Consider the following 72,089-nt stretch of genomic DNA (forward strand, 5'->3'; position numbering starts at 1 on the left):
GAGGAGCACTGGGATGGGCTGTGATTATGTATATACAACCCATTTTAAAAGAGATTTAACCATGAACGTGTATGATATGTGAATAAGATTCCAAGAAAACCACTAAAACAATCTGAAAGAAAGAAAGAAATCAAACGACCAATGGTTACCAAGAGTCAAGGAGAAAGAGGTGTTGTTTAGGGGGATTCAGTTTGTCAGTGGTGGTAGAATAATTTGGGGAAAGGTATTAATAATAGTTGTACAACATGCAGAGTATAATCAATGTCACTGAATTATACAAGAATAATTCTACTTGTGGAACTAGAGGCTTGCTGTGTATATCTTTGCCATGTTAGGGAAAAAAGGATTACATGAATAACAATGAGTACAAGGAAGAATATGTTCTCAAATTGGATGTGGTGACAATTGTACAACTCTTCCTGATGTGATGGAATTAATGAATTGCATGACAGGCGAATAAAGTGCTAATAAAACTTTTTTGTAAATCTAATTTTGGGCTTCCAGGGCCCAGACATTTTTAAAAAAAGATTTAGAGAACAGTAAATGAACTCACCATGTATACTCACCATGTCATTTAAGAAATAAAGCATTGCAAATTGAATTGGAGCTTGCTGTGTACCAATCCCCAATCCCATGGACTTCTTGGTCTCCAGAGGACACCATATCCTGACTGGTGTCCCCTAGTCCCTTGTTTCTCTTGTTTAATGTTTTTATACATATGTGCATGCAGGGAAACAGATCACGGTTTGTGTGTAATTTAAAACTTTAGGAAACGGTATCATACTATACACAATAGCCTGCCTCTGACATTATTCAGCCCACACTACAGCTGGTGTGTGTGTAGTAATCTGTTGTAGCTCTAGGTCCTTCGTTTTCTCATGTGTAGAATGCGTGTTTTATTACATAGACATGGAAATGCAACCTCTCCATTTTCTTGGGAAAGGACGTTTAGTGGTTTATAATCATTTGCTGCTAAAAAACAAAAGGATTCCATACCAAAGGATCGGAACCAGGAATGAGCAGGAAAGGGAAGCCAAAGGCCCGAGGGGGGCCGAGTGTTGGCTCCGATGAAGGAGAAGGTAATAGTCTACAAGAGGGGCTGGGTTGGGCGGAGGCGAGAAGGCGGGGTCAAGGATCAGGACAGCTTTGGGAGGTTTGATCATTTGTTTAAAACATCGACTACAAAAATGACGACCTGAAATGTAAGCTCTCACCTAATTCACAAGAAAAAACTCTTCAAAAATAAAACAAACAAAACATGCTTGTCAGAGAGGCACCTAACTTTTAAAAAAAAATGCCGCCAACAGTCTTAGCATTTATCTCCCTGTGCACATGTCCCAGAGTTTTTCTAGATAATGTCTACAGGTCAGATGGCCACACCTTCAGCGTCACTTGTTGCTGTTGTGTTCGGTACTGTCACGTTAGTTCCCACGCTTATTGACTCCATGCATGCACAGTGGACGAAAACACCGGCCCTCCCGCGCCATCCTCCCCATCGCTGTTGGTGTAAGCCCATTCTTGCCGCCACGGGGCCAGTCCATCTGGTGGAGGGCCTTCCTCTCCTTCCCTGGCCCTCTGCTTTACCAAGCAGGACGTCCTTCGCCAGGGCCTGGTCTCTCCTGACAACCTGTCCAAAATGTAGGCCACGAGCTCTCACCATCTCTGCTTTCCCCAATCATCGCGCTGCTGGCACCTGTACATGGGGTGACTGAAGAGAAGACTTTAGTTCTCAAAGGGACACCTTTGCTTTTTCACACATTAAAGGGTTTGTTGTTGCTGTTGTTATTGTTTTTGCATTTTTGCCTAATGCATTAAGCGGATTGGTTTCTTGACTGCGTCTCCCACGGGCATTGATTGTGGCTATCAATAACACCGTTAATATTTTCTCCACTTACTATGATGTTGCTTACTGGCCCAGGTATGACAATTGTTGGGGTTTATTTTTGTTTTTTATGGTAAGGTGCAATCCACAGAGCTTGCTTTGCTCTCCATCAGCGAGTGCGTCCAGCCCTCTTCTCTTTCACTTTGGAAGGTTGTAACATCTGCATACTGCAGCTTATTAATGAGCCTTCTTCACGTAGCCCGCTTTCTTAGGTCATTTGTTCAGCCTACAGGCTGAGTACACCTTTCCTGGTTTGAACCCACCAAGTATTCCCTTTGTTCGAACAACTGCTTCTTCCTCCTTGTACAGGCTCTCCGTGAGCAAAGTGAAGTGTTCTGAAATTCCCGTTCTTCACAGTGTGGTCCATAATTTGTTATGACACACCAAGCCAAATGTCTTGGCAAAGTAAAGTCATCCAAATACAGGGAAATGTGCTTCTGGAATTCTCTTTCAGGCAAGATCCACCTGACCTCAGCAGCAAGGAGTTCCCTGTTGATGTACGACGACAACTCGTTTGTAATTCACTTCAGCCTAGTTTTACCAGCCTGTCATCTGAACAACATTGTTAGTTAATTTTAACTTTCTGTTGATCATTTCTTTGGAATGGGCACAAATATGGGTTCCTCCAAGTCCATTCAGCAGTTACCTGCTTTAGTTCTCCAGGGCTGACATAACAGCAATACCCCACGTAGATGGTTTTAAGAAACAGAAATTTAGTCAGTGCCATCAAGATAAACAGCTTATGGCATCATCACTATAAAGAAAATAAAGGCAACGAAAAATGGTTTTCACACCAAAGGATAAGACTTTAAAGACTATGCTGAGGCCGGAGCCTGGTGAGGAAGAGGAAAGAGGGGGTGGAGAGGAGAGAGGGGCGAGGGCAAGGACAGGGAAGTATGTGGGGGGTAGGGAAAGAAGAGGGGGGAAAGGGAAAAAATAACCACACGGAGTGGGGGGATTAAAGGGATGTTGCTACAGGGCTGATTTGATGAAATGAGCTGTGCCACTTACAGAATGTTTTCCTTTGTAATATTATAGTCCACAAACCAAACATATATATATATCTTTCTTAAAATATATTTTTAAAGAGAAAGAAGGGTCACACGTGACCTGTGGCCTTAAAACCCTCCAGATTCCTTCCCTGTCAGATGTCAACATTGGTCTCAGTGTCTATAAAAAAGGAAAAGGAAAATTGACATGGACTGGGATTCTTTGGTGACAGACAAGTTTGTTTCAAACAGACAAAGAGAAACAGGAATGGATTCTCTCACGGTCTAGGAGCTGAAAGTCTTGAGTTCAGAGAGGCAGCTCCAGGGGGGTTTCCCTCTGTGTCAGCTCTGGAGGAGGGCCCTTGACTCTCCTTGGAGATCCATCCTGGGTGGGCACCCATCTTGCCCTGTGTGTGTAGGAGGAACCAGTCCAGGGACTCTGCCTTCGAAGGACTTGTGCTGCTCATGGCTTTTTCCATGGAAGCAGACAGATCCTTACTGTCTGCTCGCTTCTCTCATTTTATTCCTTGCAAATAAAAGGGCTTGCAGACCACCCCCCAGAGAAATTACCCCCTTGCACTGCATCAGGGCCATGATTCGCGTAATGGTATCACAACCGACTCTAATCCCGTTAAAAGTGCTTGGCTGAGTGTGGCGAAGAAACTAGAGAGTGCCTGACTATCAGAAAGTATAGTGTCTGGGGTCCGAAAGGCTGTCTTCAAACAAGCAGCCATCAACTAGCGAGGTGTCACTAGGCCACATGGAAGAAGCACACTCCGTGTAATCCAAGGAGTGTAAATAATAGACTCCAAAAAAGAGATTGATATCAGGGCTTAAATCATGAACAGCTGGTTTTCAGAATGCTACGGATGACTAATGGAAATCGAAAAACCATTTGCAGGGTCCACGCATGGATTAGGTGTCCAGTGAATCCCCTCCGACCAGAGGCCAGGTATCTGAAGAGTCTTGCTGTCATTCAGAGTGCAATGCAAAGGGGATGGTTGCAGATGCAGTGAAGTTATAATTTAACACTGATCATTTGATCTCCCTTTGACCCACTTTTTTTTGCATTTATTTTTTTTTATTATTTTTTTAACAATTTATTAGGGGCTCATACAACTCTTATCACAGTCCATACATATACATACATCAATTGTATAAAGCACATCTGTACAGTCTTTGCCCTAATCATTTTTTTCTCTTTTCTTTTTTTACATTTTATTAGGGACTCATACAACTCTTATCACAATCCATACATATACATACATCAATTGTATAAAGCACATCCATACATTCCCTGCCCCAATCATTCTCCCTTTGACCCATTTTACATTTGTTCCAGTTTTTAAGATTTTCTGCTCTCTTTTCAACTGAGGTTTTCTTATTTATTGTTAGGTTTTCTGTTGTTTTTGTATGTCTTCTGTATATGAAATCCAGAATAGGTAGATCTGTAACTGGAATACTGGTCCCTTGGGGGTCGGGCAGGGAAGGCTGGGAGGAAAAGGGGAGCTAATAACACTGAGGACAAGGAAGAAGAAAATGTTCTAAAATTGATTGTGGTGATGATCGTACGACTCTCCTTAATGTGATTCAACTATTAAATTGTGTAATGTGTGGATTATATGCCCCCAAAATGTTTAAAAAAAACAAAATTAACAAATAAAAAACATGAAAAAAGCAAAGTGATTTTCTGATCACATTAGATAACATCACGGGGGGTGGGCAGTTATGTCATTGCAGGACTTCCCAAACACATAGGATCAGGGCCCAAGAAAACTGACACGTATGCGCGGGGCTCTGAAAAGTTGTAGACAACCTCCACTATCTTTTCCTCCCATTTTTCCTATGAATGTTTTAAGGTCCTCTTCTTATTGGGGGGGGGACGGGGGCACAATTCCACTCATAACAGTATGTGAGCACTCCCAGCATTTCGTCCATTTGTTGCACATCCTGACGGGTAGTCTCTCAATTCTTGGAGCTTTGCTTTTCACCAATACCTTCAGTGCCCCTTGGACTTGTTCCTTCAGTCCTTCTGGCACTTGATCCTATGCTCTCTCCTGAAATGATTGAATGTTGGCCAACTCTTTGGGGGAGTGGGGACAGTGACTAAGTATTCTTTCCATCTTCTTGTTTTTAGTTTTTCTTTTTTAATCATTTTATTGGAGGCTCGTACAACTCTGATCACAGTCCATACATCCCTCCATTGTGTCAAGCACATTTGTACATTTGTTGTCCTCATCATTCTCAAAGCATTTGCTTTCTACTTGAGCCCTTGCTATCAGCTCCTCATTTGTCCCCCTCGCTCCCCGCTCCCCTCCCTCATGATCCCTTGATAATTTATAAATTATTATTGAGTCTTGTATCGTTCGATACTTTGCCAATAATGGAAAATTTGGCAATTTGGAAATTTGAAGCTTTTCTTCCTTCAGTTCTTTTGGCTTGAGAAATGCCCAGTACACTCCTCCTTTTTGGTATTCTAACTCGAGGTCTTTCACATTTTATTATAATACTTTATTGTGTCATTTGGAGTTGCCCTTTGGAATCTTCACTTCTTTCTTGTCATCATTTCTTCCATGCACTTTGAGTACTAGAAGTCTAAGAGCAAGCTTCAGTCTTTCCTGCCATCTGTTTTGTCTTGTTCTTTCTTTCCTGTCTTTTTAATGACCTTTTGCTTTCTTCATGTGTAGTATCTTCAGGGTTATCCCACAATAATTCTGGACTTTGATCATTAGTGTTCAGTGAGTCAACTCTATGCTTAAGGCAGCCTCTAAATGCAAGTGGGAAATGTTCAGCTTCACTAGGCAATGCCAAATTGTGTACCAATGTGAGCGTGCCAATCTATATGCCCGGCAAGATCATGTGAGTGTTCTCATTGCCACTGGGTATCATCTGACTCATTTATTCATTCACTCACTCATTCATATTTGGCGGGTGTGAAGTGTTATCTTATGGTAGTTTGGCATGTATCTAAGTACTAATGTGGTTCAATATATATTTTCTGTGTCCATGTATAGGAAATTTATATGTATACTATTGTCAAAGTAATTTTTGCATCTTTGCCATTTTCTTCTGATCCAAATGTTAGTCTTTTTCAATTGATGTATAAGCATTAAACGTATATTGCATATGCTGGTATTATTCGGAACTATGGGAGTAAGATGAAGCTTTCTATTCCTTTAGAGAGTTACAATCAGAAACCCACAGGGACAGTTCTATGCTGTCCTACAGAGTCACTATGAGTCAGAATTGATTCTATCCCAGAGAGAGATTGTTCGGAACTGATATTTTTATGCAATTTAATGCATTGCATGCTTTTCACTCTTTTGTATCTTCAGTGGAATATAACATTTTAACTGTATTTTTTTTCTTTGTGATCCCCCCTCCCCCATCACCCCTTTAACTGTATTTTTTGAAAGACTTTAAAACATCTTAAGTCTTTCCAGCTGTAGTTTTCAGTATTTTGCTTAAGGATTTCTTCTTGACTTTGTGGTCATTCTCTCACTCTCTCTCTTGCACACACACACACACAGAAACACACACACACAGACAGACAGACACACACACACACACACACACCTTGCAGCTTTTTCTAAAGATTTTAAGATTTTTGCTTTTTCTACATTCACGCTTTTCATTCATCTGGAGTTATATTTTTTATAGCATAAAGTCAGAATCAATTTTTAATTTCACCTTTCTTCTTATGTCTAACCAATCATCCTGCCATCATTTAGCAATAGCCTCCTTATTTAACCAATTTTATTTATTGTAATTCTTGTGATCTATAAGGCTTCCATATTTGTTGACTCAGTGATTGTCTCATTGTGCTAGTTGTCTGTCTCTATGCCAGGACTACGTGATCTTAACCACCACAGCTTCATCACAAGCTCCTCCGGACCAGTCCCCTTCATCTCTGCTGTAGCCCGTGTCTTTGTAGTGTGGCCTCTTTGCTTTGCTTTGCCTCCCTCTTCCCCCCCACCCCCACCATTTCTTCTTCTTCCTCCCCATTTTCTTCTAGAATATTTTAAATAACTTTGGACTTTTGTCCTTCTATATATGTTGTAGCAATAACCTTGTTAATGTTCTTCGAAAGCCCTGCTCCAATTTTGATTGAAATTTTATGTATTGATTTACTGATCTATCAATTATGTTGTAGAACTCACATTTCTATAACATCGAGTCTTTCTGAGTTTGAACATAATATTTCATTTATTTATTAATTCAGAACTTCTTGAATGTCTGCCTACAAGCTCTGCCAGCACTATCCTATAGGTGTTAGATTATGAACAGCAAGGTTGCAGGCTCAAACCTACCAACCAATCCACAGGGAGGCAGATGAGGCTATATGCATCTATAAAGATTTCCAGCCTAGGAAACACGACATAGTTGCTATGAGTCAGCACTGATTCAGTGCAGTGGGTTTTGCTTGGATTTTATTGTTTATCCATGAATTGTTACCATTTTCCACATCTTTATCTGCTAGGTTGCTCTGGGCCTAGTTTTACTAATCGGTGAAAGAGCATCTTCAACTATCTTGTCTTCTAAAACAGAAAATTTAGTATCACCTTAGACTCCACGCAACCTTCTCTTTCATTGCTCACCCAGATTTTGTCAAACCTATGCCTTAGAAATGAAATCTCTTTATGGGAATGGAAAAGAGGACAATGGATGCTGGTGACAGCTGATGCCATTGACTTCACTGTACTGAAGCATCAGATTAGCAAGGGTCAGATCACTTATGTTTCTACAATTAAAAATAAATATATATTTTAAAACCTCTTGACTTCAACCACTTTTGTATCCCTATGGCCACAGTCTTCTAAAATATTAAACAGTCCCCTAACTAGTCTCTGGGTCTCCTAGCTGATGTGTTTTAGCTCTTCTCCCTCCTCTGCACTGGTAACACTGGTGATCATCAAGATCAGTCCAGGACATACCGCCACTTTGATTAGTCCCCTCCTGGTTAGTTAGTCTGTGTCTCAGTTTCCCCATCTGTGGAAGGAGTATAATAGGGGCCACCTGCCACAGCATTTTATCAGGGACACTGGATCTGTTTGAATGAAAATCAGATAGGCTTTTAGTTGGTTTTATGACTACTTTTAAATTCTTTACAGACAATTTACCAATTTTTTGTTTTACTTCCGGACCAGCTATTCCTAGTCCCACCCTCCTTGATATAATACTAGAGATTAGTACTTTATCTCATAGATAACGGTTAAACCAAGCAATGCTTGCTGAAAACTTAGCCAAGGTCCTTGAAACATTGATGATTATTAATAATACAAAAATCTTTATTGGTTCCTTATTCCATGTAAGGTTCCTGTCTTGACATGGAAATCCTCCCCCCTTTCCGCCCCCATTCACTCCCTTCCACCCTCCTGGGTCCTAAACTACAGTTGTATTTACTATGCCTGAGCACCGAGTCTTCTCATGTCCCCGATGCCTTTGAAAATGTCCTTTATGCAGCTTAAAATCTCTTCCCTTCTCCCTGATTTATTAAAGACCCACAAGAGCTCCCTCACAGGCATGTTTCCTGTGGAATTTTCTTCGAATCATCCAGACAAAAGCAACGATGTCTGCTTTGTGGTCTCGCTGTTGTTGGGGGCTGTGGAGTCGGTTCCGACCCATAGCGACCATGCGCACAGAACAAATCACTGCCCGGTCGGTCCTGTGCCATCCTCATAATTGTTCCTAAACTAGACGTGGCAGCCACCGTGTTTACATCGCTCTGTGAAATCTGACCCTCACTGAGACATGGAGGGGGCCTCTGTATAGTGCTCATATTTTTAATCAACTTTATATCCCCAATAACCAAAATTGTGTCTCTCGCTTAATATTGGTCCAACACTTGTGCGAGTTCTGTTAGCTTCGTTCTAGGATTTTCCATTATTGGAATGAATGAATGAATGAATAGGAACGGTTTTGACTCCACACTAAACATTGCAATAATGTTCCTCGGTGCTAGTGTGGGTTATTTTTAGCTCACCCGATGCCACTTCCATGCCCCCAAGAGAAATACTCCTGATACCAGAGTGCCTGTTTTCCTCGCCATCTGGTCAGCACTGACCCTATAGGACAGAGGAGAGCTGCCCTACATCTTCCGAGGCCACACATCTTCGTGGGAGCAGAAATCCACATCCTTCTCCTGCAGAGTAGCCGGCGGGTTTGAACTGCCGACCTGGTGGCTAACCTCCCAAAAGCAATTCACCAAGTCATCTGAGCAGGAAAAGTAGAGTAGGTTCTTCCAGCTTCACCAGCGTCCCTGGGAGGGCGCGGTACCCAAATCAACCCTCTAGAGGCAGGCACTGAACCAGTGCCGCTTCCTCCCTGCGCTCAGCATCCCTGCCCAGGCTGCAAGGGCGGTGAGTCGCGTGCGGGGAACCTGCCCATAGACATGGCGACGCCCTGCCCAGCTTCTCTCCGTGAAGCTTGTGGGGCCGGCCTGGCCTTGCCAGTACTTGGGGACTTCCTCCGCCAGCCAGCTTCCTGCGCCGCCGGCATTTAAGCCGGCACCTCTGGCTGCGGGATGTCGCTGCAGAAGCAGATCCTCACGCCGGCTGCTCCGGGAGGGAGCGGAGCCGGAGCATCCCTGAAGCTGCAAACTGCATCCCTGGCGAGGGGAGAGATCAGGGACCCTGTCATCTGACAGTTTAATTGCAGGGTTGACTTTCGTTCCCATGATTGCAACTTGCCCGCCGCATCCCCCGATTATTTTCCCAACGACCTGGTGAAGAAGGGCTGCGTCTCTGGAGCCGCAGGAGAGCGCGCGACCGGTCCCGCTCGCTCTGTCGCCCTAAGGACCTCCAGCCGCGCGCGACCGGGCCATGGTGCAGCCGAGCCCGGCGCTCCAGTGAGGCGGCGGGCCGGCCCTGCAGGCGCCTTCCCGGGGAAGCCGAGGGACGCGGGGACCCCGCACATTCCCGCTGGGGCAGCGCGCACCCGGCGCAGGGGGCCCACCGGGCGGCGGCGGCGGTTGCCACGATGTTCAGCTGGCTGGGGAGCGACGACCGTCGGAGAAAGGACCCCGAGGTCTTCCAGACCGTGAGCGAGGGGCTCAAGAAGCTCTACAAGAGCAAGCTCCTGCCCTTGGAAGAGCACTACCGCTTCCACGAGTTCCACTCGCCCGCCCTGGAGGATGCTGATTTCGACAACAAGCCCATGGTCCTGCTGGTGGGCCAGTACTCCACCGGAAAGACCACTTTCATCAGGTGAGCGGGCCCAGAGAGCCGCCAGCCCCACCCAGACCCGCTGCCCAGCGCTTAGCCCCCCTGTTCACTCCCTCAGCCTGTCTCGGGTGAATTTGTTCTCCTGTCCTCGAACAAATGGAAAGTCTTCCGCTAAAGGTTCTGAAGAAATCCTTGTGCCCGTGTCAAAACTTAACCCCAACTGCCACCCCCTCCCCCCTCTGCATCTCACACCCACCCCAAGTCACTCCACCATCCTTAGCCGAAATGTAAAGTTCAGACCACCCCCGCTGGCCCCCTTTTGGTGGATGGCGATTCTGAAGCCCAGTAGGTTCACATGGAGGAAGAATTGGTCTTGGGGGTACCTGTGCCACTAGGAATGACTGTCACCCTCACTTTGTGGGGAGCCTCCGTTCCAGGTCACAGACATGCCCTTTACAGCCTCGACCACCTCCCCTGACGCCCAAAGCCCTCGGTTACTCAAATAGAGACCTTTCAAGACATAGCTGAGACATTCCTGGGGGGGAGAGGCTAGGGAATGGGCGTGGGCCTGTCCTCCTGCCTGATGGTGTCATTTGTCCGTTTATCATCTTCCTTCTGTGGGGCAGAGCCCCAGCGCCTATCTCTTGCATAAAGCACAGACATGGAATATCTTCTCCCCTACCTCCACCCCGGTCTCCCTTGTTTGAGCTTAATAGTGTAGTAATAACGTTTAAGGGCATTTAGAGGCCAAGGGTTATTGGAAATTGTTTCATCCGACTCTTGACTTTGCAAGTGAGACAACTGAGAAGCCCCGGAGAGGTTAACTGCATTGGAGACAGATCTGGGATGCAGATGCTAGATGCATGTGAGGAGATGGTTGGTAAATGCCTGTGACTTTGAGAGGGAGACATCCCCTCCCTTGAATGACCGAAACCTTGGACTGGAGAGAGCCACAAGAGGTCAATTTGTCCACTTGCATTTAGAGAAATCTGTACCCTGACGAATCCTGGGCGGAGTGGCTGCAGGCCTTCTGAGAGAGAACGATGAGGCTTTCTACTCCTGTAAAGAGTTGCGGTCTGGGAAACCCACAGGGACCATTCTGCTCTGTCCTGTAGGGTCTCTGTGAGTCGCAATCAACTCAATGGCAGTGAGTTTGGCTTGGGTTTGGTATCCTGTCTGCCAAAGTGATCAGAATCCTTCCTGTCTACACAGTAGCTTCTCACCAGGTCTCAGTCTAGGCCATTTTTCTGGGCCTTGTTTACAGCCACTGTCAAGCTATTGGGGGGGTGTGATGCTTTGTATTAACGTGGGGCTCAGTGACACCCCCAGGGGGCCAAAGTCAAGGTGCTCCTCCCCTGAAGAAGACTTCAGAGTAGGGATTCTCTTTCTCTCCCATGACTATGTGAGCTTTCTACAACATATAAAACAATTGTGCTTTGCTTGGCGAGGGGAGCCTAGAAGTGAAAGATCGGGCCAGGTATGAATTTTCTCTAAAGCCAAGCTTATAACGCTAGCCTTTCGGTAGAAGGACACGCGCCAGCTATCATGTCGTGTCTGAACAGAACACCAGATCGAGGTGGTTCTAGTGCCTGGACAGCATTGAGCACAACAGCTCTGAGAGGTGGGGTGATACCAGAAGAAGTTCAAGCAAGGCTGCGAACCTGGAAAGGAACAGGGCTGTTCACTTTGAGCTCCTGTCCGTGGTTAGTTAGCACTGCAGGGGCCTGTGGCGCTTAATCTAATCCAGTGGCTCTTACAGGTTGGCCAGGATCTCCTCTGAAAATGCGAAGAGAGTTATCTTTAGAGAAATACATAGGCCTCCACATTTGCTCAGGCTTTTGGGAGCACAAGAACTATCCTTGTGCCCTAAAAATAAACCAAAACCCCAAAGAAAAAACAACCTCATTGCCATGAGAACGAATCCATGCCCCTTATCCTTTTAAACCCTCATTTCTGTCAAAGGCATTTTAGAGCCCCCTAAACGCTGTACAGAGTTTCCTTTGTAAACCTTGCCTTTTACCCAGGCTGGATAATGTCCCATAGAAAAGCTGACTCCCTGAATGTGCCTTCATTGTAACTCTGAGAACCTTCTGGCGATTTCCTTCCTGGAGCAGGAGCACATCCGAGGCAAGGCAGTAGTTCTGCTTAGCATCTTCGGGGCCTAACCCAGGGTCTCCCCAACAGGGGGTCCCCAACAGACATTTGCAGAGGGACAATCAAAATGAGTGAAGGCATGTCTCTTAAGACAGGGTTAAATGCCTTTCGGCTGAGACGGTTTCTCTTGGCTTCCCCTGAGTCATCTCTGGTTGTTAAACGTGACTAGGAAAGAGACCGAGTGGGGTTGCTTCTGATTACTGTTATCTGGGGGAGCCAGGAAGGCCCGGGGAGGCCGATCCCTCCTCTCTCTTACCAGAGCGCTCCCAGCCCGCTCGGGCCAGTAACGGAATTAGGCATGTGTTTCCAAAGCTGCCTCCCCTTGAGGGAGAACAACCCAGCAGGGCAGGAGGCGAAGTCCTCCGGAAGAAATGGCATGTTTTTCTTCCTTTTCATTAAATCTAATGAACAGGGGTGGGTTGTTTCTAATTGGAAAATACAGAAAAGGAAAAAAAATCCTTCCATAATTCTACGCCTTGGGGGAAACCATGACAACTGTATGTATATATTTCCTGGGAGTTCCCGAGCGACACCCATGTCTAGCTGCTAGATGGCGAACACAAAGCTTGGCCATTCAGATTCACCCAAGCCTTCCTATAAGCCGAGTCTGGGGAGCAGCTTCTGAAAGGTCCCCAACCTTGAAAACCTAGGGAGCAGTTGTCCCTGTACACGGAGGAATCCGCTTGATGTGCTCCTGAAAACAGCAGCTACATTGATCCACACGCCCCACCCCCACCCCCCACCCCCAGTAGTTTTGGCTGGTTTAGAACAGGCCTTGTGTAGGACCTGGTATGATTTTTCTTCTCTAACTTACAGCCCGAGTGTTCCCCATAGAATTAGAAAATCTTTGTAAGCGTGATTTTTAACAGCTGCGTACTATTTCAGCATGCCCCTGAGTGTTCATCGAATCCCTTTCTTTGGGAGGTTTGAGGTTGTTTTTCCTTTGGGGGTGCCCTTGGAACATCTCTATGGATAATGTTTTCCCGCTCCTTGGGCTGCTGTCTTAGAGGGGCCTCAGAAGGAATGAGTAAGATCCAGGTTATGCAGGGTTTGGGTGTGTGGTATTGAGTCTTATTTCCCAATTGCTTTCTGAAGGGCTAAGCTCGGACAGCCCCCTTTCCCTAAAACAACTGGAGCAGGGAGGTGCCCTGCACTGAGATTCCATCGGGCCTTTGTCTCTCCCCTTGCCCATCCTGCTTCTTGCCTTGAGCATTCTCTTAGTCCCTGGCCTGAATCTGTGAGGGCTTTTCCCTCAGAACCAGAGCCCTGTCTCTTCTCGGACCTGCCCCTCGATCTTGGTGCCCATCCACCTTCTATTAGATGCGCTTGCCACGGGGTCTGTTTCGTCTCAGAAAAGAACATTCTTCTAATAACTAATTAATGCGTTATGATCTCTGCCTGAAATAACTTCCCTGGCCTACGGCCCGGCAACTCAGAGTAATAAAATAAACAATAAATGGGCCTGCCTGCGACTCTTTCCAACACAGGCTGCCTCTTTGGAGCACAGTAGCTCTGTGTCCCTCTGGCCCTGGAAGCCTTTCCTCTTGCCTCTATTTCTCTCCCTTCTTTCTGGCATCCAGCTGAAGTTACTCTTCCCTTGGACTCTTTGGCCCCCTGGTCACTCCTTGCTGTCCACTTTCGGTGGCTCTTCTTTTCAGGGGGTGGTAAGGCCCAACACCTGACCGTCTCAGAGACTGAAGCCAGCCCGAGTAGTCCCATGGGGCAGACGTTGGCTTCCTTAAAGACATGCTATTATGTCCATGCTGACTTTGACAGAGCTGAGCGGGTGCACACCACCCGGGAGGGTCTGGGGCAGTGGTTCTCAACCTTCCTCATGCCTCAACCCTTTAATAGAATTCCTCATGTGGTGGTGACCCCCCAGCCATAACATTATTTCCCTTGCTACTTCATCACTGTCATTTTGCTACTGTTATGAATTGGATGACCCCTGTGAAAGGGTCATTCAACCCCAAAAGCAGTCTCGACCCACAGGTTGAGAACTGCTGGTCTAGGGGGACGCCTGGCTGCCAGAGCTGAGCTGCTTGAATCTCCACAGTATGGTTTGGGCTGGTCTAAGGAGCCCCCGGGACCTTTCACAGTGAGACTCAATCACTTTGTGGGGCTGCTGGGTCGGGGAAGGGATGCTCCACCCTTAAGAGCTGTTTAGCTTCCACCTTTCAATCACTCCCACTGCATGGGGGTTTGGCTGGGGGGTGGGTGGGGGGCTTTTGTCCTTACCTGGTGATGACCCAGCACACCATCTCTTATCAATACCCTGATACCTCAGTCCCCAGGCCTCCACACCACCTGCACCCATTGTTTCTGAGCCAGAGGGAAAGGGCACTATCCCAGACAGACTGACTCATCTCCACAAAGTTGACTGTGGTCACCACATTCCCTGCAGTGCCTCAGGCCTTGTCCCCCCTCTGAGGTCACTGGGCATCCTTTTTCTGTCCAGGCCCTGCTCGAAGTATCTCGAAGTGGGGCTAGGTGAATGCCCCTCACCGCTCGCTAAGCCTGCCTGATATTTTCAGCCCAAGGCCAGAGGAACTCCACTCCTCAACTCAGGCCTGGCCAAGGGTCTGCCTAACAGTCTTTCAAGTCTTCCAAGTATCTGGAAATTGATCATTAAAAAAAGATTGCAGAGCCGCTATAAAAGTATATAATGAACAAAAGAAAAAAAAGAAAGAAAATTCTAGGGGCAAAAAACCCAGACTGAATGGGAGAGAGAGCTCTCTTTCCCATTCCCATGGCAGGGTGGGGAAAAGGCCAGAGAAGGCCCATTCAGCTGACTGGGCCAGCAGAATCCAGGTTCTATAACCTACCACCTGTCTTCGTGATCTTGTGCTGCTGTGCCAGAAATAGCAAAGGCAGATGGCTTTCACAAACAGAAATGTCTCCTCTTAGAAGTCAGGGAGCTGGATGTCCCAATTCTAGGGGAAGCCATTCTCTGCCGGCTCTGGGGAAGGTCCTTGTCTCCTTCCAACATCTATGTCCACGTTTGGGTCTAGGAGGTTCTCAGCCCAGGAAGGCCAGGTCCAAAGGCCACTCTCTGCTCCTGCCTATTCTGTCTCCCTGTTACCAAGGTCCCTCCTCTGCTTCCTTCTCCCTCCTTTGAGTCCTTGAAAGATCCAAGGTGATTTCACCTGGATCCCTGAGCAACTGACTGATGGTCTAAGATCACATCATGATGGCAATTACATCTTTGCAGACTGCAAGATTGCCTCCTTACCTAAATGCAAAACTGTTGAGAATCATGGCCCGGCCAAGTTGACACATATTTTGGGTGGACGTAGTTTAAACGATGACACCAATCAGGCCACTTCGTGAAGTTTATGTCAAGTCAGCTCACATCTCTCACCTTGTTGGGTGTCGCTTTGCTTCCCTATACCATGTGAACCGTCATAACTGCCTCATGGGGTCCTCTCAGGAGGGGATGAGGACTAATGTGTAGACCAGTCATGTCTATGGCACTTAGACTTCGGCTTGATCATGCCATTTCCTCTTTCCAGCTCAATTCTTTAGAGGCTGCTCTTGGGGGGGGGGGGGCTGGAGGAAGCCCCTTCTCCAGTGCTTCCCATCATGAGAAGGGCAAAGGCAGGCAGGTGGGAGGAAGAGAGATCTTACCCCTGTATACCTTCAGACCGAACCAAATCCACTGCTGTCGGGTGCATGCCAACTCATGGTGACCCAGGAGGACAAAACATAGCTGCTTCTTAGGGTTTCCAAGCCTACAGATCTTTCTGGAAATAGATCGCCACATGTTTCTCCCACAGAGTGACAGGTGAGCTCTAAGCCCTGAACTTTTGGTCAGCCACTGAGCAGCTTAACTACTGTGACACCAGGGTGGCTCTTTTCTACCTCAGAGAACTGGAAAGGAAACACGACCCTGAACTCTGTGGACCGTGCTGAGCAGTGGGCAGGACATCCCGTTCCCTGACACGGGAGGGGCCAGGCAAGGGGAGGCTTGTGGAAGGCTTGGGCGGGTAGTTACTCGATGGTCTTAGTGATGGAATCCCTTCGTCCCTGAGTCACCTACACCATCCCAGAGGCCACTGTGTGTGCCAGGGATCCTGGTGGTTGCTCTTGGGAACACAAGCTGACTCATAGCTCCACTTGCCAGTGAGAGACGCCCATCTGCTACCTCCCTCTGATGATGAGATGCATTACAGCCCCTTACACCCTGCGAGGCCTGCGGGGAACAGCTTCTGGTCTTGATTCAGTTTTAAATCGGAATTATCTCAGGCCTAGAGATCTTGCCCCATGATACAGAGAGCTAGGGATAGCTGTAATCCAAGGCAGAGAGAGATATGCGCTTTTAGGATATGCTAGAAGATACTCAAATGTAGAATGAGATTATTAGGGAAGAGGGTGAGTACAATTGGTTTGAAGGTGAGATGGGAATGGATCGGGTTACATCTTCATGAAGAGACCTTAGAGCTGGATTTTGGAGGTGAGTCAGAAATATAGGCGCAGAATACCTACACATCGCAATGAAATGGTGATTTTCTCTAATTATTGTGTGTGCCAGCATGGGCAGACATCTGCTGTAGCCATTGCTTTTCCAAAACTCTTGTGCATGATCTCAGAAACACCACCCTACCCTGAGGAGCCCTGGTGACCTAGTGGTTACTTCTTGGTCTATGATCCCACCAGGTCTACAGTTCACATCCACCAGCTGCTCCTAAGGAAAAAGAGAGGACTTTCTACTCCCGCAGAGAGTTACATTCTGGGAAACACACAGGGGCAGATCTACCCTGTCCTGTAGGGTGCCTATGATCAGAATGGACTCCATGGTCGTGACCAGTCATAATCGTTTCCCTCTGAAGGGAGGAGCCTGTTGGCATGGCCGGGGGAACCATGAAGGTTGTCTGTTCGGCACCACCAGTTACTCCTTAGGGGAAAGGTGAGGCCACTTCTGTCGAGATTGACAGCCTCCGAAACCCTGTGCCAGGTTGCTGAGAGTCAAACTCGACACCAAGGCAGTGGTTTGGCTTGGGTTTGACCCTCTGGGGAGGAGCCTCGGTGGCCAAGTGAGTAAGCGTTTGATTGCAAGATTGGCATCTTGAATCCGCCACCATGCTCACAAGTGAAAGATGTGGCCATCAGATTCTGCAGATGCTGCAGCCTGAGAAGCCCTCTGGGGCAGTTCCACTCTGTCTTGTGGGGTTTCTGTGAGTCAACATGGATTCGGTGGCAGAGGCTATCTCTCTGAGACCATTAGAAACCAACTATTCTCTTCACTTAACAAAGGAGGGAGATAAAGACTATGAGGTGACTTCTCCAAGGTCATAACTCCTATTGGGCAGCTTGCTGTCCGTGAAGGCCTCCCCCCCACGCCCCCCACTGAGCCTGGGCACTTAGCCCAGCCGAAGCTTCCAGCAACACTGCATGGGAAGCATGACTCCTTCACGTCCCTTCCCTGGGCTTAACCAGAGGCAGCCCGTGAGCAGCACCCCACTGTTGACGAGGTGAGAGAGGCCCATGAAAGGAAGACTGGGCTCAGATGCCTGGCTCCAGGTCTTCCCCTGAGTGGGTAGATCACCAGGTAGGCAGCGCACGGCGGGGGGTGGGAGTGGAATGAGGCAAATTTTATTAGACCTCTTTGTAAAATGTTCAAATGTTTGAACTTGGCTCTGAACTTGGGTGGTCTATCCCAGTGACTAAACTGCAAAGCTGAATGATCATGGCCATCCCGCAGAGCTAGCAGGCCAGCTCTCATGGGATAATATAGCAGCGCAGCCCGCCGTGACCTCTCAGGCCGCCCTGCCCCTCTTTAGTCTGGCACTGCCCCATCTCATCTGTCCTCTCTGGGCTTGAATTAACTTTTCTTTTCTTTCTTTCTTTCTTTTCCCTCTTGCTGCTGTGGGAATGTTTTTGCCTGGCAACAGAGTGATCTTTATCACGTCCCAGATAGAAGCAGGCCATGAGATTCCTCAGTAGGTTTTCCATTCGGGACATAGTGGTGGCTTTGTTTCAGGGGCACCTTGGGCTGCCAGCCACGGCCCAATGTCCCTGAGAATTTACCCAGCCCGGGGTTCTCTACTCAGCCCCACTGTGCTTCCTGGACCTGCAGATGGCTTCAGATAGATGACGTTTCTGCTGACCCCGTATGTGTCAGCAAGTTTGCGGATCACGTGGGTTTGCCCAAGAGAGCAGGTCAGCAGGCCCGCCTCCCGCCCTTGCTCAGCTGCCTCTGCTGGGGCTCTGCAGGTCCCTGTTAAGTCGGGAAGAGTCCGCCCTTGTTCGTCTGGGCAGTACACCACTCCCCAGGACGGAATTTGAGACACCCGTGTTAAGAAGACACTTTGTCACTGTTCTTTGGCCGCATTTGGCCGGCGAGTTCTCCGGGCGGCCTTAGAGGATCCCCACATGGGCCCTCCCTGAAGGCTCCTGCATAGGGCTTTTCATCCCAGGACTCACTGGCCAGGTGCTCTAAGAGTGGGTGCGGCCTCCCCACATCCAGATGCCGCCTGAGACATTCTGCCCATCTGTAGACCCCAGCGTGTCCTTTCATAGTCAACATGCCTGGAACCCGCCCTGGTCACCGGACAACAGGGCCTTTGGTGCTCTGGGAACATAATGGCCCCCACACACGAGTTGTAATAAGTGCACCCCTGGGTTTGTGAGCCCTCACACCTGACCCCTCCTCCAGGGCCCAACCCGTGGTCAGTCTCCGACCAAACCGTATCTCTCATGGCCCCCTTGTCCCATCCCTCGTTCTCGTTCATAGGTTCTCAAACTTAGTTGGCCCATTGTCGCTTTTCAGAAACAAATGGACTCAACAGTCCCCTGACAATGAAAGCCATCTGCACTCTAGCCCACAATGCAGGTAAAGTGTAGGTAGCTACTTTTGCAACCCCCTTGAATTATTCCACTGTGGGGGGTCAGGATCTCCCACTTCAGGAAACACTGTTCTAGACCCAGGTGGTGCTCAGTCCTTGGAGGCTGTCCCCAGTGGTGGCTGCCTTTTCTGGCCAATAGGAGGTCCTAGCAGGGAAGGAGATGTGGGTGACCGCAGTCAAGAGCATGATCTTTCACATCCAAGCTCTGAGCTCAAATTTTAGCTCTATTGCTCACTGACTGACTGCATAACCTGGGCCAGGTGGTGTAGCCATGGTTCCTGTCACTTTAAAACAGGTCGATCAGTTAGGTGCCAGGTTCTGTCTTAAGTGCTTGATGTCCGTGATGAATGTAGTTCCCAGAACACCCCAAGAAGCAGGCTTTGATGAGCATCTTAGTACTCCCATTAGTCACTGTGCAGATGAAGTGAAACAGAAGATGCAGAACAGCACCTGGTACCCCCCCCCCAGGTACTTAATAAATCTGAATTATTACTATCTCCCGATGAAGCAAGTGGTGTCGTTGCTACGCACTGGACTGCAATCCGCAGGGTCAGCAGTTCTAAACCACTGCTTTCATAAACACTTACACTCTCAGAAACCCACAGGGGTCACGATGAGTTAACATTGACTTCATTGCCGTGGGTTTGGTGGACAGGGCTTTCTACTCCCGTACACAGTTACACTCTCAGAAACCCACAGGGTTTCGCTGGGAGTCAGCACTGGCTCAGCGGCAGGGAGAATGAATGCCATGACTATCTCCCGCGTCGCTCAGGAAGGTACTGAGGTTCACAGGGGCTAAGTCCTTTCGGAAGGGCATCTCCTGCTTGGGGTGGGGTGGGGGGAGCAGTCAGGATTCTGAAGCCAGGGAGATCCTGAAGAAGGACGAGGAGATACTTGGAGAAAGCAAGAAGCGATCTCCCAGCATGCAGATCATGTGATGGATAATTATCCTGGCTGCACCAGCTTTAACACCACCCGCTGAGCAGAACAAACCCTGCCTTCACACCCCAATTGTTGAGCTGGGAAGATACCGTGGCTTCCTGGGCCCTCATGCTCCCAGCTTTGGGCAGATCAGGGCCATGTCTGCCTGAGTACAGTACTGTTGCTTTCCTGTGTGGCCGCTGCCTCCCTTCCAGGCAGCAGGTAGCTCCTCTGTGAGCTCCTAAGGGAGGGAGCCCATAGCAACCCCACTTTAACTGTTGTTGAAGATGCAAATTAACAGCTCAGCCTGCTTCCTGGAGGCACCATGGGATACGGATGAGGTGGAGGAAATCCCAGAGCGTTTTTTTTTTCCTGGCCAACCCCCACCCCACATTAGGGAACTAGGACGGCTGCCCCAAGTCCACCATGGGAGACAGAAGGTGGGCAGAGAGCTCTGGTGTGGAACAAGGACACATGGCCTTGGCCCAGCTCTGCTCCACAGTCTGTAAGGTCTTCACCGGCTCTTCTTCGCAGTGATTTCCTTAAGGTAGATGTCAGGTTCAGAGGACCATAAGAGAGTCACTTAATCTCTCTAAACATCCATTCTCTCCATAGCTCCGCATTGGCTACTGCGGAGGAAATGATCCCATCAACGTGTTTAATACAATTTGGGCATGTAGAAATGCTAGTGATTATGACCGGTAAAATAAACAAACAAAACATGTGGCCTGACTTCGCTGAAAAACCAAAGGGAAGTTTCTTTAAAAAGTGCCAGTTTCCCAGGGGTTCACAGACTAGCTGGTCCAGAAGATCTGGGTGGGCCCATGCTCCATTGGCCAAAGCTCTGTAGGGGCTCATCTCAGCAGCCAGGCCTGAAGGGCACTGGTCTAGGAGACCTGAATTGATACCTGTTCTTGCTTTTTCCCTCTGAGCACAGATAAGGGCCCTTAGGGTCTTCATGGAGGAGGAAAGTTCTTATTTCCCATGAAGGTGCTCCCACTTCCCTGTGGATCTGTGAGCACGACATCCCCTGGAGTCATATCCTCTGAGGTCCTGAAACCTGCCCCTCAGACACTTCTCGGACCAGACACCACCCAAGGCAAGTGGGAGTGCCTTCCCTCACCCCAGCCTCAGGCTGTTTGAACTCAAAGCTGGTCTGAGCTCCTAATGTCTCAGCCTCTGAAGCTCCTCCCTTCACCCTACTCCACCCCTTCCTTTCACACGTGGCTTCTCAGGCATTCACACTGGGAAAGGGGCAGGTGGCCCTGGGCCCCCACTGTCCAGATTTGGAGAAGAAGAAAACCACTGGAAGTGGGGAGCGGAGATGGGCAGCAGTGGTGTGAGTCCAAGGGACTGCAGCCTGGGTACCACCCAGAAATGGTCAGGGACATAGAGTTCTGGAACAGGAAGCACTTGAGAGATGCTGTCATCTTGTAACTGAACAGGCGATGAAGCCCAGGGAGGGGAGGGGACTTGCCTCAAGTCGCACTGTGGTGACAAGTCCGGAGACCAGATCTTGGCTGTCTGGCAAGGACAGTAAGCAGGAGCGCCAGGGCATGTTACAGCTCAGTGCCACCCTTCCCATGCGCCTCCATATACATAAAGGAGCCCTCTGCCTCCTCTTCACCTCTCTGCTTGGGATCATGTCTAAATCACCCTGGCAACATTTTTGTTTTTCCTATCAAGGCAATGAAACTTGCCAAAGGTTATCAATAACATTTTCATGGAAATATGTAACGGGATCCCACACAGTCTTGAGGGAGGAATGAAGCGGATGGTGTTGATAGCTTCAAAGTATATTAAATATAAAAAGTGCGAACTCTGCTTCAGGTTTTAAAAATAAGATTATATACAAGTATATGCAGACAGTCCCCAGCTTACGGACAAGTTTCATTCCTTAATCTGTCTTTAAATCGTATTTGGATGTGAATTCGAACAGGCAGGTAAGATGCCTATCTAATAACAATCAGATGTGTATCTTACTGTACAGCAGATAGTGTATCTTTTTTAAATAACCTTATTTATTTACCACCACCCCTCTGCTTCCCCTCTCCTTAGTCCCAGCTTCTTTGTAACCATTAAAAAATTCCTTCTTTGGGAGCGAAAAGAATCATTTCTTCTTTTCATCTTTTATCATAGTGGTTTCCTAGAGTATTGGTCTTTGTGGGACTGACTGACTCCACTCAGCATAATATGTTCCAAGTTCAACTATGTTGCAAGGTGTCTGACAGTTTCATTGTTATTCTCTAGAGATGCACTGGATCTGATTTTATGTAGCTACCAAAGCTTATGTATCCATCTCCCACTGATGGGCACTGTGTTGTGCACAGCACAATGACGAACGTGGGCGTTCAGCTGCCTGCTTTACTTCTTCCACTACAGACTGGGGAGAGAGATTCCTGGGTCACGTGCTTATCTCTCCGCTTAATTATTGGAGGACGTGCCATGCTGTGTCCCACGGTGGTTGCACAGCTTCTTTCCTTTCTGCGGTGGACAAGGACTCCAGTCTTGCCACACCCTCTCCAGTGTTTGCTATATTCTGTTTTTCCGAACTTTGCTCAGTGTCACTGCCAGGTGGTATCTCATTGCTTTTTGAATTTGCCTTTCTCGAATGGCTAGGGATCTGTAGTGTGCCTTTTCTATGTATAAGAAACATTTCCAGACACACGCATAATATAATCTTAGCATAACAATACAGTAATAATAATGTTTGGGTACATATCTCAAAATAAATAAATAAAAATAGTATGCACCGTTATATATATATATATATATATATATATATATATATATATATCCCTTGAATTTGTCAGGCAGGGGGATTGGTTCATACCTACAGATGGTGGGTGAGGTGGGCATTTATGACTCAGGGATTGCCTGTACAAATGAGGGTAAGGCAAACAGATTGCTACACAATAATAGAAACCTTTGTTAATCAGAAACATAGAAAAGTGAAGCTCTGTCTTCCATTGAGAGCCATACACTTCTGAGGGTGGTGTTTCCATGTCTTCCCCGACCCCCCCCCCCCCCCACCAGATGATTCTCATGGATTGGCATCGCTCCGGATGGGACTAGAACCGTGGTCCTTTGAAAGGTTCTTTGAGTGGTAGTCTCAACTAGAAGTCTGACCGGGCAAGACCGGGGCTGGAGATGGAGGCAGGTTCCCCAGGGATGTCGTCCCAGGAGCCCTTGCTGCTCTGGAAGAGTGAGTCAGTGCTTTCTCTGCCTGTTTTTCTCGACAGTGCAGTTTCCCATTTTCTCCCTGCTGCCCCTGTGATCGACCTTCCCACGTCATTTGAAGAGGTCTCTCTAGAGCAGTGGTTCTCAACCTTCCTCATGCCACAACCCTTTAATACAGTTCCTCATGTGGTGGCGACCCCCAACCATAAAAAATATTTTCGTTGCTCCTTCATCCCTGTCATTTTGCGACTGTTAGGAATCCGGCAGCCCCTGTGAAAGGGTCGTTCAATCCCCAGAGGGGTCGCAACCTACAGGTTGAGAACCGCTGATTTAGACAATCTCATCAGAATTCTAAAAAATAGTCACTGTCACCCTCCGAGCCTTGACTAACTACCCCAATGCATTTTCTCAGAGACAGCGCCTGTATCGGGTTTTACTCTGGAAGGCGAAGACAAGTGTATTCCTGAGAAACTCTCTCCACAGCCACCCCCGGATTGCAGGGCAACAACACAAACTCACTGCCCTCGAGTGTGTCCGGCCTCATGGCGACCCTGCAAGACTGCGTCAGACGGCCCCCATGGGTGTCTGAAACTGTCACACTTCGTAGGAGTAGAAAGCCTCATCTGTCCCCTGCAGAGTGGCTGGTGGATTCAGACTGCTCCCTATTGCTTACAGAGACACGTTTAACTACATCCAAAAATAATAACCCATGCATCTGTAAACTCAAACCCTGCAGGCAATGCTGTCATCCCGGTGGCACCATGACTGAAGCCCGGGCTGCTAACTGGAACGTTGGCGCTTAACACCAGACCACTCTGCAAGGAACACGGGGTCTGACTTCCAGGCAGACTTCCAGACGCAGAGGGCTGCGGGAGCGTGTCTCCTCTGACGTAAAGTCGGAATGCACTCAATGGGAGAGGGTTTGGTTTGGGATATGTGTATGTGTATATCCAAACACACACACACATGCGGGGGGCGGGGTTGTTAAATTTTAGTGGGAAAATGGAATTTAAAGGTACAGGGGCTTTAAAAGGTTGGATATATAGAATTAAAACATGATGAAATTTCCCCATGAACTTTTTGAAATGCCCTTCACACACACACACACACACACACACACACACACACGGTTGCTGTGAACAGTTGTGTTAGTACAGATGTGGTGACCCTTTGTGTGCCGAGAACTGATCCATGGGGGTTTCAGAAGCCGATTGTCAAGGCCATCCTTCCCAGGAACCTTGGCCTAAGTTCAAGCTGCCTCATCTGGTCATCAAGTGCTTAACTGTTTACACCCTCAGGGACCATGTGGGGTGTGTATGATTGTGTAGACATCATTGTATTAGTCTGGGTATTTTAGAGAAACAAATCTACAGAAACTCATGTATAAGAGAGAGCTTTATATAAAGGTTAAGTGCGCATCAAGAAAACATCCCAACCCAGTGCTGCCCAAGCCCACAAGTCCAACCTTAACTCATTAACCCATATGTCCAACACCAATCTACAAAGTCTTCCTCCATCTCACTAAACAGACACAATGATGCCGACTGCAGGAGGAAAGCCGAGTCAGTGAATGTGTAAGCATTTCAGCACTGGCAGGGGTCTCCACACGCCTGCTCCAGCACCCAGGGCTACACTGGGATACACCCATGTGGCTTCTCCTCAGAGATATTTTGCAGGAAGTGAGCCTTGCCAGCTGAAGCAGGGAACTGCTAAGTCAGCTGCACCCTGATCCAACCATCACAAAGCCAGAAACCCAAGAACTCGAAAGGCGAGGCTCACTGAGCCATTTATCCCTCCGCCCTTCAATTAACCCCACATGTGCTTATCAGCCAGGTTGGCACAATAAACTAACTAAATCATAAAGAGAATCTGTGTGGAAGACTTCCAGAAGAATCCAAACAAAATCAAACCAGCGACCCCTTGTGGGCTTCCAAGACTGTAGCTGGTGATTTGTGAGAAAATTGATGTTCCACTCCATGATTCGCATTTTTGCTTCTTGGTATTGATTGCAGTCCCACAATGCAACACCGTGGATCCATTTCCTCCCGGTGTTTCCTGCTTCCGCTCCTCCTCCTTTCTAGCCCTTCTTGCCATCTCAACTTTGTCCTTGGCCAAGGCCGCCCTTCTGATCTCGAATGGTTGATTCGTCTAAGGAGTGTGCACCTCCCTAGTGGGACTGCTCTATCTTCTATCTTTGAGCTGAAAACTGAACCCCTGGGTGAGGTGAGCTCCAGACCTGAAGAGTCCATACTCTGGACCGTCGTCAGAGGGCTTCCAAAAGTCTCTGTCTGACCAATGAGCCTGGTCTCTCTCTTTTATTTTTTAAGTTTTGCTGCCAGCACCTTCTATGATGAGCCTGTACACAGTGATAGATCAAGGCAGCTGGGCACCATCTAGTGCTTCTGGTCCCAGGCTTGACTCGGGAGTCCAAATGGTGTGTCTGTGTGTTTCCATTGCGTCGGAAAGAATCTTGCCTGATGACTGCACTCCCTTCTGCCAGGTACCTGCTGGAACAGGATTTCCCGGGCATGAGAATTGGACCCGAGCCCACCACGGACTCCTTCATCGCAGTGATGCAAGGAGAGGTGGAAGGGATCGTCCCTGGGAACGCTCTGGTGGTGGATCCTAAGAAGCCCTTCAGGAAACTCAACGCCTTTGGTAATGCCTTCTTGAACAGGTGAGTGCAGATGGGAACACCACCTCAGGAGCGTTCTCATTTCTTCTTCTTGGACTGTGGGAAGTGAACGTATGCTGGAGCAGGGCGGGTCTGGGAAGCTTGGTGCATTTTCCCATACCTAGTGTCTCTTTGGATTGTCTCGTTCTTCTTGGGAACTGGACTGTGCCAGTCACCTTTGATTAGGGACATGGGAGCTGCAAATGCTGGGCTAAGTCTTGATCAAGGAACAGGGGAGAAAGTGAAATGATGGGTTGGATCACATTCCCTGATCCACACTCTCCTCTTCCAGTGAAAGTGGGGGGTGGGGGGCGCTACATAGTTCCAAGCATTTGCTTGTGTTGTGGCTGGGCTTTACACCCAACTGGAAGGAGGTATCACAGTGGGATATTGGTCAGCTAACTGCAAGCTCAACAGTTCAGACACACCAGCCATTGCACAGGGAAGAGCTGTCTGTCTGTGTCCATGTCCGTAGCTTTGGAAACCATACCGAGCAGTCCTACTCTGTCGTTTGGGGTTGCTGCCAGTCAGAGTCAACAGGACAGCAGTGCATTTGGTGTGAGTTCGGAAGGAAGTGGAGCAAGACTCTTCCCTTTTTCTGGAAATGGCTTTTACTTCCTGGAAAGAACCTTGCCCTTAAATACAGAAGCCCTGGGGTTGAGCATTGCTTTTCCGACTAAACTCATTGTGTCCCTTCCCCGGGGTACATGGAAGCCTGAAGACTTCATGGATCATCGTGAAGATTAGAGAAAAGACTCAAGTAGAAAGAAAATGTTTTGAGAATGATGATGGCAACAGATGTACAAAGGTGCTTGATGCAATGAATGGATGTGTGGATTGTGATAAGAGTTGTACGAGCCCCCAAGAAACTGATTTAAAATAATTTTTAAAAGATTGGTGAATGCTCTAGAGATTAACCAGCAGGCTGATCTAGGCCTTCGTGTAATTATTCTGGATAACTGGACTTCAAGTTGATCCTCTGATTGTGTTTATTATGCTTATAGATGCACAATGTGTATTTATTTCCTCTATTTGGAGATATTCAGATTTGAGATACAGCATAAGGACTTGAGCTTCAGAGAGACCTGGGTTCTCAAATCCTGCCTCTCCCCGCAAGCTCACTGCCATCGAGCCAATTTCAACTCAGAGCCTCATAATCCTATGGGTGTGTGTGGTTATGTGTCAGGCTGCTAACTGCAAGGTCATCAGTTCAAAACAAGCTGCTCCTTGGGAGAAAGACCCTTTCTACCCCTATAAAAATCACCGTCTCTGGGTCATTATCCTGCCTCTAGCACCAGGGATGCTGGCTGTTCCCTAATTTCTCTGCATCTCACAAAATAGGATAATGGCAATGCCCTCTTCCAGTCAAGGGAAGAGAAATCTGTAAGATAAGGGACCGGTCAGGTCATTTCTGACTCATAGTGTCCCTGTAGGACATAGTCGAGCTGTCCCTTTGGGTTTCCAAGGCTGTAAATCTTTAAGGGAGCAGAAAGCCTTCTCTTTCTCCAGCTGATGCTTTCTAACTACAGACCTGTGGTTCGCAACACGAGCAAGCTCCTTCACCACGGGACTCCTGGGAAGCATTTAGTGTCCGCCCTGCAGATACCAAATGGCAGTGTGTTAAGGCAGTGGGAACATGTTACTACCCTTTAAACAGACCTCCACTATTGTCACTCTTGAGGGAGCGCTGGTAGTGTGGTGGTGATGCACTGGGCTGCTAGCCACAAGGTCAGCAGTTTGAAGCCACCAGTTGCTCTTCAGGAGAAAGACAGGGCTTTCTATTCTCATCAAGAGTTAGAGTCGCAGAAACTCACAGAGGCAGTACTACCCTGCCCTATAGGGTCACCCCACTACCTATACCCCACTGGATAGCAGTGGGTCTCGAGCATTGCCACTTTTGAGATATAAAAATGCAAGCTCATTGGCCACGTAATTCTCAACATTTTGTACCCTGAGCAACATTTAAAAATTAAAACTGTAAATTTGTCTCTGCCCTGTCCTGGGATGGTTTGACCTCCACATCCCTCTCTGACGCAGCAGGAAGGAGCGTGTGAATAAAGTGTGTCGTGGTGAGTGGTCAGGGTGGGCTCCCAGAGCTGTGGTGGAAAGGCCTTGTTGGGACATTGGCTTGGCAGGTAGGTAAGTCCTCCAGTCTTTGCTTATAACAGTCAGGCAACAGAACTGTGAATTTGGACCAGAAGATCAAGGTGGTGATGTTAAGGCTCAGTGAGACAGAAGGTTCTAGACTCCAATGGTGTCTGTCATACCTGGAGCTGAGTGAGGTGGCCCTGGACCAGGATAGAAAGAAAGGCATGGGGCCAAGATGTAAGAAAGTGCAGACATGAGGTGGGGAGGAGGAGGCGGGAGCATAAGTATGAACAGTGAGTCAGCATCGGTGCACAGAGGAAAGGGCAGGGGGTGAGTAGAGAGTGAGTGTTTGCAGTGGAGTTAGCACCTGGAGCTGAGGAGCAGAATCCTATCGGAGAAAAGCCTGGGGTCTAATTGGGATCACTGGGAAATAGGAATGCTGGCGAACCCCATTGGGACCAATCGTGCCATGGTGGCTCTAATAGAAATACTGTGCATTATATGTAAACAGCATGTCATCTGTTAGGGAAACAGAAGTTATGCCACTGTCATCAGATGCTGGGTGCATTCCTGAGCACTCGGAGACTTTATATCATGAATCAACTGCAGCAAGTCTTGCCAACTCCATTTTTCAATGTGTTGAAACCTGGAGGGCTGTGTGTGTGTGCTGTGTAAGTGCATACACGTGCATGTGTGCACAAGAGGTGGCATGGTTTACTATGTGTGGGCAGTAACACCTAACCGCTTTGAATCTTATCCTCACCTAGAAAATGAGAAAATGCAAATTGCGTTATCTCCTTGCTCTCATTTCCTCACGCAAGTGTGTGAAGAGACTCGGGAGCAAGAGGGAGCGTGTTCGGACCTGTCATTGCACGCAGTGCTCACATTCAGGGAGTGGAACCAAGGGGGTGGGCATGGGGGAGGAAAGGAGACTTTAATATTTGATTGGGTGCCTGGCCAAACAAGCTGTTGTTTTCCTTGTTCTGCGTATACATTTCTTTTACGGAAAAAAAAATCACCTTTACATGAACTATGTATGAAGGTGTTAAGAAACGGATCGCATGCACACTAGAAACCATCTGGACGCGCTCTTGACAAGTGTGATTTCAGTGGGGAGCGTGTTTAGCCTGATGAAACTGGCTCAGGCCTGCTTCTGCGTCTCCAGAATGACCTGGCTCAAGGCCTGGGCCGGGGAGATGGCCTCTGATGAGGTAAAGAAACAGGGCTGCTGCCCTGGTCGGCCTCCCCGGTGACTTCACATTGGATTTCTGCGACACGAAGCTCCTGCTGGTGTGGGCTCCGCTCTGCGGAGGAATGTAAAGCCGAGTCACCCAGGCCACAAAGAACCGGCGATAACACAGGCCAGGAGGGCTAGTGGTACAGGCTGACAGCCGACAGCCAGCTAAGGGATAGATGGAATCACATTGATATGATAGAAAGGGACATTCCACACAGGTATGCAGGGAGGATGGAAAGAATGTGGCTTAGAATGCAGACACCGTATGACCCGAGCCTGGATAACATGGTGAGGTTTTGTGATTTCTCTCCAGGGGCGCTGTGCAATGAGATGACAGTGCAGATTACCTGCTGACCGGGGGAGTGTGCTGGACAGGAGGCAGGTGTGTTGGGCAGTGGAGCAGCTCCCTGCCCCCCTGCAATCTTGGAGAAGGGGCTGCTGCATCACGTATCCGGTTGCTCAGCTGAAGCTCCCGCCTCCTCTGTCGTTATCCCGCACCCTTCCCAATCAGCAAAGACACTCTTGTCCGGAGCAGGTGATCCTGCTTCCCACTGGAGAGAAGATGGACTGCCATGATGCCACCCACGCTTTTAAACAAACAGACCAAACCCACAGCCAGACTCAGTGCCACCTCACCGTGACCCTATTGAACTGCCCCCTGTGAGCTTCTGAGACTGTAACTCTTTATGGGAGCAGAAAGCTCCCCTCTTTCTCCGGAGGAGGGACTGGTGGTTTCAAACTGCTGACCTTGAGGATCGAAGCTCAAGGTGTAACCACTACGTCACCAGGGCGCTTGATGTGTTTGAAAAGCTGGGTATATGCTTAGTCCCTTTACATTTGTCTTCCCTCCTCCCCTCCAGTGTGGGCAGGATGCTGCCGCTTTGACCTCAGGCTAAGCGCCTTTTACCTGGACCCGCCTGCCTTCAGGTGCATCAGAGATCCTGTCTCCTTCTGGACACTGAGACGGTTCTCCTAAAAACTCTACAGTGGCTCCTCCTGTCACTTTCTCCTGTTTTCCTCTCTCAGTCAAGCACCCCGACTTCCCTACCTCACTTCTTCCTGCCCTCCAACCTATGGCAACATAGCTTCCGCCCATCACACTTGCCCTTGACACAGCCATTCATGACCTCCCACTTATCAAAGCCGCAGGCAAGGTTCATCCTCCACTTACCCAATGTGCTTGGCACTCGCCACTGTCCATGCCATCTCCTCTCATCTCCCTGCCTCCCTGACTTCCTCCCTCCCTCCCTTCCTTCCGCCCTTTCAGGCCGCTTCTGTTTATTTCCTTTTCCTCTGGCTCCTGTGGTCTTAGTGTCGCCCACTCTCAGTCTCATTCTCTGTCCTTGCCCTTTCCCACGCCCTGCATGCTGCAGGATGGTGAGCCCGCCTCAGCCAGGGCTCCAAACACAGGCCGCATGCACTTCCCCACCTTGATGTGCCAACCGGCAGAAACGTGGCTCAAGCCGCACCGTGGAACTGATGTTAGCACACTGCTTTGCCAAATCTACGTGCTAGAATGTGGCCACGCCTGAGACATAACTGAAAGCACATGCTTGCGTAGGACGAGGACACCTAGCAGGCTCTCCACAAATATTTGCTGAACGGAAGTGGACGCCCTGTCAACTGGAGGATGTTTCTAATGGTCATCTCTGATTTCATCATTCTCACGCAGAAAATGTTCCCTGGACTTTCTACCGCCCTCAGGATAAGATCCAGATTTCCTCGTGTCACTTGCAAGGACCTTGGGCCCTGGCCTCCACCTCCCTTGTTCCCTCCAGGTTCCCATTTCTCACCTCAGTGACGTGGTGGTGGTGTTCATAGCCAGAGCTAAAATGATGAACACCCAATTTGCAGAAGGCTATGGAGGACAGTGGGAGCCCACACCCATCTGCAGAGGAACTAGTAAGAGCAGTGGTTCTCAAGTTTCCGAATGCTGCCACCCTTTAATACAGCTCCTCACGTTGTGGTGATGAATCATCATGTAAATATCTGATATGAAGTATGTACTTTCATTGTTACAAATTGCACATAATTAAAGCATAGTGATTAATATGCAATTATGTATATTTTGTGAAAGATTTCTTTCTAATTACAAATAAATGAAATTTTGTCTCGAAGCATGGTGTAGCATGGGTAACAGTCTTCACACCATGTACTGGTATGTGGGCATATCTGCATGTGGGCAGACCCACCTGGAGACGGATAGAGTGGTGTCTCCGTTCCTAAGACTATCGGAAATATGCTTTTTCCAATGATCTTAGGTGACCCCTGTGAAAGGGTCATTCAACCCCCAAAGGGTCGAGACCCCCAGGTTGAGAACCACTGAGTTAGATGAAGCCACTGGCAGACTCCCACTAGCCACCAGCAAGGGCCTCAAACAGCCTTACCATCAGACAGTGATCATTGTCATCTTGATTATGCCGGATCGAATTTGATACTTGGTCTATCGGCCTCCCTACTAACCTGACCTGAATGAGTTCTGGGTGCAAGGACCTCTGGAGTGCTCCGTAACAAACATTTCTTCCCTGGCTTCTTAAACATTGAGGGTGGTCGTCTTTCTTACCCATTATTTGTGTGTTCATCCAGTTTGGGGAGCACAGAAGGATTGGCTGCAGAGAGATAATAACGGATGCAAAGCTGATTGATGTAGGGGTCGGGTTGGGAGAGAGGGAAGGTGAGTGGATTTCAGGAGTAAACAATGAAGGCAGGAAGGGCGAGGGAGCTCTGGAACTGATTACACAACTCATTTAAAGGTGACTTAACCACGGGGGAAGGGGTTTCAACAACTGATTGTGGTAATGGTTGTGCAATGCTTCTTGATATGATTGAATGACTGAACCATTGAATTATATGATATGTGGATTAGATGCCAATAGAAATGTAAAGAAGAAATTAACCTAAAGGTTGGTTGCTGATCTTCTTCCATAAGATTCACAGCCAAAAAAGCCCTATGGAGCAGGTCTACACTGTAACACACAAGATAGGCACAAGTTGGAATCAAGTTGGCATCGATGCATTTACATGCCCAATATATATCCCTGGGTGGTGTGACCAGCTCCAGAGCCTCCTCCTCCAGGAAGCCATCCCTGAAAGCCATCTCTCTGCCTTGGATCCCCCCAGCCCTTCATATGACCTTCCTCATGTGCTGGTCCTGATGCACCTCCTATTGGAGTTGCCTGAGTAACATGCCTCTCTCCTCGGCCAGACCGTGTGCTGCTGGACAGTAGAGACCAAGGTCCGGACAGCATGGTGTCACCTCCCAACCAAAGGGCCCTGTCTACTTCATAATACCCCAGGGATCTGCTTCTAAGTCCATATTCCCGAGACCCATTGCTGCAGATGCGTGACTGGGGCCTGGGCATCTACACTGTTGTTTAGAAAGGCTTGTGAGCCTCTGGTCCGTGGTACTCAGCATCTTGCTCAGAGTAGAATTTCAGTAACTCCTCATTGAACAACTCCCCATCTGCAAATGGAGAAGTGCAGTGGCTTTGCCCAAGGTCACCAGCCAATGCAGACTGATGCAGCAGTGGAATCCCCACATCCGCCTCTGCACACGCTCTTGATTTAGGGGAAGACCCTAGAAGTTCTCCCAAAGGCCCAGGAAAAGCAAGAGTCAGGAGACTTCTCCATGGCTGTCTAAAGAAGCTCAGTCTCAGAGTAGAGGTCAAGTTAACTAGTCACTCAAGACAGAGAGGTAACTGGAGGAGGGCAGCGAAGGACTTGGACCACAAGAATCCAACCGAGGCTGTGGTCACACAGGTGGGACCGGTGGATATGGAGTTGTCTTATTGGTCGATCAGCCTTTACTAAACACACTGAGGGCACTCTGGGTGTGATGTGTTAGGGATACGAGAGACCTGGAGGTCCCACCTCCGGATGGGTTATAAGCCTCATTCCAGGGGCTGAGTGGACCCACAGTGAACTGGAATGCTTCCACCAAGAAATGGCTCAACTAGGAGAGAGAAAAATGGGGATGGACATGTGGGAAGGTGTCAGGGAAGGCTGACGAGTAGAGGAAAAGAGGTGTATGCACGATGCCCAGAGGGCAGGGGCTCATCTCAGGGTCCCCTCTCCACCTGTGCAGGTTTGTGTGTGCCCAGCTGCCCAACCCTGTGCTGGAGAGCATCAGCGTCATCGACACGCCGGGGATCCTCTCCGGGGAGAAGCAGAGGATCAGCCGAGGTGAGTATGTAAGACCTGGTGGGTGCCCCGTGGTAAATTCTGGTATGTTGGCTCCCTGCCACAGCAACGAAAAGGGACCTGAGACCTTACTGTCCCTTGAAGAGCTAGCACTGTCCCATGTGCTATGTGGGGCAGTCCTAGGCAGGGGCCAATGGGTGAATCATAGCTCATTGTCACTTAGGAGACAGGAACCAATGGTCCTGTCCTGTGAGTTGGAAAGAACTCCCTAGCAGCAGGTTTGGGGGGTTCGGTTGGGTACATGGGAGGTAAACCTGGGAAGACGAGGGTCAAGAAAGGAACTGAGTCCAGAGAGAATTTGGGAACCCGCTGGTGGCTGTGGGGCAGGACTCAGTGCAGGAGCAGGTAGTGTTTCTATCTAATTTTCTTTCCTTTCCTGAATCACTCATTCTCTCCCAATCAGTCCCTGACGTGGCCCACCGTGGGCTTTCTGAATAGAGGCCTAAAGGGCAGCCCGTGTCCCCACAGGGAAGGCGTCTCAGGCTGCCCGCCTAGAGGGAGAGGGGTAGCACGTGCACCTGCAAGGCGGTGCATCCTGATCGCTGGCTCCAGGTGCTCCTGGGTTTTAGAACCTGTGTGGGGTTGGACAGGTTGCAGGTTCTCTGAGCCTCAGTGTCCCCGTGAGTCATGTGGTATTGATATCCATCTCATAAGCAATCATAGAAACACAGGCTTCGTTCAGCGTTGTGTCTGAGTCACAACTTTGTGCTCCTACATGGACACACACAGACACCCTCACTCACTGTACACAAACATACTCACCTTGCCAACATCCCCCCACACACACACACACACAGCGAATACAACCCTTCACACACGCGTTATTGTTAGGTGTCATCGAGTCCGTTCTGAGTCCCAGAAAACCTCTGTAAAATAGGAGACCATGTGCCTGGCCCTGTACCATCCTCACGACTGTGCTGATACCCGAGCCCACTGTGGCAGAGCGCGCACGCGTGCGCGCACACACACACACACACACACCTCTCACAGTCCCCCACAGGAGCACACAAGCAAACACCAAGAACCAAAAGTGCTTTGGAATGAGCCTCTTACCTGGGGCTCCTGGCCATGGAGCCAAGCTGGCCCCTGACCCCTCCCTGTGGCCAGCCCGGGCCTCCAGGGACAGTTCTGCAGCGCGGCCTGCATGAGACCACCAGGCAGAGAGGCACCTGGAGCCTAAAGTCCACCCTATAGCCCACTCTCTGAGACCGTGCCCGGTGCAGCACCGTGTCTCCTCAGAAAGAAGGGCAGCTGTCCCACATTCGTACAGACGCATCCTCTGGGCCCTGCGGCCATGGCCAAGTGCTGAGCTCTGCACCACGAGCTGCCCCCAAAGGCTTCACACAGAGGGGTTCTCAGGCCCCAGACTAGAGCCGGGCAATGCCTTGTCCTCGTTCACAGGGTGGGTTTGGGTGGGGAGGGGGCCCTCTCTGTCCAGGTGTGGGGTGTGTGGGTCAGGGGAATTTTTGTGAGGATCAGATTCCTTTCCTAGTGTGGCTTCTAAAATGCTGAGCCCAGGGTTTCGGGCCAGCGCACTGAATGAAGGCGCCCAGACATGGGCAGGGCAAGTGGACAGAGGTGCCTCCCGGAAATGACAGGATGTGCCCAGTCAGGGCTCATTACTGGGAAGCAACTCAGATGAGGCAGAAGTGGGGGCTCCGGAAGACCAAGTGTCCTCACTGGGGAGCTGCATTTCCCGGCCGCCTCTGTGCTAGAAAACCCAGCAGCCCCACCCTGTGCCACATCACAGACCACCCAGCCGAGCCTTGAGGGGGCTTTCCAGGAACAGCGGTGAGCACAGTAGGGTCAGAGTGGTAAGGGATCTGCCCAGGGTCACACAGCTGGACTGGAACGCTGGCTTTCTGATTCCACACCCAGAGGCTCCATAATGCATTCTCGTCAGCTTCCCAGGGAAAATGCCGTCATCAGCACAAGCTGCTCACCCCATCCTTTCGCTGGGGGGTCTTCCAAGCTGCAACTTTGGGCTGCCTCTCCAAGCCTTGTATCCTGGGCCTGCCCCTGCCCCACTGGGTGCTCAGCTCATCAAGACCTTATAGGTCAGGGTATAGGACGGCCCCATGGGTCTCCGAGACCGCAGTGTTTTATAGGAGGAGAAAGCCTCATCTTTCCGGTGGTTTTGAACTGCTGACCTTGCAGTTTAATGGCAGTGAGTTTGCTTCTTGAGTGAGGGGCCTTGAGGACACTGGGACCTCATGCCATCTGTGCCCATACTCTTGAGCAGCCCCCCGAGGATGGGTTCGTGCTCAGCTGGGGCCTGAGCACCGGCCACTTTTGGCAGTGACCTTTGGGAGGCGTGGAATGTGACCTCTGTTCTCCATTGCCACCAGAATCCCTCCCATGTGTTGGACATGGATGCCTTTTAAGATTTCTTCAGTTCTTGAAAGAGCTTGTTTGGACTGGGTCATCACATACCCATCACAGCAGATCCATGCTCCGTCTTCTGGGCTCCAGCCTCATGAGGCCAGAAGCACATGTGAACTGGGAGTTGTGGACCAGGGTCAGGCCTGAGTGTGTCACCCCCTGGCTGTGTGGCTGTGCCTCTGTGTCCCCACTCCCCCACCTGTTGATGCAGGAGAGCATAACTAGTTTTCCTCAATGGCCTCCTGACAGTGGTGAATGGTGTTGCCCCCAAGGAGAAAGCGTGGTGAAGGCACAAAGACACATTCTCCATTCTCAATACCCTGGCACCACTCAGCATGGAGGAAGCCAGTGGTGGGGTATTAGGGAGTTGCCTTGATTCTGGTGTTTGTTTGCCTCATTGGTTTCCTGCCTGGCATGACTTAGACATGTTTATGTCCGGCCCTCTGGAGTCTATCAGCAGGGAGCAGAAAGCCACAAACCCCGGCAGGCTGCCCAGTTGCACTGCTCCAAGCCAGCATGTTTGCTCTGCTTGTCTCTCAGGGTCTAGTGCCCACCCCCCACCCACGAGGACACACTTGTTGATCCAGCTGCTGCTGCTGCTGCTGCAGGGGCCCTGGAGCTCTTGTTGTGGGATGGGGTGAATGTCCTTGGGACCAAGTGGGGAGAATGGGTGCCTATCACTGGACACAACATTTACCCTGGACGTTAGGGCAGCCGCTCTTTATTGGCTTGGTTCTGTCATTGCCCCCTCCTTCAGCCACGAACTCACTCCCGTTGAGTCAAATCTGACTAACAGCAACCCTAGAGGACAGCCTTCAACTGCCCCTGCAGGTTTCTGAGAGTGTAACTCTTTCCAGGATTAGAAAGCCTCATTTTTATCCCTTGGAGAGGCTGATGGTTTTGAACTACTGACCTTGCGGTTAGCAGCTCAACATGTAACCACAGGCATGATGGTCCCCATTTTATCATTGAGAAGATTGAGCATCAGACTCGCCCAAGGCCTCATAACTAATTAGCAGCAGAGCTGACCCCAATCCCATTTCCATGTGGGGCACAGCTAGTACCTTCAGAAGCCCCCTCTAGAAGAGAACTCAGGACCCCTTGTGTGTGTGCACAAGTCCAAACTCCTGAAACCACTGCACCCTATCCGGTAGGTTACAGAAGCCCTGTGTTGGCTCGCTGGCTGCAGGGAGGGTGAACTTCCGGGAGCAGCCCGGAGGCAGCGCTTGGTGCTGATGGCTCTCACAGCCCACCCTGGGGAGCAGGTTCCTGGCAATGCTGACTTTGTAATGTGATCGCAGCTTGCCAGATCGTGTAGCTTTTGCAAACACAGCAGAGGATGGGCATGAGGTTTCTGTGCTTGTCAAAAGGAGTCCTGGTGGCTGTATGGGTGAGACTCCCTCCGGGTTGTTCATCCTAAGGACCGTGGTTCAAACTCCGGAAGACCTGCAGTCTCACAAACCCTCTGCCCTGCGGGGTTGCTGTGAGTCCGAACTGAATGGATGGCGGTGGGTTTGGGTGCGGGTAAAGTCATAGGAAGGGTTCCCAGACGTCATCTGCTTGTTCTCAGGCAGGAGACCTCACACAGACATCTCCCCGCCCCCCTGCCAGGAGGTCAAAGCAGCAGCCCCAACCTTCTTGGCTAGTTGTGTCTGCAGAGCCCTTCTTTTCTCTCTCCTCCATCCTTCCGGCAGTGCTCCCAACCCTCACCCCTCGGGTGTGAATTGTGAACAGAGAAAGGACGCTCAGAGGTGGCTCCGTTCAATCCCCTGGCTTGAAGAGCAAAGAGACCAAGGCCAAGAGAGGGGCAGCTGCTTAGCCAGGGCACACAGCAAGTTACTGGCTGGACAAGGGACTAGAGCTGAGCTTGCCCAGGCCCTCTCTCCTCGGGTGACCCCTGGCAAACATATCCCATTGCCTGGAAACTGGACCTTCGAAGAAGAGCTCTATAAAACTGGGGGGTGGGGAGGGAGCAGGACGGCACAGAGGAGCAACCAAGGCCAAGCCAAGCAGTTCCACTCGCACCCTTTGATTTGATTCGATTTGATCTGGTCTTCTTCATGACTCCCCGGCAGTCGCTGGTCAATTCCCAGTCACAGGCCCAGAGCAAACTGTCCCGTGCCTTCCAGATGGAGAACCCAGGGTCCTGTGTCTGTTCGGTTCAACAATTTCAGACAGAGTACCTGCTGGGGTGCCAGGCACGGTGCTGGGTATGAGAGGCAGCAGGCTGGGGCACTGCCCCTGCTTTTGGGGTCTCCTGATGCAGTGGGGAGGCAACCTCGTGCTGAGGATTTCAGGAGGGGGTGCAGGAATCAACATAGGTGCTATTAGAACTCCTAGGATACCCAACTGGCAGAAACAGAAGTGGGCGAGGGCTGTCCTGTTCTGGCAGCAGTGGGGTTCCGGGGAGGTTAGGTGGTGGGAAGTTAGCCTGCCCCCTCCCCAGCTATTGTGGACAGAAAGGCTATCTCACTGTGGCCATCAAGGACTAGTCAGAGATTGGAGAGGCTAGACCCCCTTTTCTCTGCTGCTTCTCTGGCCCCTCACTTTCCCTAGCTACACAGGAGAAGCAGCTAGATGGCTGGACTTAGTGTGGAAAGGTCTGAGTGGTGGGCTTGCCTCTGACCTCACCCTCTCTGAGCCTCTGACCTCACCCTCTCTGAGCCTCCATCAGTAGTGTGCACGGTGATAGCTTTCTGGCTTCCACAGCCCATTGTGAGCGGCTGGCGTGAGCCCGGGCGTGCTCAGTGTGGAAGGATAAAATGTACCGTGCAGACAGGAGAGGCCTGTGACATGCTCTTTCCAGCTGCCGCATGCTAGGCCTGCGATGTCACAGCCTCACCCTGGCTTTGGGCCTCGGGATCCTCCAAATGCCAAGGACTTCTGAGCCCCGCACCTTCCCCACTGCCGTGAGAACAAAACCATGCAGGTTCCCCCACCTGCGCCGGAGCAGCCAAGCTGCCACCATTTTTCAGGGGCGGTGGTGGGAGAAGGGAGATCTAGTGGCCCTGGTCCCTCAGCCCCCAGCAGCTTAGATAGGCCTGCTGCTGCACGGAGGGCAGCCTGGCTTGCATGGGGGCTGTACCAAAGGGAAGATTGAATATAGACAGGAACCAGGCCTGGTGGGGAGGAGTGCTCTGAGCGAGGAGGCTGCAGCCCATCTGGAGTGGGGCACCGTGGCAGGAGCAGGCTGGGGCAGGCAGGCCGCCTAGGAAGGGAGGAGAGGGAGGCTGGGCAGTGAGCCATGCTACTGGGCAGTGAGCCTAGGGCCTGAGTAGCCATGCTATGAGCACCCAGTCCAGACCTGGCCCATCCCTGGCCACTTGTCTTACTCTCTACTCACACCCCTGAACTGCGTGCTCCTCCCCTGTGAAGTGAGAAGGCCACACTTCACCTGCTGTAAGGGTGAAATGAAGTCACAACATGAAATCCTTGCCTGCTAGAACAAGCATTGAACGAAGAGTTAGAGTTAGGGATTGTGGCCCAAGAGCTGCGTCCTATAGGCAGGGCGGACTGGAGAAAGTCCCTGTATCTCTCAAAGTTCCTACTGACCACCAATCAGGAGGGATGCCCTGCCTGCAGCAGAACCCCAGCCAGCCCTTTTCCGGGCCGTGCCCTTCCAAGAGGGCACCTTCCCCTGCCTACAGAGGCAAAAGCCAGTTTATGCCATGACTTCAAATCCTCCCCACACAGGGACAGACCCTCCTTCCGGGGCCATGCCTTCCCCACAGCGAGCCTCACTTTCCCTGTTTGAATATCAGGAAGGTGGACAGTTTGTCTCTAAGCTGCCTGCCGAGCCTACAATTTTTGTCCCAGGAGGAAGAGAGAGAAAACGCCTAGGTCGTGGTTTCAAGAGCAGCTGACCAATGTCGGAGAAAATCACTTCGGTGTAGGAACGCAGGGAAGCCCTTAATTTACCAAAGACGGCTGTTCAGAGGATGGTTTTACCTTAGCTTGTGCGTTAGATTGTTCTAGCAGCCCCAGGGAAGCATGACAGTGGTCTTTCGAGATGCTGGAGGGACGCCTCCCCGGCGCACCGTGGCCATGCGTGGTAGTGGCCGTGTGATAAGCCACTGAGCCACCCCTGACTGGTGGCAGCCCCAGTCTGTGGGCCTATGGCCCTGGGGGTTTCATTGACCAGTTTCTCAGAAGTAGATTGCCAGGCCTTTCTCCCTAGTCTGTCTCAGTCTGGAAGCTCCAGTGACACCTGGTTAGCCATGTGGTTGATTTTGACTCAGCAACCCTTTAAAATGTTGAGGGGAACAGAGCACCTCATCTTTCCCCTGAGGAGGGGCTGGTGGCTTTGAACCTCTGACTTTTCCATTAGCAGTCCAACAGGCCCCCAGGGCTCCTTGTTTAGGATCATAGCAACACAAGAGTCTCCACCAGCAGAGGGGGGACGGTGACTGCCCATGAAGTGCAGTGAACAGAAATCAAACCAAGTCACCCTCTTGGAAGGCAAGCATTCAACCACTGAACCGCCAGTGACAATACATTAACATACCCCAAATAGGCACACCTAGGAATCCCCAGGTATCCCTCATGAAAAAAGAGAAAACCCTGCAATGACCTGTGTTGCCATGGCGGCTCCGTCCATGGGCTCGGGCACAGGAACATGGAGAGGGTGGCACCGGACCGCGCAGGGCTTCGCTCTGTTGTGCAGAGGGTCGCTGTGGGTCGGAGCCGACTCTGTGGCACCTAACAACAACAAGAACGACAACGAGATATCCCTAGATGTTCAAAAGATGCCAGAGAGGAAAAAGGGTCCCTTTTGCCCCCAGGCTCCTCCCCAGCTCAGACGGAGGTGTTGTCTAAAATCACCGCCTCACACCCCTCCGTGTAAACCAGTTAAAGAGCGTCCGACAGCAACAACTCTGGAGCCGCCTCTGGGGTTTGAATCCCAGTCCCAGAATGTACAGACGGAGTGACCTTGGGCAGGCCACGTCTCCTTTCTCTAGAAACCAGGAGGGATGGTAGTGTCTGCCTCTGTGAGAATGGAAGGCATTCGTGTTATGAATCACAGAGCCCAGTGCTGGGTGGATGGGGATGCTCCGCGAGCGCTCCCTATCCTTGTCAGAGATGGGTGGTCCGAGTGCTTCTTGGGCCAGCTGCCTCATCCTCTCCTGCCACCTCTTTAGCTGGGTCACACGCTCTGGGGCTGGCTGCCCAGCATGTAGCTCAAGGCAGAGGACCACTATCACAGACAGCCAGAGCTTCAGCCATCTCAGACCCAGCCTCCCTCGGTGAGACAGGCAGGAGCTGGAGCCTTTGTCCCGGGGCCTTGTCTTCACACTCTGTGGGGACGATGAGCTTCAGCTCTCCGGGTGGGCTCTGTAGGCCAGATGCTCTCGGGAGCCAGGTCTGTGGAACATGCCGGAGTCCGAGGAAGGGAGCCGAAGTCGGCGAGAGAGATGGCAGAAGGCAAGCTTGAGAGCCCCCCTCGAACGCATCACTGCACTGCTGCTGTGGGTTCTGTGACCCTGCGCATTCATTCTGCCTTGCCTTTTCTCCTCTATGATCTCCTTCTTTTATGGAGGACGAGGAGGGCAGACCCCTCCCAGCTCTTACTGTGGGTGAATCTGAGGCTGGTGTGCAGACTGGTGCCAGTTCCTTCTGCTTAGCCCCTCCCAAATCCACAGCTACTCTGGGCAGAGTAAGTATACTGAGGTTTCTGGAACCAGCCTGACCTGAAGTAGCCTTGCACCAGGGAGCCAAGACCCAGCAGCTGGAAGCTAGGTCACAGTCTAAGGAAGAGCTGTCTTCTGGGTTTAAGAGTTAGGAGTTCTGGACCGCAGCTGGAGTGTAAGGAAAGCTGTGGATTCATGAGCAGGAGTGAGAAGAAGGCCTGTGTTTCTGTGACAAGAATCATAGATTCTTCGAGACCCATTATAGGCATGAATGAATTAGCATCCGCCATTGCACCGTGCTGTAACTTTCTGGCCTGATCAGGAATGGCTGGGTCTTCCTGGCCTAAGATTCGTTTCCAGTAACTGCTGGCTGATATTACAGTAAAGAAGGTTCGGGGAACTGCCTCGTGGCTCACTTCATGAGAAGAATATTACCAACAATAATCACTAGCACATACTGAGCATCTACTGTATGCTTGAGTGTGGGTGTAGTTACTCCCCCTAATTCTATCAGTTCGGTACCGTTATACCCATTTGATAGGTGGGAGAGCACTCTAACTCGAAGAGACTCAGTAGCTTCACCCTGGTAAAGATGCATCATTAGAATGTGAAGCTATGTCCGCCTCTCGGGTCTAAGCTGTCTGACTGCACCTGCCTGCCTCTCCCAGCACAGAACCCTCCCGCTGACTGTCCCATCTGCCGACAGGCTATGACTTTGCAGCTGTCCTCGAGTGGTTTGCCGAGCGGGTCGACCGCATCATTCTGCTCTTCGACGCCCACAAACTGGACATCTCCGATGAGTTCTCCGAGGTCATCAAGGCCCTCAAGAACCACGAGGACAAGATGCGGGTGGTCCTAAACAAGGCCGATCAGATCGAGACCCAGCAGTTGATGCGGGTCTACGGGGCTCTCATGTGGTCCCTGGGCAAGATCGTGAACACCCCAGAGGTGATCAGGGTCTACATCGGCTCCTTCTGGTCCCATCCCCTGCTCATCCCCGACAACCGGAAGCTCTTTGAGGCCGAGGAGCAGGACCTATTCAGAGACATCCAGAGTCTTCCCCGAAATGCTGCCCTGCGCAAGCTCAATGACCTCATCAAGAGAGCCAGGCTGGCCAAGGTGAGGCTGCCCCTGGATGGGGAGATGGGAGCATGGGCAGTAACCATTTGAGAGTAGAGGTGAGGGAATCAGTACCTCCAACAACTGGGCATTTGCCTACTCCTGTCAGAGTAACTTGCATCACCTACATCAGCTATCCCAGTTCTGGCACCCCAAGGACAGTTTGTGTGTTGCCTGGGATAATAGACTTGGGCTGAGCCAGACTAACAATTCTTGGGGGAAACTCAAGCCCAGCAAGGTCATTAGTCTCTCTTCTCCCATTCCCACACCTGTGAGGTTAAACTCTCACTGCATTGGGTCGATTCCAACTCCCAGCAACCCTACAGGACAGGGTAGAACTGCTCTAGCTGGTTCCCAAGACTTATGAGCAGAAAACCTCATCTTTCTCCCATGGTTTAGAACTGCTGGCCTTGAGGTTAGTAGTCCAACTGATGTTCGGTCAAGGTGAACTGCTGCTCTTACCTTCATTGTCATCTGCACACACACACACCCCACCCTGTGACTACCTCCACCTTCACCTGCCCACAACCTCTCCTTTCCTGTCTGATGGAGGAAAGCAGCCAAGCACTTCAAGCAAGGGGGGACCAAGAGGGTAGAGACAGGAACGAGTCTAAAAGTAGAAGGGGAAGAGTAAGGGCTACCTGGGAAGAGGTGGGACGAGAGTAAACCCACATAGAGGGGATGGGTGAAGCATGTTGATCCCAAGCGCCCTCTCTGCTCTGGGTTTCAGGTCCATGCCTACATCATCAGCGCCCTGAAGAAGGAGATGCCCTCCGTGTTTGGAAAGGACAATAAGAAGAAGGAGCTGGTGAACAACCTGGCTGAGATCTATGGCCGGATTGAGCGGGAGCACCAGATCTCACCTGGAGACTTCCCCAACCTTAAAAGGATGCAGGTAAGGAGGGAAGGAGGGAGGGAGGGAGGGAGGCGCCTGACCACTAAGACCAGGAACAAAGTCATGTCAGCTGACTGAGAAGCTCTTGGATCCTCCCAGAGCAGAAGAAAGGGTATAGATGATTTCTCTCTGCTCTGAACTGTCTGATTCAACATGTATTACATCCAGATTTTGGAAGAAATACAATGCTTCAGTGCTTCTAAGGGTTATAAGTTGGGCTGCTAACCAAAAAGCCAGTGGTTCGAACCCACCTTCTGCTCCTGTGAATATTTACGGCCTCGGACCATCCTATAGGGTTTCTGTGTCAGAGTGGACTCAACAGCAGTACATCGGTGGGAGCTCATAAAGGGGGGGGGGGGCAGATATGCTAGGCGATGCCTGATTCTTCCAGACATGGCCTTTCCCAACCTCGGCCACCACAGGCTTGAAGTCGCCACCATCACCTTGTCAAGTGCAATCTGTCACCTGGCATGGGTTTTCCAGACCCTTATGTGTGCTGACTGTAAGAGCTGAATTTACTTCGAAAGCTTCCATCTAGGAGCAGTTCTGCACAAGGGAATATAAGCCACAAAGATGCAATGTAAATCCACCCAGAAGCTCAGCTTCTCTGGTGCACAGGGGCCCTACCTCAGGCCAGGTGCCATCATATGGTTTCTCGTGTTCTGTCCCAAGCAGTCCTCAGAGGGACATGTTTTATCTTTTTATGGGAGAAGGAACTGAGGTGTACAAAGGCAGTGAACTTGCCTAAGCTCTCAGCCTTTTTCAAATGTAGTGGTCACAATGGCTTCAAGTTGCACAGTCAAGAGCTGTCTCCAAGGTCCACACATGACTTACTGCAATATAACTAATTCCTCTCTGAGTCTCCTCACCCACATCTGTCAACTGAAGCTATACAATCACCCACCTGCCTGGTTGCTGTGAACATCCACCCCCAATGTCTACAAGGCACTCAACACAGAGCCCAGCACTAAGCCAGTTAGCATGCAGTTGCAATGGTTACAGAAGACATCACCATTGTAGTTGACTCGAAAAAAATAAGACAAAAAATCACTGCCATCAAGAGCCAATTCTGACTCCTATCTACCCTATAGAACTGCCCCTGTGGGTTTCTGAGACTGTAAATCTTTACTGAAGTAGACAGCCTCTTCTTTTCCCCCAGGAGTGGCTATTGATTTTGAACTGCTGACCTTTCCCTTCTTTAGCAGTCCAATGTGTAACCCATTATGCCAACAGGCCCCTTGGTGGTAGATGCAAGGGACGTGCTAACACTATTTTTACAATTTCCTAAGATTCTGTAACTACTTGAGATAGTTAACTACTTAAGATGAAAAGTTTTTTTAAATTAGGTAACTTGAAAGACAACAGAAAATACAGCAAAAGTAGTAATAGATGGTATTGCTACTATTATAATTATCACGATGATAATTTTGAGGCCCTAAATTCTTTGTGACCGTCAAGCCTCTGTTCTGAATAGTCCCAGTACACCTTTATACTCTGGGAATCTCATGCCGGCTGAGTTTTCAGCCAGTGACTTTTAGGCTGGTGTGTGCCGGGTTGACTAGAGAAACAAATCCAGAGACACTCATATTTGTAAGAAAGAGCTATATATCAAGAAGTAATTAAATATCAAGAAAACATCCCCAGCCCAGTGCAACTCAAGTCCATAAGTCCAGTACTTGTCCATAAGTCCCTCTTCAGGCTTGCATAGTCACATGCAAGAATGCAGGAATATCACAAGTTGGTGGGTGCAAAGTCATGTGGCCCCAATGGCAGTGGAAACATCCTAGGGTTCTGGCAGCAATCCGGGTGAGCCAGCAGGAAGGTGAAGGCAAAGAGAGGCCGATCTCCAGAGAGATATTCATCTCAGCCATACCTCCAAGTGAGGTCATCAGGCTGTGACCTGATTGGCAAGCTAAACTCCATCCCCACATCTTTATCTTCAAGTTGACATGAAATGATATAACTGCCACAGTTGGAAACCAGGCTCTCTGATAAGGGCTTTCAGATCATTACTATTCTGCTGCAGAAGAGGTGTTTTAGATTCCTGCCTGGTAAACACAAGGAAAGAAATTCACAGTACGTATTGTTGCAGGTAATTGTGCATTGCTGTAACCACCAACTGCAAGCAGCCCGGGTGGTGCTGCCAGGTAGATACTGCACTGGCAAGTTGGCTGATCTGAGAAAGATTGGCAGCCTCGGGATGGACTCTGGCAATGGGTTGGGTAGGAACAAGTCCCTGATTTCAGAATTGCCCTAGTTTAATATGTGTTTGGGACTCAGTGGCGGCTTGACATCCTACAGTTTTTCATTTCTCCTGTTACAACTTTACTCATCTATAAGCAAACCTTTGGGAAGATGAGATTCTGCAGGGACCACATGACCAGGCCACTTATTTTTCTAATGTAAGGAATCCTTTCTCAGCCTAGAATAGGGTTTTCCCTTCTGCCTTGTGAGCCAGGCTACACTGTGTCTTGTGGATCAGTGAACTAAATCAATAAAGTAAAGGTTGTTCTATGAGGGTGTGTGCTTGGGGTGATGGAAGCACCCCTTCTGATCAAGATGTTAATACCACAACTTAAGAGCCCTAGATGGTACAGATGGTTAATGTGCTAACCAAATGCTGCTAACCAAACATTTGGAGGTCGAGGTCAAGTCCACCCAGGAGAGCCTCAGAAGAAAGGCCAGGTGATCTACTTCCCCAAAAGCAGCCACTGAAAACCTGATGGGGACAGTTCTCTGACACACGTGGGGTTACCATGAGTCGGACTCAGCCTGACAGCAGCTAGTTGCTTTGGTTTGAGAGTGCACCAAGCACACCTAGATGGGCACAGACTGGGCCAAACATGGAGGAATTAGAGGACCCTCGCTCACCTCTGTGCTAAAAGTCCTAGAAGGGAAGTGAGATGCGTTTTTGCTAACACCTGCTCTTGAAAGGTAGCTGGGAAATTTTCTGAATTTCTTGGCAGTGACCTTGATGTGCTTGACCCTGTGACAGTTCCTGAGCACTGGTGTCTCCCCAGTGTTCAGTGACTTACTGTGAGTGAACAAAGGCAGGGCCAAAAGTGGGGTGCTCTCAATTCAGGCAAGGGGAGACTGAGTGTTCTAGACCCGGACCTTGAAAGGAATGGTGTGGGTGGTCCTATGAAAGCAAGAGGGACAGTTTTTCCAAATCTGTACACCTGTCTCTGGCTCCTGAGTGCCATCCCGCAGGGGAGAGGCTGAGATTTGGAAAACACTCTCCAGGTAACTCCACTGTGCATCCTGGCTGCTGGCCACTGCCTTGGGAGGACCCGGGCTTCTGTTCCGATTTGGTGTCCAGGCTGTGCATGGCTTCCTTTTGTTTCCTCTCAATGGAGCGTATATTTGTGATTTTGCTACTTCAGCAGGGAAATGAATGAGGCGGTGTTGGAAGCATTAAGTGTTTTTACAAGGATAATCTATATTAGAGTCCAGACCCACATCCCTCCATCTCAGAGGGGCATGCCATTCAAGAAGCCCTGCCCGGTCGCCAACACTCACTGAAAGAGGCATCCCTTAGGCGCTCTCGGGAAACATATTGAACAGATCAAACCAATCACCTTTAAGGTGTTCTTTCTTCCCTGTACTCTGCTACCCCCACCTTCTTCCCAAAACACATCACTAGCCCAGGGAGCCTCTTTTCCCATCCCCGCACCCCCTGCCCTCTAACGCAGACCAACTTAGTCTCTAGACCTTTCGTTGATCTGTGAGCATCTGGTCTGACTTTAAGGCACCCACGCGCTCGCAGAACCAGTATCCTCCCATGGTGGGTCATCCTTGCTGTTTTCTCTCTCGTTTTCCGCAGGACCAGCTGCAGGCCCAAGACTTCAGCAAGTTCCAGCCCCTGAAAAGCAAGCTGCTGGAGGTGGTGGATGACATGCTGGCGCACGACATTGCTCAGCTCATGGTGCTGGTGCGCCAGGAGGAGAGCCAGAAGCCGATGCAGATGGTCAAGGGAGGAGCATTTGAGGGCACGCTCCACGGCCCCTTCGGGCATGGCTATGGGGAGGGGGCTGGCGAGGGCATCGACGATGCCGAGTGGGTGGTGGCCAGAGACAAGCCCATGTACGATGAGATCTTCTACACCCTGTCGCCGGTGGACGGCAAGATCACGGGAGCCAACGCCAAGAAGGAGATGGTGCGCTCCAAGCTGCCCAACAGCGTCCTGGGAAAGATCTGGAAGCTGGCCGACATCGACAAAGATGGCATGCTGGACGACGAGGAGTTCGCGCTCGCCAACCACCTCATCAAGGTCAAGCTGGAGGGGCACGAGCTGCCCAACGAGCTGCCTGCTCACCTCCTGCCCCCTTCCAAGAGGAAAATTGTGGAATGATGGCATGGGGATGGCGTGGGGCAGGAACGGGAGGGACGGGGAGATGTTCACGCACAGATCGCGAGAATCACACTGGAGGTGTGAGAGGATGCCAGTCTTCAGGTTTCCAGGCACACATCTCCTGGGTCTCGGGATTGGTGCAAGCCCAGAATCACCTCCCTCCGCCCCATGGTCCCGCATTTCAAGTCTATGCCTGCTTCCCCTCCCACCTTCCACTACCCAGAGCCCTGCCGGCTTCTGCAGGGGCAGTTAGCGCACCCACAGATGGCCCGTCCACCCCCAGGGGTTCCTGATCCGGACTCTGAGCAGATGGAAAAGGCTTTTTTCACTTAATAGGCAATTCACTCTTTTGTATGGTGCACTTGCTCCCTCTTTTGCTTCCCTGTATGAAATCTGCTCAAGGGCTAGGAAACTGGAGCCCAGGGGTGGAGGGCTGCTGCGGGGGTGGCGTGGGGAGGGTGGGGTGGGAGTGGGGCGACGAGGCAGTCGGTTCTAGAACAGGGTCCCAGAGGGGAGGAGACATTCACCTGTGGATGCTCTTTCCTAAGCTTGTGTCTTCCACGGAAAACGCGGCTCTTTATTTCAAAGAATTTCAGCAAGCGGGGACAGAAGGGAAGGAGAAACTGGTAGGAAAGGAAGCTGGCCCGTCGTCTTTACGCAGAGCCAGTCAGGTGGCGGCAAGAGGCCACCTGCCCACTCTTTTGTACGAGCCTCCCGTGGATCCAGCCCTCCTCTGGGCCAGGCACTCGCGGAGGCATTTTATAGACAGGATCCCCGAGCACCCCCAGGGAAGTATGCATTAGGCCCCCCCACACCGCAGAGGAGGAGCTTGAGTGTGGGTGCCCCACCTGCAGTGACAGAGGTCACATGTGATGGGGTAGAGGATTTGGAGCCAGGCTTCCACGCTTCACACTGCTGTGACAAGGTGTAGCCAGGGAAGACACAGAGAGCAAGCCCCGCCTACAGACCCCTTCCCAGCCCCCCAGAGCAGGCTGACCAGAGGGAGGGGCAGCCAGCATTTGGGGGGCCAGCATTCTAGCCATCTGTCACATCGCAGAAGCTGTGCCTTTTGGCAGTGGGCTCCCATGTCCCTAAAGCCACTGAAGCCAGCAGAGGCAGCCGGTGCGTGGGCTAGCCTGCTGGATGCTGCTGCCACCTGTCTGCTCAGCCTCCCCGCCCAGCAGTCTGAGTCATCCCATGCAAATCCACCACCAGCTCTCGTACCAGGGGGGATGCTCAGAAGGGTACCTTGGCCCAGGGTGAAGGGGTCCAAGGTCTTGTTCCCTGGGGGGACTCCCGGGGTCTCTGCAGTTTCCAGCAGATCCTCACCACACCCAAGTTCCCTTCATGGTCTCTCACCCTGGCTTACTCTGTGGCCACTGAATCAGGCTCTTTGTATGCTGTGCTCCCGCTGTGATGGGAAACAGACTCAAGTATAACTTATTTTATACCTATGATCAGACTATATCGAGACTATTGTACGTATCCGCCATGTGCTCCCTGCTGCAGTGCATTGTCATCCGTCTGCATGCTAATATAGCACATTTGTCCTTTGTTCCCCTTGGTTCCAGAGCTTCATTCCTTGGGCTGAGGGAGAGGTGGGATTCTTCCTTGCGACTCCAGGGATAGCCTCAGTGGAGATGGACTTATTTGGTGCTGCCAAAAGGCTAAACAGCAACACCACCACCAATAACAACAACCACCGGGTGGCTGCAAGATTCCTGGCTCTCCAGGCCTGCTGGCTGTCCCCAGCTGAGCTGATAGAGTTTTAGCTCCCTGATGGACCATAGGATGGACATGGGCCCCAACCCCCTAGGCTTCCTTCTGCATCCACATATTTCTCTTTTACACAAAAATGAAGGGCAAGGTAGGTCATAGTAAAAGAGGTCTCAGGTTTTCTGACAGTGACCCCAGGGCACCAGCCAACCCAGTGGAGGGACCATTTCTCAGCTCTGTGCCTTTCAGCTGACGGAAACATGGGACGGGGCAGTAAGGGGGGCAGTGAGTAGAGGTGACAGCTCTGTCTTAAAGAGATGGAAGGATCCTTGCCTCTTCCTTTAAGGCCCTGACAGTTGTTCCAATAGATCTGGATTTTCATGACCAGAACGTTGGGCAGGCTCTTCCATTTGATAAGAAAATGAGAACGTCTTCTAAGAAATGAGATCTCTGTCTTCTTAAGAAGCCCAAAGAGTTGATTCATACAAAGCCCTTCTATGTCTGAGCCAACCTGTGTCCCAGATCTCAACATGTCTGTCGCACTGTTTAAACTGGAGAACCTGGCATTTATGGGGTCACACATACATAGAACATGTCTCACTTCTGCAGTCGTGGACGCACTAAACCTTCAATAGGCATGGGGTAAACAGTCGGCAGGGTTAAACCAAGCCCCAAACCCAAAGTCACTGCCATTGAGTCGACGCCAACTCAGAAACCAGATAGGACAGCAGACCTGCCCCTTTGGGTTTCTAAGGTTGACATCTTTAAAGGATTTCTCTCACAGAAAGATGGGAGTTGGACTTCTGACCTGAGGTTAGCAGCCCACTGTATAGCCTGCTGTGTTAGTCTGGGTTGACTAATGAAACAAATCTAGAGACACTCATATGCATGTAAGGGAGAACTTTATATCAAAGAGTAATTGTATATTAAGAAAGCATCCTAGCTCAGTCTACATCAAGTCCATAAGTCTGATATTAGCCTATATGTCCGATACCAATTCTAAATTCCTCTTCAAAATTGTGCAACACATGCACACTGAATGCAGGAAGATCACAGGCCAGTGGGTGGAAAGTCTTGTGGATCCACTGGCAGTGGAAGCATCTCAGCGCTGGCGTGGGTCTCCACGTGGATCCTCCAGCTCCAGGGCTCTGGCTGCCATCAGTGTTTCCATGTGGCTTGTCAACAGGAATGTCTCACAGGACAAGCAAAGAGAGTGCTTATTTCTGACCTCCACTGAGCTATTTATCTCCTTCTCGCCTCTAAATGAGGTCATCAAGTTGCAACCTGATTGACACGCTAGACTCCACCCCTTCACAAGTTGACACCAGATTATGTAACTGCCACCCCTGTTATGTTGTTCCTTTGGAGCAGTGGTTCTCAACCTCCCTAATACCACGACCCTTTAATACAGTTCCTCATGTTGTGCTGACCCCCAACCATAAAATTACTCTCATTGCTACTTTATAATTGTCATTTTGCTACTGTTATGAATCGGGCGACCCCTGTGAAAGGTTCCTTGGATGCACAGGTTGAGAACTGCTGCTTTGGAGCTTGTGAGGATTAGGCAGAGAAAAACTACAATTCCCATACTCCTTTGAAGCCAGGTTCAGGAAATGATTTTCAGTCTCACCAAGCAGCTACACGGGGGATTGGGATGAAGTAGATCATGGTGGAAGTGACCCTAGTAACCATTGCAATAGCTTCCTGATTGTGTGGCTTCTGGTCCATGCTCAAGGAGATGGAGGTTTTGTTTGTAAGATCAGATGGCACAGGGGCTACGAGGCCATATGCTACCCAGCACAGCTGAGATGCGAAGGGCAACCTGGGCTGCAAAGGGAATTTTCCAACATCAGGGAAAGTCCTGTGGCCTCTCTTGGCCTCCTTTTACCCCTCCTCCAATCAGGGAGCATTTCAATCTCAATATCTCAGAATGTGATACTGTGAAGAAACAGAGATGCTACACTGGTTGGGGAAGAGGTGAGAATCTATCTACTAGAAAGGAGGAGGGGAAAAGAACTGCCGGACGACCACGATTGCTGTGGGGGAAGAGAAGCGGACAGATGTGCAGGATCTGGGCAGAACTAAGCTCACCATGTGCTTTACTGCCACCTACGTGAATTCACAGCTCCACGTCCCAGCTGGGCCTCCAGCCAGGTGCTGGTTAGAGACCATGTACACTCAGGATACACTCACTGGTGTGGGTTTTCTGTGTGTTGTGGGGAGGGAGAAGGCAGCATGATGGCCTGGTTCCAATGCCAAGTAAATACAAACAGGATAGGTGACCTCCCTGTGCAGAACGGTATCTACCACAAACCAAGCCAAACTCATCACCATCACATCAATTCCAACTCATGGAGACTTTACAGGACAGAACTGGCCCACAGGGTCTCCAAGACTGTAAACCTTTATGGAAGCAGATGGATACACCTGTCTCCGGCGCCATGGCTGGAAGGTTCAAACCAGGGCTTCAAACTGATTCACCCAGGTTTAACCATGGGCTCAGATTGCACATTGCTGCTCCAGATATACTGAACTAGAATCTCACATTATAACACGATTCTATGGAGCCTTATAAGAATGAGTGGGTCTTGGTAAAATGGACATTCTGATCCAGTATAGCAGGGATAGCAATGCAGATTGGCAAGAGGGAGTGGAACCGGAACATGCTGGTCACACTGCAGGCCTTTTAGCTTGCACCGAGTGCCCCAGCACCACACCACACCTTCACGGTCCTTGAAATGGTAGATGCCCCATGATATCCTCTGCATGGACCAAGTGGTCAAGGATTCCCCTTAGTTACAGAGTTACAGAATCACGCCCTTGTGTAAGGGGAGGTCCTCTTTTCTAGCAGCCAACCTCTTTCTGAACGCTTGTTTAAGACAAGAAGCTAAGGCAATAACAAATACCGGATCCCTGTAGAGCAGCGGTTCTCAGCCTGTGGGTTGCGACCCCTTTCACAGGGGTCGCCTAAGACTATGAGAAAACACATATTTCCAATGGTCTTAGGAACCAAGACACCACTCCTCTATCCGTCTCCAGGCGGGTCCGCCCACATGCAGATACACCCACATATGAGTTCCCAGTGTGAAGACTGTTACCCATGCTACACCATGCTTGAAGACAAAATTTCATTTATTTGTCATTAGAAACAAATATTTCACAATATATAATTATATATTGTTTTGTGATTAATCACTATGCTTTAATTATATTCAATTTATACTTATGAAAATATATCCTGCTTAGCAGATATTTACATGACGATTCATAACGGTAGCAAAATTACAGTTATGAAGTAGCAACGAAAATAATTTTATGCTTTTGTTTTCCTTTCCACCCCTCCTCCACCATTGTCTACCATGTGCATCCCTGGTTTTGGTCTGCTCTCTGCCATACTACACAGTTGGGGGTCAACACATGAGGAACCATAGTAAAGGGTTGAGGCACTAGGAAGGTTGAGAACCACTGCTGTAGAGAGAAGGTAATGTCCCAGACGTGTCACAGAGTGAGACTGGCATTTGCTTTGCCTTTCAGAAACCTTGAAACTCACTGGCATAAAGACACCACTAGTGAAATCCAACGGCAGCCATCTTTTCTCCCATGCAACTTCCTCTCCATTCCCTCTTTTTCCTGGTCCCCTGCCCTAGGATGCCGGAGGATCAAACACCCCACCTCCCCAACGCACACACGACCTTCTGTCCTCCCAGGGATGGATGAACCTCCTAATCTCCCTCCCCATCAAGCCAATACCCAATCTGCTCCACCCAGTGAAGCTGATAGATTTCTCTGGTGGTTAATGCCTTGATTCTTGTTTCCCCTGGAGAAAGAATTCATGCCAAAGCCTCATTTGTGATCCTAGTGAGTTTTTAGGAAGGATGGGAGGAGTTTCAGGTTTTACAGTCTCAAAAGAGAACAGTTATTTCAGGGAACTGTGCCAAACCACGGGTAAGCTGTGCTGGGACTCACCACTGACCACGGGCAAACCTCTTGGGACTGCTCATCCATACGTGGGAACCTGAGGCCAGAGAGACCTCAGCCTGGCAGAGTGGATGCAGGAACAGGGTCAAGGGCAGAAAGCAGAGGAGCCAAGGGTCAAGGAGGGCACAGGGCCACATCCAAGGCATTTACATCTCTGGCTGGGGAGGCATGGTCAAAGGTATTGGTTGACCCCATTGGCTGAATTAAGCCCACCTGGGCCTAGTTTGGACTGCCCAGCTATACCACCACCTGGCTTGGTGGAGCTTGAATTGCAGCATGTCCAGTTAAAGTCTTTATGGGTGGATAAGGCTCACTTAATTTCCTTCCAACCTACTCTACGGGGGCCTTCAGGCATAGGGAGGGACAACCCCCTCTATTCTGCTATGGAACAGAGCGAGGTCTTGCTAAGGGACCACAGGTTGATCTGAGACAGTGAGAGGCTCCATGTCTGGCCCAGAGGTCAGATGCCACTCCCTGACTTTGGTTACAGGCAGGAGCCAAACAGGAGCCTCCTGAATCCAGTGCCTTATTTGCAAAAGAATGAATGCCATGGGAGACGTTCAGGTCAATCTGGTAGAAGGCAAGAGAGTCAGGGGCAGGCCAGTGTTGGGACGTTCTTCAAATGCCACTACAAGACACCTGTTGGTTTGCAAGATATCCCCCTGCATTTCATCTGATCCAAAAATGCCCCCATTGCTTTCTTGGCAGGACAAAGCAATTCCTCTCATTCCAGAGAATCCTCCTCGTCAAGAATAAGTCATGGAATCAAAAGATAGAAGGCCCTGCAGGGAAGTCAGCTGCGGCTGCTTGCCCAGAGCAAAGCCCCAGCCCCAGAACAGCTGCAGTGTGTCCTCTTGATCGCCTGACCTGTCCTGAGGGTCACGGGAACCAAGGCCCGAGATAGCGATAGCCCTGAACTCAACGACGTTTCCTGGAACTCCTTGAGATGAAGGGAAAACAAGCAACAGACTCTGAGCTACACACGGCAAGGTGTCACTTCTCAGCCTCGGGTTTACATCCCGGTTGAGTGGTCTGCGGAAAAGAAGTCCCATTTCCCACACCAAATATTTAAGTCAGACTACCAGGAAGACCTGGTAGAGCAGTGCATTAAACATTTGATTGCTAACCCCAGGGTCAGTAGTTCAAACCCACCAGTCACTCCTTGGGAGAAAGATGAGGTTTTCTACTCCCAGAAAACCCTGTTCTAGAAGCATTCCAGACTGTGTGATCATGATGTGTTGGTGGGAATCGGGTATCAATAGATCCAAAATATATAATTATATTGATATGAATGAAGGGCGTTGGAGGGGAGACCCAAAGCCCATCTGTAGACAATTGGACATCCCCCACAGAAGGGTTACAACTCAACTGGGGTACAGCACCAACGAAACACATATCATTCCTCTAGTTCCTGAATGCTCCCACCACCCCACCCCCGACTACTTTGACCCAATTCTACCTTACAAATCCAGCTAGACCGGAGTACACACATTGGTACAGATGTGTGTACCAATGTGCTCTCGACGCATGGAATTCAGGACTGATAAAACCCTCAGGAACAGTAATGAGACTAGTGATATCATGAGGGTAGTGGGTGGTGGGGGTTGGGGGAGAAAAGAGGAATCCATCACAAGGTTGGATATATAACCCAGGGGAACAAATAACAGAATGTGTGTGAAGGGAGGCAACGGACAGTGTAAGACACAAAATAACAACAATAATATCTACTTGATCAAGGATTCAGAAGGGTGGAAAGGTAGGGGAGGGAGGAGCTGATACCAAGGGCTCAAATAGAAAATCTTTTGGAAATGTTGATGGCAACATACGTACAGTGTGTTTAATACAATTGAATGATGGACTATCATAAGATTTGTAAGAATCCCCAATAAAATGATTAATTAAAAAAAGAAAGAAAGAAAACCCTGTCTTATAACGTCACTATGTGTCAAAAATAACTCAATGACAGTGAATTTGGGTGGTTCTTTTTTTAACCAAGGTATGTGGATGGTTCAAAGGGAAAATACACTCAGCTGCTGGTTCGAACCCATCCAAAGGTGCCTCAGAAGAAAGGCCTGGTGATCAGGTAAATGTAAAAACCAATGTTCCATAGTTCTACATAGACACACATGGGATTGTCATGAGTTGGAATGGCCACAGGTATGTGGTACCTTGAACAGATAATGACCCAAAACCTCAACTTAGGATTTACCAAGACCTAATTTAAATACTGTCCCAAAGCAAATGTCATACCTCCACCCCCACCAACTGCAAACCCCTAGGGCTTTGGAATCTCATCTGCTTCATTCAACCATACAGCCTTATCAATTGCACACCTATTTAATTTCCCCTGCTGGATCTACATAGCAGTGTCCTTACAGGGGTAGAAAGTGGATGGCTTGCTGGACCACTCCGATCCTTTTTCTGGATGAATTGCCTAACTGCAAATAGTGCTGGAAAGCCTCCACCTCCGCTGTCTCCAGAGATTTCTCTCAACTGCAGAGATCTTTCTCTGCCAATGCCACCCTCCTCTGGTGGCAGCTCGATCTGGTAACTTGTTAATGAGAGGATTTGTAGCTCTGGCCTCCTTATCCCAAACTGGGTCAACTCTGACAGACCATCCTGGCTTCCAAGCTCCCCAGTGGGTCAGCTGAGCCCTTCAGTTGACTGCAATGTGTCCCAGTTGTTCCCATTGTCCAATTTTGCTCCCCTTCCCTTCCCTATTAGAAGTCTTGAACCCGAGAGCACTCTCTAATCCATTTTCTGATTGCTAAACTCTGTCTTGGAGTCTGCTTCCCAGGGCCCCGGAGATGCTGACCTACCACGCCAAGTCTCTGGCAAACAGGAGTTGCTCAATTAGCACTGTTGACGGAAGAGGGAAGTCGATTGCGCCGTGATAAAGTCTGATCAGAGGAGCCATCTAGAGGAGCTTCTAGTTACTTGACCATGCAAATAGAATTAGTGGCTTTTCCAGAACATGAGTGCTGGCCACTTTGAGTCACTGGGCAAAGCTGGAGCCATGGAATATGCAGAGGAGGTTGAAAGTTGTTCCAGAGTGACACCTCGGGCAACCTTAGCCCCAAAGTTATCCATCCATGGATGGTGAGAAGGCCCTTAGGACTGTTTTTAGGGTGCAAAGGAGGCCACGATCTCAATTTAAGAAGAACATTTCTTTAAATCTTAAAAGGAACAAAGATACCGGCACACCATCCAGCTGGAGGAGGTCATTAACAAAAGGTCATCATGGTGTCTAAGGATCCATTCAGGACGCTACTTAAGTAAGGCATGGAGCAAAGGACACTGTCACCAATTTATAAATGGTGGTAGATCAATACCTCACAGTTACAGGTAAGGCTACCGATGCGAGAACAGCGCCATGGTTGGCACACATACATTGTTAATGGAAGGGCTTACAAAATTGGCCCATGGCTTTCCCACCAATGCCAACCAGGGTATGAAAGATAGGGCATGACTCATGACTCCGTGACCCCCAGTACTGTCCATCAAAGTCACATCAAGCAAGTCCCTGAGAGAGACGTCCCCTCCTTGGACGGGCTGGTGAGGGGTAGAGGTCATCCACCTTCCAACGCACATGCCTGAGGACAAGAGTGTTCTCTTTCGGAGTCGACCTTCCGAAGGAATTCAGTGGAGGCTCACGATATCTGGGGACTCTGCAAACAGACTTGGGGTTTCCCTTGCTATCCTTAGCCTTCTGCCACCAGGATGCTCAGAATTTAAGCTCTAATACAGGACCGATGTTCTGTGCAGAAGGAGACCATATTTTTAAAAGATAATTTTCCTTGCTGAACGTTCTTCTGTTCAACTCGCTCCCAAAGATAGTGTCGATTGATGAGAGTGAGAACGCCGTGTCGGGGTAGTTTTCAAAGAGAAGACATTAGAGGCAAGGACACTGCTGTAGAAAGGAAATTGATGAAGACGCTGTATTTGAGCAGTCAGTCGGACCAACAGCATATGGGGGCTGAGATTCTTTTACAATTGGAACACAAGCAATGATGATAAGAATGAGATCTTTTTTCACTGCCGTATGGTATGATATAAAAAAAGATCAGGGGAATAAAAAAAAAACTGCGGCAGCAGAAAGAGATATGGTGAAGACCAGGATTCCCACACCTCGTTTCAAATTCCAAGTGTCATCTCCCACTGATACTCTCCCTGGCACATGGATGGGGGAAGACGTCGAGACACACTATGTCTTTCCTACACAAGACTGGGCCACTATAGCTGATTCACCCTAGACCAGTTTCACCAGTTGTTCGATGCAAACAAACCAAATTGAATACCAGAGCCACCTTGAATACGATGGATAGTTTATTCTACGTCCTAAGCATAAAGTTGGGCTCCATGGTGGCTCAGGGGTAACATTCTTATTTTCATGCCAGAGAACGAGGCTTGATTCCTGACTGAGGCATCTCGGATGGAGCCACGCTCCACCTGCCAGTGTGTGTTGTTTTGGTGCCGAACAGATTTCAGCAGATCTTCCAGATGAAGACAAGGCACTAAGGCACCAAGACATGGCAACCTACTTGCAGACATCTGCCAATGACAACCCAGTGGACCAGAATGATTTGAGTGGCATCTGATGATGGGGCTGGTGCAGGATTGGAAGCATTTCATTCTGCTGGACATAGTGGGGAGATAGTGGGGTCACCATGAATTTTAGCAGCTAACAACACAGTAGCGTATATAATGTTTATAGTTAAACCTACAGATCTTATTCCACAAGGTCAATTGCTTTTCTCTTTGAAAGTCTTAAGAAAACAATATTCTTCAGATATGACTGGACATATAGAAACCTGGACTTAGTCCATCCCAACCGATCATTATGGCGAGCAACCTGGGGTTAGAGTCAATAGCTCTCCTTACAAAATATGCCTTCAAAAATTCTATTCCTGATTGGAGGCCACATAAGCTATCCAACCTTGGGCTCTTAGAGACCCTGGAAATCATCATGCTCTCCCCGTCTCAGATACCCAGCAGTGGAATTGTTAAAACTGCCACAACTAAGGCTAACACCAAACCCAACACACTGCCAGTGAGTCCATTCCAACTCCTAGCAGCACTACAGGACAGGGTAGAATGGTCTCTTCCAGTGTCTGAGGCTGTATATATGTACAGGAGTAGAAAGCCTCATCTTCCTCCCAGAGTGGCTGGTGGATTTTTGAACTCTGACCTTGTCATTAGCAGCCCAGCCATTCCCCACTGAGTCACCGGTGCTTCTTGTCTGGGAGCTGACGTGACCCCGGAAGAAAGTCGGGCTTTCCACTCTGGTAAAGTTACAGTCTTGGAAGCTACAGAGCAGCTCTGCTCTGTTCTATGGGGGCCACTGTGACAGTGAGGCTTTGTTGTTTAATGTTTCCCTGTGCTAATAGATATCTTTCATTGATCAGCTGCCCCATTCAGAAGAACCAAGTTGCTCAAACCAAGCTCAACTCGTTTGTGTCTCCACGTGCAGAGACCTTCAACCAACAGAACCAACTTACTAAAACTTCTTGGTTTCCCGAAGCACAAAACCTCCCACACTCCCTATACACCTGCACAGTGAATTAAAAACTTCACGGCCTGAAGACCTACCTGGTGGGGTTTGATCAACTGCAATGTCGTCGAGAGGAATTATTGAGATCCAAGTGAAGGTTGAACATGATAGTGGGATAGCAAGAAAGTAAAACGAAATAGTGGAAAGAACTAGGAGGCAAAAGGCATTTAGAGAGGTATAAATATTGGCATGGTCATATGTAAATACATATGTAAATATATTCATATATAATGATAGGGATATAGGTCTATGTACATATACATAAATGTTAAGTAGTTAGGTAGCAGATGGACATTGAGTCTCAACTCAATACTCCCTCGATGCAAGAACACTTTGTTCTAATAACCTAGCATTTCTGTGATGTTTACCTTCCCAACACGATTGCTGAAGTCAAAATGGGTGCATAGCATATGTGGTGAAGAAAGCGAATGGTGCCCACCTATTAAAAGATATAACATCTGGGGTCTTATAGGCTTGAAGTTAAACAAGTGGCCATCTAGCAGTGAAGCAACAAAGCCCACGTGGAAGAAGCACACCAGCCTGTGTGATCATGAGCTGTTGACAGGATCAGGTATGAGGTATCAGAAGACCCAAAACAAACAATAGGGTTGGAGAGGATCCCCAAAGCCCATCTGTAGACAATTGGACATCCACTCACGGGTGGGTCACAAGGAAGGAACAAGTCAGCCAGATGCAGCATAACACCGACCAAACACACAATATCATGACCCCAGGTCTACCTTACAAAATAATTTTTTTTCTCTTTTTAGTGTGTGGTTTCTCGTGTGGATAATACCTCAGTTCTTGGCTTTGCTCAAGAAAGAATTCACGCCGAAACCCCTTTTGTAATCCAAGTGGGTTTTTATGAAGGACGGGAGAAGTTTCAGGTTTTACAGACTTAAAAGTGTATTTCAGGGAAGTATGCCGAACCACCAGGAAGCCGCGCTGAAGTTCACAACTGCATAAGGGGCTTGAGGCCTGCATATGTGCATGCCTGGTTTGGGGGTCTTCATGGGTGGCCAATGCTTGCCTGATTCCCTTCCAGCCTCCTCTAGGGGGACCTGTACAGGGATGGGAGGGACAACCCACCCTGTCTCTAGCTACCTAACATTAGTACAAATGTTTTTCATTGCCAAGAGGGTGATGAATAATTTTTCCCCTTCAAAGTGGGCAATAAGATAAATAAATGTAGGAACTTATGGTCTAGCCGTATTTCTTCTGGAAGTGATATCTTCCAAAAATGACTAGTTATTATAGGCGGGCACCTACAGGCGGGCACACTGAACTGTATCTGCAGAGGCATCAGGGCCCTGTCTACACAAACACAAACCCTTTACCGTGGCACCAAATGCCAATTCCAGAGACTGAAGATCTTAATGGGAGCAGACAGTCTCGCCGTTCTCCTGTGGAGGGGCTGATGGGTTTGAACCACTGACCTTGCAGGCAACTGACTAACTTCTAACCCACGGCAACACCAAGGCTACTTGGACCTCCATCTCTTTTGTAGGAAAGGAAATGCTGTCTTGCATGAGTTTGGGGTCCAAATGGAGCTGGGGCCTCTAGATCTTTCCACTGTTGTTATGGGACAAAGAACTCAGCACGGCATTTTGTCTCTGGTTCCTGAAATACAGGCTGAGCGATCATGGAGCCTTGGTGGCATGGCATTAGGGGCTATGTTGGTGTAGTGGGTTACATATTGACCTACGAACAACAAGGCTCCCAATTCAAGTTCACCAGTTGTTCCTCGGGAGAAAGAGGAGACCCTCTTCTCCAATAAAGATGTGCAGACTCAGAAACCCACAAAGAGATTCACCACAGAATCATGACCAGTGGGCACGTTGAGTCACCACTGTTGCAGGCAGGACTGTGGAGGGGGAAAGGGACCATGATTGGGATGCAAACACTCCACAGACTGGAAAGCTCACAGAATTGGTTCTGGGCCTCTTCCACCACCTTGGTCGGGGTACAACGCATGCCCATATGAGCCTTGCACCCAAATTCCCATCAAATGTCTACCCAGGCAAGTCCCTGAGTGGAGCCAGCCCCTCTCAGGGATGAACGGGGGAACTGCGGCAATCCGCTTTCAGACATAACCTGGCTGAGGACAAAGCGCTTTCCATCACTGGGCAATGGCCGGACAGAACTCGATGGAGACTGCAGTCATGCGGGGGCTCAGATGGGTTTAGGGATCCCACTGTAAGCTGCAGTCGTCTGCAAGTCCAGGTCCCAGAATTTAAGGTTTAATACAAAACATACGGTAATTTAATTATTACCATTTCCTCATCACTGTGGTTGCAGCTCACCTTGGGTGTGCTTTACTTCCTTATCCCCCTTATCTCTGCTGGACCCCAAGCTTTCCGATCGTGATGCCCCATCATTCCATTCTCATTTAGTCCGTGCAGGGAAAACATAATCTGGCATGTCTTCCTGTTGAAGGAAAAGATGATAGGTCATGAGCAGGAAAAGGTGCTTTTGTCATTTGCCTTCATTGCACCTGAGGAAATGCAACTCTCTAGATAAACAAAAGGATGGACTCTAATCAGTGCACAAAGAAAATCCCCCTTGAAAATCTCCCAATGTGCCCTTCCTGTGTTCCATACCACAATCAAAAGCGTTGTTTAAAATGAAAAAGGCCTATCTGTGATTCTGTGAATAGGGGAACGGCCAGGGCAATGTTTATATATTATTCAAAAGTTCTATTCTCAGCATCTCTGCAGCATATCAGCCCAGCAGGTTACTGAACTCTTCTTTGAAACACTTCTTAAAATCCAGATAATTGAGTCACGGGGCTCTCAATGTCTATGTTATGCACTGAACTGTGCCCCCGAAAAAGATGTGTTAGGTATTTATCTCTGTAGCTGTGCATATGACCTTGTTCCGAAATCAAATCTTTGGAAATGTTATCAATTCAGTTAACGTGACGTTTAATGGGGGGTTGGGGAGGGGGAACTAAGCAATTGTGAGGAGTATTCACATATGAGAAGAGATCAAAGGAGACACAGACAAAAGGGATCATGTGAAGACAGAGGCAGAGATGAAATGGTGCCACAGCTTCAAACTCAAGACTGCCTGGGGTACCGGAAAGAGAAAAGTCAAGAAGTTATGACCCCCTGGGGCCTCCGAGAGAAGATGGCTCTCTGCCAACATCCTGATTTTAAGCATCTACTCCTGGAGCAGTGATAAATACACATATGGTCTTAATTTTCTTGAAAAACAACAACCCAAACTCACTACCATCAAGTCTATTCCAACTCATAGTGACCCTATGGGACAGAGGAAATACCCTATGGGGTTCCCAAGGCTGTAAGCTTCCCAAAAGGCTACTGGCACATCTTTCTTTGCGAATGCTTTACCCACTGCAGGACCAGACCTGGCACAAAGGCTGTGCTCCGTAAATAGCCACTGCCCTTCCTCTCTCTTGTTGCTTTGTGCCCTGGAGCAAAAGCTTGCCTCTATACCCTTTCCTCTTAGAAATAATGTCCCTCAGGTGGAAGCGAGGGGATGAACTCACTGTGGTGGCCACCACTTACCCTTTGTCAAGCCCTGACTGTAAGGCCATGGTGACCGCTCCATTTCCTGAACCTCGCGTTGTTGCTGCTATTATGAGAGGCCATCAAGTTGTCATCTATTCAATCTTTTTTCCACTTAACATGATATTGGCTATTAGTCCAGTTGCGAGAATTTTGCGATGCTATACTTTGAGTTGTAATGCATACTGAAGGCTTTGAACTTCCTCAGTAAGTGCCTCAAGTCCTTTGCTTTCAGCAAGCAAAGCTTTTTCATCTGGAAATCACAGGTCATTGTGGAGTCTTCTTCTAATTTTTACATCATGTTCCCCTGCATATAGTACAGCTTCTTGGATTATTTGCTCAGTATACTGATTGAATGAATAATATGGTAAAAGGACTCAACTCCAATCTACACCTTTCCTGATTTTATTCCATAAAATATCCCTTTGTTTTATTTGAACCTCTTGATCTGTGTACAGTTTCCACAAGAATGTGGAACATAATTGTTTGGAATTCCCACTCTTCACACTGTTATCCATGGTTTTTATGATCCATACAGTCAAATGTCTCTGCATAGTCTGTGAAACACAAGTAAACAACTTTCTGGCATTCTCGACTTTTATCTGTGGTAGGTACATAATCTGGTGTCAACTTGAGACTATTAAGAGTGAAGGAGTGGAGTTTAGCCTGTCAATCAGGTTGCAGCTTGATGACCACATTTGGAGGTGAGAAGGAGATAAATAGCTCACTGGGGGCCAAATACACTCTCTCTCTGCTGTCTCCCTATGAAGCATTCCTGTTGACAAGCCACATGTAGCTACTCTGATGGAGCCAGAGGCCTAGAGCTAGAGAAGCCATGTGGAGATGCACACCAGCGCTGAAATGTTTCCACTGCCACTGGATCCACAAGACTTTCCACTCACTGCCCTGTGATCTTCCTGATTTTCTTCATTGTATGTGTTGCATGAGTCTGAAGAGGAATTTATAGACTGGTGTTGCACTTATGGGCTAATATCAGACTTACAGACTTGATCTGGATTGGGTGGCATGTTTTCTCAATGTATACTTTCTCTTTTATATAAAGCTCTTTCTTATACCCATATGAATGTCTATGAAAGTGGTTCTCTAGTCAACCCTGACTAACACATCTTCCAAGAACCATCTCACAAGGTATCTCTTATTCCGGGTCTTCTGAATCTGATCTGGATTTCTGGCAGCTCCCCATTAATGTACTGTCGCATCCTTTTTTGATTTATCATCAGCACAATTTTACTTGCAGGTCATAGTAATATTGTTTAATGATTTCTACTTTCTTTTGAGTCACCTTTCTTTGGAATGGGTGCAAAAATGATCTCTTCCTGGTGGTTTGCCAAGCAGTCATCTTGAACATTCTTTCACATAAAGGAGTGAGGGCTTTCAGCACTGCATCAATTTACTGACACATTGCGATTGATATGCCATCGTTTCCTGGAGCCTTGTTTTTTGCCTTCAACGCAGCGTGGGCCCCTTTCCCCTTCAGCTTGCAGTATGCTGAGGACGCGCTTCCATCTGGGTTTTCTAACTCCAGGTCTTTGCACATTTTGTTGTTAATTCTTTACTTTGTCTTCGAAAGGCAGCTTTTGGCTTTTCCGTTTAACTCTTTACTCCATCATTTCTTTCATTCCACTTTAGCTACTCTACTTTTAAGAGGCCGTTTCAGACTTTCTTTTCACATCCATTGCTTCTTTCCTTGCTTCCTGGTGCTTCGATGGCTGCTTTCTTCACGTCTAATGTTCTTGGGGTCATCCCACAATTCATCTGGTCTTTGGTCATAAGTATGCCAGGCATCGACTCAGTTCTTGAGATAGTCTTGAAATTTAGGTAGAACAGACTCAAGATCATATGTTGGCTCTCATAGACTTTTAAAAATTTTCTTCAGCTTCAACTTGAATTATACAAGAACAATGAATGATCTGTTTTGATAGTTGCCTCCTGGCCTGGTTTTAGCTGCTGATATTGAGCTTCTCCATCGTCTCTTCCCCCAGATGCAGTCAATTTGATTTCTGTGTATTCCATAAGAAGTCCATGTATATAGTTGCCTTTTATGTTGGTGAAAAAAACATATTTGGGATGAAGAAATCATTAGTCTTACAAAAATTGGTCACACCATTTCCAACTTCATTTCTATCATTAAGAACATATTTTTATTGGTGCAACCATGTTTGATCAGTTTCAGACTCAAGAAGTTAATAGAAATCTTAATTTCTTCATTGATGGCTTTAACGGATGGTGTATAAAACTGATTAATATTTATGTTAATTGGTCTTCCTTCTAGGTGTATAGCTATTATCCTATCACAGACAGCACTGTACTTCAACATAGATCTTGGGATGTTCTTTTTGATGATGAGCACAGTGCCAGTTCTCTTGGATTTGTCATTCCCAGTAGCGTAAACCATATGATTGTCCAACCCAAAATGGGCTGACACAAGTCCGTTCCAGCTCACTAATCCCTAGAATATTAATCTTGGTGTGTTCTATTTCATTTTGTACAAGTCCCAATTTTCCTAGATTTATGTTTTCTACACACCATGTTACAACAGCTGATGGCTATTTGCAGCTGTTTCTTCTAATTTCGCGTCGTGCCCCATCAGCAGGTGGTCTGCACCATTACCGGCATGAAAGTCCAACTCTACTTTTATGAGGCAGCTTTCCCCCCTTGTTGTTTGGGTGCTTTCCAACCTGGGGGACTCATCTCCCAGCACATTATCTGACAGCGTTTCACTGCTATCCATCTGATTTTCAATGGCGCATCCTCGGAAATGGACAGCCTATCCTTCTATGAAGAAGGACAGTTTGGAAGAACTGGTCATCCTGGGTGGCTCTGCTGGTATGTGAACTACTGGTGGCATAGCTTCCATTATCACAGCAGTCTGACCAATGGACAGGCGAATGGGAACACGAACTCTCTAGCACCGACAAATTCCTCACCTAATACCACATAACTGACCTTCTTACTAAGAGCTGAACGTTTCTTTACTTTGTCTGGTAACCAGACTTCTTCCTCCAGAGGGCAGGTGGGCATTTCCTGTGCCTGTGGCTTCTTCCCACATACCTAGCTAGACCAATCCTAGGGGACCTGCTATAGTCTGGCCCTGGGAAAATTGGCCCAGGCATGGGGAATGGAGGCCCTGATGGCAGTCCTGAACCAACTGTTCAGAAAGAGTCCGAGGATTATCAATATGATACCTTTCCAATAAATACTTTTGTGTGTGTCTTGTATTCCCATCTCTAAGGAAACTTTTCAAAGATAGGGAGGAATAAAACCTTCTACTTCCTTTTATTTCGTTATGCATCCTTTAAAATAGAAAATGCTTGATAAAGGAACTCAGGAATTAAAAATAAGTAGAGCAAAGGCAACAAACTTTTAAAGGAAATAATAAGAAACAGAACACGGGACTATCGTGTTGTTTGGGTAGAGCTACATGACTGATGAGAAGAATAGACAACTCATTCTTCAAAATCCTTTCTAAACTTGTGACACTGTAAAAATCTAAAAATAACCCATTCAAGCTGTTGACCTTGCTGCATGTCTAAATTTACACTATCTATTCATCAGTTGCTAACCATAGTGGTCTTACTATATTGTCACATTCTGTTCCTTAATTGAAATGGAAGGGGAATGAAACTGTGATGAGTGAAAAGACCTTTATCAGATCAGAAGATTTTCCCACCATATTAACAATACTCGCAGGACTTGGCTAGCTGGTTTCCAACTCTGCTTATCAAGGTCATGAGTCTTGAGGAGGTTAGGAGCTTATTGTTAAGAACGACGGTGGATGCAATTCAAAGTCAGGGGAAGACAGAACCCTTTTCACTATGATCTATGACCCAAAACTCTGCTCTCAAAGCAAATCTTTCTAAAAGTTATGAGATGTGAATCATTGCCTCAGGTATATTCAGGTTTGCCTGCGTGCCTCTGAGTGGAAGCAGTCCATACCCAGGTCGAATCACAGGTCTCCCCTACAAGTTGTGACCAACCAAGGGCGGTCAGCTCTTCAAAGATTCTAAAGTGAAGCCCATTTAGATAGAGCACAACCATTGCAGATCACCCATGCCTACTTAATTTTAGTCCATTCAAGGCCTGGCATCACTCACTGACTGTGTTAGTCTGGTACATTAGAGAAACAAATCCACATAAAAAGCATATGTATATAAGAGAGAGAGAGTTTTATGTAAAGGTTATCTGTTAGTCTGGGTAGACTAGAGAAGCAAATCCATGGACACACATATGTGTATAAGAAAGAGATTTACAACCAAGAGCAATTGAATATTGAGAAAACACCCCAGCCCAGTTCAGATCAAGCCTATAAGCCTAATATTAGTCCATATGTCTGATACTAATGTATAAAGTCCTCTTCAGACTCATGAAACACTTGCAATGATGCTGAATGTAGAAGATCACAAGTCAGTGGGTAAAAAGTCTTTGGATACAGTGCATTGGAAACATCTCAGTGCTGGCAGGGGTCTCTGCATGTCTTCTCCTGTACCCAGGGCTACATCAAGGTGGGTTCATGAGTCTTGTCAGCTATTATGTCTCACAGGGTGTGAGCAGAGAGTCTCCCACCACAGAGGAAAATTCCAGATTTCCCAGAATTCTCAGGAGAAGACCATGCCCACACAGAAGCTTCATTGGCTATGATCTGATATAATGAAAAGGAAAAAAAAAGACATGGATAACTTTGTTGGTCAAGAAAAATTCAATAGGAAAAGACCTCTGGGATGACTGACAGTCCCCATTTGTTCCTAACTGAGAGGCTACCTGGGATGTGGAAGTTAATGCAGTAAAATTGGTGAAATCCTAGGCAAACCTAGAAGAGATGTCATCTTCTAATGCAAAGGGTCCAGGGGAAGGATTGAGTAAGATAATTACAGCATCCTGGGAGAGGTCACAAGGTTAACTTAAGAAAATTCATTCTTTTTATACAATAATTTTTATTCTGCTGAAAGGTTTTGACACTCAAAGGTCATATGGGTTTATATTACAGATTTAATTTACAGAAGTATATTTTCAGTTGCTTCTCATGGGGATGAAGATTTGGTCCCTCTCTGCTATGACTTTTTTCATTCCCTTGGTTAACTCATTCCAGTTATCGAGAGCCTCTGGTCACTGCCCTTCCAGCCCTCTGTCCTCCAGCTCAAGGTCAGGGCTATCACATTGCAGTCCTCAGCCCTTTTAAAAGACAGATCCTTCCAAATCTAGTCTCCAGGCCAATCCTTCTGCTACAGATCAAAACATTCTCCCCAAAACTACATGGATTTTGACTTTGCACCACGCCTTAAACTGCCCATGGAATGCTTTAGAAATAACATGTTCTTCCTGAGAGTTGAGACTGGTCATATATCCTCTTGCTTTCAACACATATATGGTTACCAGCTCCTCATGTGGGCCCTTTTGTGAAAACCATAAGGCCTTAATAATGGTTCCCAACCTCCTAGAGTTTCTTCTAAACTCCTCATCCTCCCTTCTAGACAGTATCCTTGCAGATCCCACATTTTCAAATCCCAGTTTTGCCCAGTCTCTCCCATCCTGGGCCCATATTTTTTTTAACATTGTTTTCATAAAAGAGGGGTTTAGGAACACAACTCCTTTCTAGTGTGTCTTTTCATAGAGTTTAGGAAATTCTTCAAGTTGAGAAACCTCTCTACAAGTGCCATGAATTAGATGCAAATAGGGCATCGTAAAAAGATGCAGCCAAACGGATTGGAATAACTGCTGGTTCTGCTGCTGTTAGCCAGGGGCCTGTGGATAAGTAATTTACATTCTGCAGCTATAGATGCCCTCATCTGTGAAATGAACATATGTAACGCTTACTTTTCAGAAATCAAATAAGTAATCAAGAATTAAATAAGAAGGGATGAACAAAGACAGGTTGCAAATCCTTAGGTACACTACAAATAAGCTAGCAATACCAGCAGTAACAATGAGCTGGAAAGATATAAGAGGGAATGAAAAAGAAAGGTTTGTTGAATGAATAAATAAAGGATTATCGGCAATAAAGTCAATCAGATCTGGGAAAGACCTAAAAGCCAATATTCATTGTTGCGTTATACCGGGTAGACTAGAGAAACAAATCCGGGGAGACTCATATGTGTATAAGCAAGAGCTTTTGTTTCAAAAATTTATTTTATATTAAGAAAACATCCCAGCCCCATCCATCAAGCCCATAAGTCTAATATTAACCCATATGTCTGACACCAGTCCATAATTCTTCTTTAAACTCCCGCAACACATGCAATGACACCAAATGCAGGAGGATCATAGGCCAGTGGCCAGAAAGTCTAGTGGATCCAGTGGTGGTGGAAGCATCTCAGCACTGGCAGCGGTCTCCACCTGACTCCTCCAGCTCCAAGACTAACTCCATCAGCGTAGTTCCATGTGTCTTGTCATCAGGAAGATGAAGCAGAGAGTGTGGGCCTGGCCTCCATTGAGCTATTTCTCTGCTTAGTACCTCCAAATAAGGTCATCAAGCTGTGGCCTGATTGACAGCCTAAACTCCACCCCATTCGTTCTTAATAGTTACAAATCAACACCAGATTGTGTAACTACCACAATTGTGAACCCTTGTGTTAAAAAAAACTAGGGCAAGCAGTCACAAATAGAGACTTTGTAGAAGTGAGAGTTGGAAGAAAGAGAATATAAGGAGCCAAGGCTAGAATGAGGAGGCACAGTAAACAAATCCTAGAGTCAATTTCATATAGGCTATTGGACTAGGAAGAGGCCACATAAGTCATGGTGCCTGAAGGTCAAACGCGAATGGAAATGAGTAGAGCAGACATGCATGCATAAGACAATCTGGAGTTCTGGGTTGTGATGAACTGGATAATGCACATCATTTAAATGAAAGCCCTCAAAAATTAGTTAAAAACAAACCATTTGCCAGGCAAACAAAATAAGGATGAAGAAACAGACTTAAAGAGTAGTAGTACCTGCCAGTTAAAGACAGGTCCACTGACAGAATAGGGTAGAAGGTTTGTGGACAAGACTGATCTGGCCACAGATTTTCTGCCTGTGAATCCTCAATGTGAGATGCTTCTCAGACTACTTTCACATCATTCTTGTCCTAAGGAAGATTTCCGGATAAAAGAACCATACAAATGCAAAACTACCAAGGGCTTAAGCAGAAAGCAAATGTTTTGAGAATGATGATGGCAACAAATGTACAAATGTGCTTGACACAACGGATGGATGCATGCATGGATTGTGATAAGAGCTGTATGAGCCCCCAAGAAAATGACTTTTATAAAAAAGAATCATTATTATTATGTTCTGTATAAATTACACCAGTCACTATTAAATGTAAAGTAATAAAAGCCTAAATGTAAACTATAATAATTACAAGCAAAATAAAATATATTAAGTACAAAAAATGCACAAGTAACAAATAAAAAGATGATGACATTAGTAGGTTCAAGTTCTTAACTTCCCATTCTCATGATCTCTAAGAAAAGTTACTAGAAATCTACAAACTCAGCTCTGTAACAACACTGAAAAGTAGGTGGAGGCTTGCAGCCACTAACCACATATTGAAACTAGAAGGTGACTTCTAAATGGCAGGGAAAACTGTGTCTTTTCTTCTTCCCTTTTCCTATATTCATCCCTCCACCTCAGGTTTGGTGTGTATGGATGGCTGTGACAAAAGTGAACCATGGCTTGTGTTTCCCAACAGGGCCCCTGTTCACTGGTCAGGGTAGACTTTGCTGATACACTGGTCAATGTGTGTGTTCTGATCTGTCTGGGAGCTTGCTGAAAGGCTCAAGCCTTAGCTTTCTCTGAGTCAGAGCACACAGAGGGCAGGGGAAGGGCCACTGAGCGATGAGTGAAGGTTGCGAAGATGCTTTTAATCATCTGGGACTATGTAGTACAATGGAAGCAGACAATTAACCACTCAGAGCCAAAGGAGACCTCAGTGAGATGTTCTTGTAGAAATGAGAGCTTTCCAAAGCACCGTGTACATGGGAGAATTGAGGAAGTTGCACACTTGTCCAAAGCTAACACATTATCACATTCAAGAAAAAAAGAAATCATACAAAGAAACTGAAAATGAAAGCTCAAGGAAGAAAAAAGGTGAGATAAAGCATTTCTACTGGCAGACTAAACTCAAAAAACCAAACCAACTGCCATCGAGTCAATTCCAACTCATAGCAAACCTATGTAACAAAATGTAACTGCCCCTTGGGGTTTCCAAGACTGTAAACCATTATGAGAGCCTCATCTGTCTCCTGATGGTAGGTTGAGCCGTTGACCTTGAGATTAGCCGTCCAATGCTTAACCCAGTGCACCATCAGTATTTCTGTGAATAGACTAGAAGACTTCACAACAATACAATTTAATACACTCAAAGAACTGAAACAAATGATGGACAAGGAGCTAAGCACAATCAGCAAATGAAACTATCAATCAAGAGATGCAAAACCCAAACCAACTTTAGCAACCCTATAGGATGGGTATAACTGTGTTGTGAATTTCTGAGACGATCATTATTTACGGGAGTAGAAAGCCACATTTTTCTGCCTAGGAGGGACTGATGGTTTTGAACTGCTGATCTTGCAGATTGCAGCCCAACGTGTAAACACTATACCATCAGGGCTCCCTCCATCAAAGGATAGACTCTATCTAAAAGCAACAAAAAGAATTACTGAAGGTAAAAATTACAATAACTGAAGTGAAAAATTAAATGAAGTTTCTCCAGTAGCAGATTAGAGTCAACAGAACAACAAATCAGGAAACTAGAAGATATAGCAATCCAAAGTGTGGAGTGTGAGGAATGGATAGGAAAAAAGGATAAATAAAAGTGAGCAAGCCTAATAGGACTGCGGTACACCAGCAAACAAAATAATATACGCATAATAGAAATGCCAAAAGGAGAAGAGAGGATACAGTGAATATTGGGAGAAATAATGGCAGAAAACTCACCAAATTTAATGAAGAACTTGGGGCTACAAATCTAAGAAGCTCAATAAACTCTGCAAGATAAGCGCAAAGAGATCATACTGAGTTAGGGAGGGGGATATATATATAATCAAACTTTTAAAAAACCAAAGATAGAAAAGACCCTTAAAAGTAGTAAAAAAAAAAAAAAAAAAAGGAACAAATAATCGTGTATAAGGAATCTTCAGTATGATTTTTTTTTTTTTTAGGAATCCATGGAAGGTTGAAGGCAATGGAATGGCATATTTGAAACTCTGAAAGTAAAGAACCATCAACCAAGGGTTATATATCTTATTTTTAAGAATGAGGATAAAATTAAAACACTCTCAGTTAAACAAAAGCTGTGAGAGTGCATGATGGCTTGACCTGTCCTGCAAGAAACATTATAGAGAATTCAATAGAAAAAAAGGATATCAGACAATTATTCAAAGCTGTATATAGAAAAGAACAATTGTCAATAAGGGTAAGCTCATACCACTTTTATAGTATTTTTTGGTCTGTAACTCTAGAAGTTAAGTGATACATGATTTAAAAGCAAATTCATAAAATATAATTATATATTTATTTGGAAAGACATATATAAAGATGTAACATACAGTAGCAAAAACATAAAATAGAAGAGACTAGGACAGGGAGAGAATTGAGGTATGCTATTAGT

General features: G+C 48.2%; 1 protein-coding gene across 1 annotated transcript; it reads left to right on the plus strand.

Annotated features, from left to right (window-relative positions):
* Nucleotides 1-9,368: 9,368 nt before the first annotated feature.
* Nucleotides 9,369-49,265, plus strand: EHD3 (EH domain containing 3). The gene is made up of 6 exons (XM_075535600.1): nt 9,369-10,076; nt 25,635-25,811; nt 33,218-33,315; nt 42,049-42,461; nt 43,192-43,356; nt 47,180-49,265. Exons 1-6 carry the CDS (start codon nt 9,850-9,852, stop codon nt 47,705-47,707), a joined length of 1,608 nt encoding a protein of 535 aa, XP_075391715.1. The 5' UTR covers nt 9,369-9,849; the 3' UTR covers nt 47,708-49,265.
* The last annotated feature ends 22,824 nt before the right edge of the window (nt 49,266-72,089 follow it).

The sequence above is a fragment of the Tenrec ecaudatus genome, chromosome 17 (assembly GCF_050624435.1).
Source record: "Tenrec ecaudatus isolate mTenEca1 chromosome 17, mTenEca1.hap1, whole genome shotgun sequence".
Classification (NCBI taxonomy): domain Eukaryota; kingdom Metazoa; phylum Chordata; class Mammalia; order Afrosoricida; family Tenrecidae; genus Tenrec; species Tenrec ecaudatus.

Coding starts and splice junctions, on each gene's coding strand:
- EHD3 (XM_075535600.1), top strand. CDS start 9,850: ATGTTCAGCTGGCTGGGGAGCGACGACCGTCGGAGAAAGGACCCCGAG. Junction 33,316..42,048: donor GAAGCAGAGGATCAGCCGAG/GTGAGTATGTAA, acceptor ATCTGCCGACAG/GCTATGACTTTGCAGCTGTC. Junction 42,462..43,191: donor AGAGAGCCAGGCTGGCCAAG/GTGAGGCTGCCC, acceptor TCTGGGTTTCAG/GTCCATGCCTACATCATCAG.